Below are 72,089 nucleotides of genomic sequence, written 5' to 3'. Positions count from 1 at the left end.
TCTCGTTTTCAAGTGGAGCCCATAATTGTTGGGTTTTATATTATAGCTTATACCCTATGTATGCTGTTTCTAGCTACCAGCACACTGAAGGTCCCTTGAAAACGTGTCGTTGTATGTACGACTTGTTGTAATAAAATGACAGGAAATGTCATGTTGGTGGTTAAAGAATTTCCGTATTTAGTTATTTTCGTGTTATAATTTGCGGGTAATGAAACTACAGCGTTTCAAGGAAATGACACACTGAAGATTCATCAAAAACAAGTCTTTCTTGGTAGGACTTGCTACAATTAAATGTCAGTTAATACTCATATATGAGCGAGTAAAGCCTTCAAAACATCGTAAGAAAAAATACAAAGTCGTTTGTTGTTTAAGCTGGGCGTAGTTTGTAGAGGAGGCTAGTTACGACACAGCACCAATCGGTTTCGCATATTACTCTGATCTAATTCTCGTTTTTCACCTTCTTGTTTTGTAAAAGAAGTATTTTCTGTAGAATTCGATGTTATGTGAATATAAGTGTTCTGTCTCTCAGGAGCGAGTTTGGCCGATTCTGTGTAGTTTTACAAACTAATGCGCTTACTGAGTGACTATGAAACTTTCATTTTTGCCTTTTAAGATGTTCATTGATACTGGTTTGCATTTACACTGAAGAACCAATATCCTGTAACCCTCGCCCCCCCCCCCCCCCCCCCCGCAGAAGTGCCGCAACACGACATGGCATGGTCTCGACTACTATCTGAAGTAGTTTTGGAGGGAACTGACACCGTGAATCCTGCAGGTCTGTCCATAAATCCGTAAGATTACTAGGAGGTGAAGATCTCTTCTGAACAGCGCGTTGCAAGACATCCCAGGTATGCTCAATAATGTTCATGTCTGGGGAGTTCGGTGGCCAACCGAAGTGTGGTAAACTCAGAAGAGTGTTCCTGGAGCCGCTCTGTACCAATTCTGGTCGTGTGGGGTGCCGTATTGTCCTGCTGGAATTGCCCAAGTCCGACGGAATGCACAATGAACGTGAACGGATGCATGTGATCAGACAGGATGCTTCCGTAGGTGTGGCTAGACGTATCTAGACATATCAGGGATCCCATATCACTGCAACTGCACACGCCCAACACCATTACAGACCCTCCACCAGCTTGAACAGTCCCCTGCTGACATGCAGGGACCATGGATTCATGAGGTTGTCTCCATACAGGTACACTTCCATCCGCTCGATGCAATTTGAAATGAGACTCGTCCGACCAGGCAACATGTTTCCAGTCATCAACAGCCCAATGTTGGTGTTGCTGGATCTTTTTCGGCCTCAGCGATGTCGGAGATTTGATGTTTTTTTACCACATTCAAGATATTCACGGTACACTCATGAAATGGTCGTACGGGAAAATCCCCACTTCATTGCTACCTCCGAGATACTGTGTCCCATCGTTCGTGCACCGACTATAACGCCACGTTGAAACTCACTTAAATCTTGATAATCTGACATTGTAGCAGCAGTAACCGATCTAACAACTGCGCCAGACACCTGTTGTGCTATACAGACGTTGCTGACCGCAGTACCATATTCTTCCTCTTTACGTATCCCTGTATTTGAATACGCAAGTCTGTACCAGTTTCTTTGGCGTTTCAGTGTATGTAGACTAAGTTACAGATAGAACAACATGATTAGGACATGGACAAGGGAAGAAATTTGCGTTTTAATAGAGCCAATGCAGGGATTTTAAGCGTGTCCATTTTTATAAACAAATTGTGTGTTTGGAAGGCACATGCAGCTGACAACCGCTGCCGGAGAGCACTGCAGTCGCAAATCACGTTAACTAGCACGTGCCATGTGATGATGGAGCTGTGTATCGAGAGGTCGGGTTTCCCGTCTGCATCCACGTCAACATTAGGTGCCTCGTCCCGCGTGTGGACGGCCGTCCGCGAGATGTGGGTAAGCCCATGAATGTAGTGCTTTCTCACGTTTCGTGAGTAGCCAAACGAATTCGCTGGTGGTCACTACGACAGCCGTGTCGGTCATCAATTGCAATCAGAGTGATCACGTCCAAATTGGACAGCGCTGTTCTCCATTTTTCGCGTGGTGAGATCTCTCTTTTCAAACAGGTAAAGGAAACCGAGAAAGAAAATATGCCGAATGATATAGAGAATGAGGCAAAATGATTTTCCCTCTTTGTTAATAGTTTGATCCATGGTATGACGAGATTCTCAAAGACGTAGAACATGTGTTACAAACAAAAATATATAATAGATATTCAAAAAAGACGAGATACGCTAACGTTGCTTGCACAGACCCGAAATGAAATGGTCCCTTATTGATGTGAGGTGCCAAATTTGAAACATATTTCCATTTATAAGCTAATACAAACTTGTGACAAGCATGAAAATTTAGATACAGAGAACAATATAAGGTAGTTCTTAGGCTATTGTAGCCACGCCTCATCAAACAGAAAGTTGTTTACAAAGTACAAACCTCAATAGACATAATATTATTCACACCTTTTAAAAAGCATAGTGGTCGGTTAGGAGCGCTGCAGTTGATGCAGGACTCGTAACAAGCGGTTATAAGACCCACTACCGCCGACTTAAGCCACGGTACTGAAGTTGTGTGGGCGGGAGGGTGGGTGGGTGTGTGGGTGTTTGTGTATTATACGGTTGTATAGGATCAGCACAGTAAGATGGATTGACCTGGAGTCGTGACCGAATGGCAGAAAGGCGCTAACGTTTTTGGACGTACTACACATGACAACACTGTAACTGAAACTGCCTGATTTGTTGGAAAATTAATGAGGACTGTCTAATTTGTCTACAAGGTATGGTGCACTACTCATAACCATATAACACGACTAACATGGCGTAAAAACTGGCCGCATAAAATGCCTAACCCACAGCGACCAGAAAGAAGTGTCACGCCTTGTCATTGACAGTCGCTTTCAGACTGGACAGGAATTACTGCTGCCAGTGAATGCAGTTCCCGAGCAAAAAATATGATGGGAACAGCATGCAGTAGACTTTTGAAGTTGCATACCTTGCAAAAGCCAATTGCTGACAGTGGCACTTAATGATGGATATCTGCAGTGAGCCAAACAGCACAGAAACTGGACAACAGCTCAGTGCAGACGTGTAGTATGACCCCACGTAAGAGCGACTTAACCTCTTTTCTAATGATCCAAGGCGTCGAGTGCCAATGAGGCGTTTAACTCACAGAGCGTGGAGGGCGTAGTTCAGGTTGGAGGTTGTTCTGTGAAGTTTTGGGAGTATTTTTCATACCATTAATCTTTGTTCAATCGTTCAGGTTACCGTTGATGCGAAACGAGATCTTTATTCCAGCATTATCTGTGACCAAGTGTCGCCCTTTCTCTACTTCTTCCAAAATGTGTCGCCCTTTCGTCTACTTCTTCCAAAATGACAGCAACCGCGTTCACAGGGCTGCACACATGTGTTTATGATTTGACGAACGATAAGGCATTGTATAGCGCCTCGACTGGGCCACTACCACACCCGATATGAATCCCATAGAAAGTTTCTGACATCATTTCGACAATTGGGTGAAATGTATCATTCAAGATTCTCGCAGTTTTATAGATCTGTTGGATGTAATCAACAATTAGTGGCTTCAGGTGAGTGTGACATACGTGAAGAAACTTACGGACTCTCTTACTCGTCGAACTAAGTCCATTATCAAAGGTTGACGCGTTGTTACTCGGTATCAACGTGATATCTACTGAGGGACGGATAATTTTTGCTCCAGTGTTCTTTTTTACGCATATCTCATTAATGCATTAAAGAAGACACGGTTTGCTTAACGTTCTCGTTGTTTATATCATTCTTAAAATATGAGTCAACTGATTCTACTTACAAATTCTTCAGTGGAGTAGCCGCGCGGGATTAGCCGAGCGGTCTGAGGGCGCTGCAGTCATGGACTGTGCGGCTTGTCCCGAAGGAGGTTCGAATCCTCCCTCGGGCATGGGTGTGTGTGTTTATCCTTAGGATAATTTTGGTGAAGTAGTGTGTAAGCTTATGGACTGATGACCTTAGTAGTTAAGTCCCATAAGATTTCACACACTTTTTTTTTTTTTCAGTGTAGTAGCAGCTAAGCCCCGAACAAATCCTTTAGACTCCCCTTAAACTGTAGTTTTTGGGTAGCTAATCTTTTTGTGGCGGCTGTCATATTACTGAAAATTTTTGTTTCTCACCTAAGGTTACTTTAAAGCATTATACAAACTATTTTTATTTCTAGTGTTAATTCCATGAAGTAACCTGTTGGTTTGAAAAGGATATATATTAATTATTACGCATTTTATTAAAGAATAAATATCCTGGTAAGTAGAAAAGCATTCCTCGCGTTCCTCGAATATTGCTCTGCATAACTTTTTTGCATTCACACCACATATAATTCGTGCTGCACGCTCTTGTATTCAGAAAACTTTAGCTAGATTTGCTGAGCTACCCCAAAACGTGATCCATTAGACATTATGGCATGGAAGTAAGCGAAGTATCCCAACTTTTTCATTTTTGTGTTACATACCTATGTCTGTCAATACCAACTTTGCAAATAACGATGTGCTTAGCTGTTTAAGTAGTTCTGTGGCATGGTCTCCCAACCCAGTGTGGAAACAGTGCCGGTTTTTCTGAAAAGTATATAATGTAGGTACTTTCAATAAGAAAAAAAACATATTCTGTTACACAATGCAGTTTTTATACCTTCACGATGATGGGTTGCATTACGTATCTGTTTTCCAGTGGGCTGTTTTCAGAAATTTGCAGTCTGAAAAGGTGCTGCAATCTGTTTCTGTGTATGCCCACATAACCGACAATGAATTATACCACTACAACGCAGAAAGAAACAGAAATAACTACTTACGGAATGGCTAAGTCTGTTTTTTCTAATTACTGCGGTATCTTTCAGGGAGACAGAATGGTGTTCGTTATTTGCTCAAACTTGGTCATACGAGAAACAGTAGGGTTTTTCAGTCCCCAGCAAAAAGCACAATTAAATTTGTACCATTACTTACAGTTTTGTCGAGAAACAGTTTTTCCTTTGTTCGTTAATGGCTTTAGGAGCCCTCTGCGAAAAACTTGTGTCTTTTGTCTGCACTATAGTAACTTCTAATTGTTGCGTTCTATCTCATAACACGTTTATCGTAATGATTGTAACCTAAAGTAATAGAATAACTAATGGCCTCAATCGTACCGTGTTAAGTAAATCAATATATGTAAAAGAAATAGGTAAAAAACGTAAATTTGGTTTTTGGGAATCTGCCATCGAAGAAACATCACACGGTTTTCTTTTTGGCCATCGAAACATGTCTCTTCTTAACAAATCCCGTTCTGAAAGCTAAGACGTTCAAGACCTGCACGTAGAAATCCAAATGGACCAAAACTGCATTGGGGTGACTTAGAACATACTGTTACCCCAATACCTTTACAGTGATTGAAATTTCTTCATTAAATTAGCCATCTTCAGGTGCAGACATACCATTGCGTTAGACTTTTCCTAGACATATACCACCATCTGCATACAAGTATACGGGCTCTCGATCCGTCCGTAATTGAATGCTATGTTTTGGTAGACAGACTTTAAAGCTGATCCGTGAAACGATCTGCATGTCCTGACAGTGACACACACAAGTACAACTCAGGTATATTGATAACGTTAGGCAAGTGATAAGTCCACCTGATACATTGCCAACCGAATCTAAGGAATGCTTTTAAGGCCAGGTGAAAAGAATAGTCAGTATACCTTATCTAATCAAAAGTATCCGGACACTTATTAGCGGACATACGGAGTGTATCCACTCTTCACGTCCATGACGGCTTCAACTCTGCTGGGGACGCTTTCAATGAGCTGTGTGAATGTCTGTAGGAGAATGGCAGCCCATTCTTAGTCATGAGCTGAAACCAGAGAAGTTCATGCTGTTGGACGCTGAGGCTCGGAGCGGAGTTGACGTTCTGACTCATCCCGAAGGTATCCCACTGGGTTCAGGCAGACTATGGACAGGTCAGTAGAGTGCCTCCCAGATGTTACTTTATGGTGGGGTGCGTTGTCATTTTGATATCAATCAACCAACGTCCCCCAATTGCACCTCTACTGCACGCAGCACACAAAGCTGTGAAATGTGTTCATATTCTTCCGCATTTAGCAATTTCTTAAGCGTAATAAGAAGACCACATCCTAACCACAAAAAGATCTCTATACCGTAATGCTACCTCCTACGTGGTTCACTGTTGGCATTACAGATGGCCGCGCGGAGTGGCCGCGCGGGTTTAGGAGCCTTGTCACGGACTGCGCAGTCCCTACCGCCGGAGGTTCCAGTCCTCCCTCAGGCATGGAAGCATGTGTTGCTCTTAGCATAAGTTAGTTTAAGTAGTGTGTAAGTCTAGTGACCGATGACCTTGGCAGTTTGGTCCCTTAGGAATTCACACACACACTACAGATGATGGAAGGTAACGTTCCCCAAACATCCACCAAAGCCAAACTCTTCCACTGGATTCGTCATCTGCCCAATGGCGTTACTCTTTACGCCATCGCAATCGTCGCTTAGCGATGACTACGGAAATCTGTGGCTTATGCGGAGCTACTCCACCACTGTATCCCATTCTTTTTAATTCCCTACACATAGCTATACTGTTGGTAGCACTTTGGAACTCAGGAGTGATGCCTTCCGCTGACTTCGTGTGGTTTTGTACAGACACGGTCCTCCATGATCGACCGTCTTTGTCTGTCATTAAATGAGATCCGCCTGGTCTTAGTTTAGCTGTGGTTGTTCCTTCGCGTTTCTACTTCAAATTCGATAACCAGCAGTCGGCTTTGGCAGCTTTAGAAGGATTGAAGTGTCTCTGACGGATTTGTTACGTATTTCACATCGAATGTCTAGTCCACATTTGAAGCCGCTGAGCTCTCCGACCCATACTGCTGTTTTTGCTATTCTACTGACAACACGTAACTTTCCACCTCCTCCAGTACTAGTGTGTCTTCTTTTCGTGACATCTACTAATAAATTCCGCATATAAAGCACTTGTCTTCTAAAGTCAGATGTCCTGGTTTCGAGGCCCGGTCCGACACAACATTTTAATCTGCCAATATGTTCAAGGACAGAATTTCTATGACAATTTACGAGAGGATTTTGGGTGCAGTAGCTACGTAGAAGAAGATTAGCACAAAACAGGAAAAGATGGAAAACGGCACCTAAACAAATTACTACTTTAAAAAATACTGCTGCCGCTATATCTACGCCCTTAGTGCGAACAAAATATCTGGATACTCAAAAGGGAGTAAATGACATCTGGTAAGCTTATTTGAAAGAATAAAGCTACATTTTGACATACCATATTAAGATTGCACCGAGGACAAGCTTGTAAATAAACTGCTGGCCATTAAAAGTGCAACACCAAAAAGGATACCAAACAACAATATACAGTGAATACTGTAATAGAAAGAATGAATTATTATAATTTGTAGATGATTTCTGGCAATTAGAGTGGGAAACTTGGGAGACAAAGCTACAACCTCTGGCAGTAACGATGGCTCTGTCCCGGCTTGCCCTCGAGTCGAAGTGAGCTTGCATAACAGATACAGGTACCTCAATTCTATGCTGCTTCGACACATTTCAGAAAGTCGTCCATCTTAGTGGCTGGTGAGTGGTACGATTCAATGTTTTGAGTGGGCGGGAGATCGGGAGAACATGTTGCTCAGAGCAACAGACGAACACCGTCTGTATCGAGGTAGGTCAGGATGGCACAGATGACAATGACGCTGATGTTTGGTTTGTGGGGCGCTCAACTGCGCGGTTATCAGCGCCCGTACAAATTCCCAACCTTTGCTCACCCCAATCTCGCCACTTTCATGAATGAGGATGAAATGATAAGGACAATACTAACACCAAGTCACCTCGACGCAGGTGAAAATCCCTAACTCCGCCGGGAATCGAACCTGGGACCCCGTGCTCGGGAAGCGAAAACGCGACCGACAGACCACGAGCTGCGGAAGATGGCACCGAAACCTCGGAGATAACCCACACCTTATCACGTCATGTATGTAATGACTGCCGTCTAAATTATCGGCTATGCGAACCGGAGGTGATAGAGTTCCGTATGCAACGTCATCCCAAACTATCAAGTGAGGTGCTGGGCTCGTGAGATGTGGCGAAAGGAATCTACATCTACATCTACATGACTACTCTGCAATTCACATTTAAGTGCTTGGCAGAGGGTTCATCGGGCCACAATCATACTATCTCTCTACCATTCCACTTCCGAACAGCGCGCGGGAAAAACGAACACCTAAACCTTTCTGTTCGAGCTCTGATTTCTCTTATTTTATTTTGATGATCATTCCTACCTATGTAGGTTTGGCTCAACAAAATATTTTCGCATTCGGAAGAGAAAGTTGGTGACTTGTAGCCATGGTTTTGCTCGGAGCCTCCACCCACGGAAACATCCATTGTGATGCCGTATGCAAAGCCGACACTCGACTCATACGAGGGCTGTCCAGAAAGTCAGTTACGATCGGTCGCGAAATGGAAACGACTATGAAAATCCGATAAAGCTTTGCAAAGATGTGTTGGGCAGTGTCTCTAGTATGACTCTAGGTAGAATTATGTCGCTCTTTTCATTCCCGAGCTCTTAGTGAGCGCGTAAAGATGTTATAGAAAGTAGTGTCTCCCGCCAAGTACGAGGGCCTGGTGAGAATTTTCCCCTGAAGCTATGCAAGCAACATTACATAACTGTCGTGCGGTTTCTTCTTCAAGACAATTTTCAGCCTCATTCTGCAGGGCAATGAAGATGTTCCTGCGTCGTTTCAATTGGAAATGTTTGGTTACCCACAATACAGCCCGTAATTGTCTTCTACTGAGTTTCATCTCTGCTCAAACGAACCGCTGGCTATGAAGGCAACATTTTGGCACAGACAACAAGCTTTAGGCCAGCGTAGAGAATTGGCGGAAAGCACTGGCGGCTGCCTTCTATGGAGGTGATAGACCGCGTCATGGAGAACAACTTTCATTAGAGACTAAATGTTCATTTACGCTTCCCGACGGTGTAGTCTGATAATAGCCGGACCTCGGGCGACGAGATTTCACCAAACTAGCAAAGTCTACAAACCAGATGCGTTGGTTGGTACAGGAATTGGAGAGAAATACGGAAACACCAAAAACACAGCACATTACTATGCCTATTGCACTGTAGGAAACATGCTGGCATTTAAAATAGCTTCCTGTCTTCTCGGAATGGATAAATACAAGTCCCGTATGGTTTTCCAGTGAGTATTACATCATTCTTCCTGCAGAATAGTGGGAAATCAACGTAAAGATGATCCAGGTGGATAGCTACCACGTACTCTTCTCTCGAAAGTAGACCGCAAATTCTCAGTAAAATTGAGATCTGGTGACTGCGACGGCCAGGACAGATGCGATAATTCATCCTTATGCACAGAAACTCAGTACTGGACGATGTGAGCAGTATGAGTAGAAACCCTGTCGTCTTAGAACACGGCAACACCATTTGGGGTACAAACATTCCACCGTGGGATGCACCTGATCGATCAAAATGGACACTGAATCCTTTGCAGTAATGACATCTTGCAGAATAGACTTGTGGCCCATGGAGTTGCAACAAGACCCATCCGACCAAATGAGTTTCTTCCATTGTTCCACAGTCCAAGTTCTTATACCTTTCGCAGCACGTTTTCCCGTTATGAGGATTTGCATCACTGATGAGTGGTTTTGGAATTCCAGCTCCCCTTGCAGTGGATTTCTCTTCGTGTTGTTTTGGTACTGACAGGATTTGCGAGTGTGACATTCAGTTCTGCACTGACTTTTGCAGCTGTCATCCTCTCATATTTTGTCATAAACCTCTTCAATGATCGTCTGAAATGACCACTCAACACACATTTTCGTCCGCGTTATGATTTAGTGGATAATATTTATCCGCTTTCCCTGTATTCGATATAGATCTTGAATACGGTGCCTCTTGAAACACCAAACACTTCAGCTCCCTCTGTTACGAAAGCGATCACCGTACGAGCGTCAGCTATCTGCCTACGTTCGAATTCACTTATGTCCGACATGATGAACTCACAACTACACGAAACACTGTTCTGACCATGACTGACACCTGCAGTGCAATGAGGACCCTGCACAGCTACAAAACGTGGTCAAATACGACAGCGCAACCCGCAGACTTGGCTAGCATATGAATTTATCTTCAAGCATGTATTTTTCTCGATTTCTGTCCAACCCCTGTAATGTATCTCAGTGAAATGACAGAGTGATTTTCAACGAGAAAACCTTCAAATGTTCAAATGTGTGTGAAATCTTATGGGACTTAACTGTTAAGATCATCAGTCCCTAGGCTTACACACTATTTAACCTAAATTATCCTAAGGACAAACACACACACCTATGCCCGAGGGAGGACTCTAACCTCCGCCGGGACCAGCCGCACAGTCATAAAACCTTAAGAATTGGTGTTTTCAAGCAGAGGAAGATAGTTTGGATGCAAATCATGAACTTTAATGTTTCTGGGCGTACCCCCTTTCATACAGAGCACAAGAATGGATTATAGACAACACACAAGGCATGTGCACTTCACAGGGTACCTACTCTTCCATATTCTGATCACAGTTGTGGGATCTAGACCACGCGAGCAACAACGATAAAATGTAATATCGATGGGTCGCGGTGCGTAGGTTGTCGACTTGTGACGCTTGCTGGTAGACGTTTCTGCTTGTTCTTCTTACAAACAAGTAACATTTCAATGTGATTTACGAACGTGAAACCCGCTGCGTAACTGTACTTCATAATGAAGAATGAAAACGACACTTACTGATAAAACATTTGTCTTCGCCATAAATGTATATATTTTTATTCATCATCTCATTATGCGTTTCGGAATAAACTTATCATCAGATCGGTCAACAATGAAATGGAATACGAGGTGGCAGGGTATTTTGTATTCAACTTGACAGATCTGGCGATGGGATGATCCGGAAACACATAGTGAGTGATATAATTAACAAAGAACTATATTAGTGACCAAGACAAGTGTATAGCCATGCAGTGCTGAAGTTCGTCACATACGTATGGAGGGACTGCTACTGGGTTCGTGGATAAATTGATAGCGTTTTTCCATAAGTTAAATTAGCACAACAGGTAGACATAACAGAGAATTTTATCGTCAATAATATGTTCTTCATCACTATTTACAGCTTGTCTGCCAACGCTTGGGTAACTTTTCGATCACGCGACTGTAGAAATCATGTGGTTCCGAGGAGAAGAACTCGTCGAGACACCATCGGTGCGCATTTTCATACGGATAAGGTAGTTCTTTTGAAGGTTGTTCGATAGAGAGCGAAAAAAATTAAAAGCTGAAGGCGCTAGATCAGATGAATAAGGTGGGTGTATAGTGGTTTTTGTCAATCTAGCAGAATGCGGGCGGACATTATCGAAGAATAGCATCACTTCACGCAGTCTCCCTGGACGTTGTCTCGGATTGCGTCTACAAGACGTTACAGCTGTCGATAATAAATGCTAGCAGTGATGGTTACATCTCGGGAAAGCAATTCGTTGTACACAAGATGCGTGACATCATCTTTTGTGAATGCGTGCACGTCTTTGCACTTGCTGCTTCGTTTGGGCTCAAGCATTCGTTTCTTTTCATTATGTTAGGATAAAGACACCATTACTCGTTACTAGTCACGATACAAGATAGGAAAGATCTCTGTTGTTCACGAGCTAGCACCACATATGGAAGTCTGCTGATTTTTTTGTGATTTTGGCATAGAGCATGCGGTATCCATACACCGATTTTGAACACCGATTTTGAACGTTTCCCACTGCATGCAAATGTCACACGATGGTGTAATGATCACAGTTCGCCACATTTGACATTTCTCGAGTACACTGACGTGGATCGTTGTCAATTAACGGGTTTAAACGGTCTTCATCAAAACCCGAAGGTCTACCTGAACGTCGAGAGTCACTAACGTCAAAACGATGCTCCTGAAAATGAGAAAAACATTATCTTGCGTGCTCTGTCCAGTGGCGTTATCCCCATACACGACGCAGATGTTTCTGGCTACTTCCGCTGCTGTCACTCCTATATTGAACTCAAACAGGCGAATATGTCGAAAATGTTCCGATTTCTCCACTTGGCGGCCGGCCGTAGTCGCCGTGCGGTTCTAGGCGCTACAGTCTGGAGCCGAGCGACCGCTACGGTCGCAGATTCGAATCCTGCCTCGGGCATGTATGTGTGTGATGTCCTTAGGTTGTTGTTGTTGTCGTTGTCTTCAGTCCTGAGACTGGTTTGATGCAGCTCTCCATGCTACTCTATCCTGTGCAAGCTTCTTCATCTCCCAGTACCTACTGCAACCTACATCCTTCTGAATCTGCTTAGTGTATTCATCTCTTGGTCTCCCTCTACGATTTTTACCCTCCACGCTGCCCTCCAATGCTAAATTTGTGATCCCTTTATGCCTCAGAACATGTCCTACCAACCGGTTCCTTCTTCTTGGCAAGTTGTGCCACAAACTCCTCTTCTCCCCAATTCTGTTCAGTACCTTCTCATTAGTTATGTGATCTACCCATTTAATCTTCAGCATTCTCTTTTAGCACCACATTTCAAAAGCTTCTATTCTCTTCTTGTCCAAACTATTTATCGTCCATGTTTCACTTCCATACATGGCTACACTCCATACAAATACTTTCAGAAACGACTTCCTGACACTTAGGTTAGTTAGGTTTAACTACGAGTAGTTCTAAGTTCTAGGCGACTGATGACCTCAGACGTTAAGTCGCATAGCGCTCAGAGCCATTTTTTTTCTCCACTTGGCAGACCATTTTGTAGAGTCCACAGCTCCTCTCACTGTCTCCAAAAGACAAAAGACAGTATGAAAACTCAAATGGCTACAATGAACTACAGGTAAAAAGTGACAGTCGATAAGTAAAGCCATAGCAATTGGAATACCAACATGCAAAACAAAAACGCTGCGAAGTTACGCTTCCAACCTAATTAGCGGTGTGGATAGTACCAACTTTGAGCTGTTGCATTGAAATGCTGATTGTTAGTAGCATCCGAGCCAAACTGACGTTTGTTTGAAGCCATCTCCACGATGTTAAAGTTTAATAGAGGTAAGGTATTTCTGACGCCGCAATGAGACAAACGTCACTGGCTTGCGTGTACGGTACTTGTTATTAAACGTAAATGCGGATATAAGATTGTGATCTAATTCCTGGAACATCACATCCACAGGGAACAAAGAGCGCATCGGTAAAACCCCGGGCCAGCTGCAGCTGCGCCGGGGTGTCCTCTGGCCGCAGCTCGCGCAGCGCGGCGCCTGCGTCCCGGAATTCCGCGCTCGCCGATCTTCCCTCCCCCCCGCCCCCCCCCCCTCTCCCACCCGTCCCCTACAGCTGGTAACGCGGTGCCTCTTCTCCGCCCCCGCCGCAGACCCCGATATAAAAGCGCGAGCCGGCCCGTCGCATCGCACTGGATGCGAGCGAGCTCACCATGGCCGCTCACCGCCGCACTGCTCATCTGCTTGTAGCGTACCTGTTGGTTGCCACGGCAACCGCCACACCAGGTCAGTACAGCACTGCCTTACCTCCCTGCTGGACGCAACTACACGTTTCTTGCGACAGAACATCCTTCTCTCCGGTATTACGTCTTTTTTTTCTGTATAGGACCTATTACGTCGTACATCATATCACTTCAATGTGTGTGTACCATTGTAGACTGTCCGTTTTTAGGAGTGAAATTTGGCTCAAATGCACAGCGTCTTATGTTATTTTGGAAGTATTGTATGAAGGCGATTTTTTGCGATATCACACTCTGAACCTTTTTTTCCCATCAGGGTCAGGAAAAGCTTGTTGGGGCAGTGGTTATGTACTGTGATTTTTGTGGATAATGCTTTCTTGTGGTCTGATAGCGCCCGTCACGATTACGTCTCCTATGTCAACCTCTTTATTACCGGATAGAACATACAGGGTGCCGCAATAAATGTGTTACCATTTTGTTTGTGAATATAAACTTTATTGTCAATACAATCTGAAAGGAACATATACTACATTGAAGAGCTGTCCATGGAGATTTGTTCTAACTCAGCACATTCTCAATATGTCCACCATTTCGCTTCCTAACTTCCTTCAGACGAACACTGAAGTTAGTGATTACCCTACGGTACATGTCTTCCGTATTTTCACTGCAAGCTTGAAGAATAAGTCTTCTGAGCTCCATTAAATGACGTGGACGTTTCGGGAAAATTTTTTCATTCAGGTACCCCCAAAGAAATAAGTCACATGGATTGAGGTCTGGACTATTGGGGGGCCAATTTCGTCCGTCATTCAAGCGACCTGGAAACCTGAGTGAAATGATCCGCATGTCGAAATGCTCGTGTAAAAACTCCAACACAGTGTTTGCAGTATGTGGCCTTGCTCCATCTTGCATGAACCACTGCGTGTTGAAGGGAAGGCAGTCGCAAGGAGCTGTGGAATGAAGCTGTTGCGAAGCATGCTCAAATAACGCTCGCTGTTCACAGTTTCTTCAAAGAAAAAGGGTCCAATAAGTCCGTGACTGAAAATCGCTGCCCACGCTGTAATCCTGGGAAGCACTTGCGGGTTTTCAGTGGCCCAAAAGCGTACATTTTGTTTGTTAACCATACCGTCTAAATGAAAATGGGCCTCGTCTGATAACCAAATGTTGTTGAGAGTTTCTTCCGTATCCTCCGCCAACTGAGCAAACAGTAGTCTCTGCTGGTTGTGTTCTTCAGTGAGCTTCTGTGCACAGGTCATTTTGTATGGGTACATATGGAGGTCACTTTTAAGAATGCTTTGAACGGAGCGTCTGGATATTCCCAGTTGCACTGCTGCCTTTCTACACGATTTCCCGGGACTTCTCTGTACAGCAACTCGTACCGCTTCAGTATTCTCCGGCGAACAAACAGACTTAGGCTGAGGTAGCTTCGCTTCCAATACTGTTCCTTCCTGTACAAATTTATCGTACAACCTGTGGATGATCTTCTTGCAAGGGACCCATCGTATATTAAACTGTTGTCGAAAACGCCTCTGAGTCACAACAAGGCTTTTCGTTTCATGAAAAAGTAACACAATTGCCGATCGCTGCTGTGTCGTCAGTCTTCCATTGTCAGCCATTGCTGCTTACAAGTCTCCTAGTGGCAGTATCGTGAATTACACGTCATTTCGTAACTCATTTGTTTTTCCAAGCTCTGCTGGTACTGCTGTAGAGATCCCAGAAGGATATCTAATGTGCGTCGTGCATTGTGGAAGAAACAATTGGTAACACATTTCGTGCACAACCCTGTACATGCAACATTCTCGGTTGTGTGTGAGGGTTTATGTGTGTGTGTGTGTGTGTGTGTGTGTGTGTGTGTGTGTGTGTGTGTGTATGTTCCACTACGGTTTGTTCCCTCTACAACTCCATCTTGCACCGTGGAAGTTATTCCCAGATGTCTTACCCCGTATCCTGACATTCTGTCCCATCTCCTTATCAGTGCTTTCCACATATTCCATTTCTTGCCGATTTTGTGTAGAAACTCTTAATTTCTAGATTTATCAGTCCACTTAATTTTCAGCGTTCCTCAAAAACACTACACCTCAAATGCTTTACTCTCTTCTTTTCCGTTTTTCGTTACCGTCCATGGTTCACATCCTGCTCCAGACGTTCATACTCGTAAAATTCTTCCTAAAATTAAGACCGGTGTTTGATGTGGATTTCTTTTAGCAGGGAGAGCTCTCTTCACTTGTCCTAATCCGTGTCTCGTATCCTCCCTGCTTCGTCCATTATGCATCACTTTGCTTCAAGGATAGCACAATTCCGTCTACTATGTGGTCGCCAGTTTTAGAGACAAGTGCTTTACTCTCAGTCCATATTCTGTGCCCTCTAGACTGTTCATTCCGTTTAATGGGCCCTGTAATTCTTCCTCACTTTCACTCTTCATATCCATATCTTTAGCGAATGTTACCTGTGACATGTGTACACTATTGATTTTAATCCCGCTCTTCAAACTTACTTTATTTTCATCGTTGCTTCTTCTACGTTCAGTTGGAGAGAGAGACCTCACCCTCGCCTCACTCCTTTGTAATCAGAGTATTTGCTTTTCCATTCTTATTGTTCCCTATTGATTGTTTAATACACTGTATATTAACCGTCTTTCTCTGTAGCTTACACCTATTTTTGCAAGAATTTCAGACATCTTGCTACATTTAACGTTGCTGGACGCTTTTTACTGCTCGAGAGATCCTGTGAAGATGTCTTGATTTTTCTGATGTCTTGTGTCCATCAATCGCAGCATCAGAAGTGCATCTTTCATGAAGTCAAACAGATCGTCATCTACCCGATGATATGGAATGTCGAGCAAAAACTTAAATTAGGAATGTGGAGATTAATTCCTACGAGATCTGCTACTCACACATCTGAGAAACTAGTTCTGATGTGCATGGACGTATCGAGACACACATTCGCATTTGCAATTGTACTCTTCAGTGCACTGTGCTACAACGTGTACGGTATGATACATGGTATACTGTAATCGTCCTGCCCCTGTTGCCGCATTTCTATTACACTTCCACACAAAACGCGGAAGAAACACCAAACACCCTTACGTAAAAGACTGTGTTCCTTTAATTTTTCTGATACACTTGATCTCTTCTCCTGATGGATATATATCTGCAGAAAAACAGTATGGATTTTGTGGGTCCGTCTTGATAGAATAACTTTCTGTTATTATCCATAAACTTGTTTTCGTAGTACTTCCCCACCATCTACAGGTCTTTTTGTTGTAGTTCGTCTGAAGTTTGGATTTTACATAGTTGAAAAACGTTAATTTCCATTATTTTCCATTTAGGTTTTCGCTTAAGTTCACTGCAGTATCTTTTACCTTTTTTTCTCACATGTCGCTACTTTCATAACCTACTGTGCATTTCTCACACAGCAACAAGGGCATCTATTACTACTGATTTTAGTTTTGACCTTCCATAATATCTGTATTCCGAAACTGCGGAATCACGAACGATTCTTCTCATTGCAGTCGTAATTGCGGTTTCAAAATATCCATGGTGAACTCGAACTTTAGCGATTTTCTGCGTATTTTGACGTAAGGGAAGCGTTGTCTCGATTTGTTACACGAATTACCCCAGTTTAAATACCTTCACAGTAGAGAAAAAGCCTGCAATATGCTATCAGTAAAATGTTCAACACACAGAAGTGAGTAATCGGATGACCCTCAGGTGAAACACGGACACTTTTATCACAGTTTGTTCAGTCTCTTCCGTCAGTGCACAGTGAACTCATTCACGAGATGCTTATATGTCAACATCAGTAAACTTATCCATTCTGATGCATACTGCTGTGTAACACTGTTAACGTACTCCAAACACTGCCGGAAAAACGAAACCATGACAGAATCGAACAGTATTGGGTGCAAGCTTGAGGTCGAAGCGCAAAGTAGACCTAATTGTTGTCAACAGCAGGTATCGTGAATGAATGGAACAGGTTTGTTTCCAAACAAACCACACAGCGCACGCCGTCGACATTTGCAATGCTCTGCAGATATTCTCAGTTCAATACAGGTACGAAGATAAATGGGGTTAGAAATCAAAGAACATGAAATTACTTTGTAACGAGCCACCGGAGACCACGAGGCTCTTATACTAAAAGGATCAGGAAAGATTGAGGAACAATATTCGATACTTTGTCGGTGCAGTGCGAGTTCACCTTGCAGACGTTATGAATGACTAAAAATAATTTTCGTTAAAATGAGGCTCTCAAGTTGCAGGTGACATGCTGTACGAGAAACGCACAGTAGTTCATCAAAGTAACGACGTGTGAGAAACAGAAAAAGCAAGAGTTACTGCACTAAACATAATCAAAAACTGATCAAAATAGTATTTAAAAATGGACATGCTCCGCTTGCAAACAATCTGCATTTGACATGTTCTAGAATGAGAAAGATACATTTTGGGGAGAACAAACAAATTTTTACATCAAGGGAGACTCACAGTTTTACCATCGTGGTCATTACGCAAGACACATACTGGTAGTATGAGTATGTTTCTTGTTTTGAATTGGACCTTCGGTGCTCGGAAATTTGACAGTAAGATTTTACGCGACAAACGACATCTTGCTTGTAGCTTCTCCAACTAAAGTTCATGTCGTATTCCTCCGACTACCTCGTGACAACTGAAGAGCTGCGTGAAGAGATGTGCAACTCTTCTTCGAAGCCCACTTATTCCGTTAAGCAACATCAGTAAGCGTTGAACACCGATGAATGTGATGGTAGAACGAGCGGTGTGCAGCCTCCTTTGTTGATAAGTATTGGTTCCTTACTATTTCTCTGGTCATTTCTATCTAATACAAATTTTTCTGCTTCTACACAATAAATCAACATTGTCAGATATTGCTACATGCACTGATGAGCCAATACATTACAATCACTGCCTATCGCGAGGCTGAATCTCGATTGGTGGCGTTGCGAGCACGTGACACGGTAATGAAAGTTTATAACGGGACCAGAGACGAGTGGTACATTATTCTAGCCACGACAAGGGCTTAAATGGGGAAATCCGCTGACATAAACGGCTTTGACAAAGGACAGACTCTTATGCGTTGGCACCTGGGATCGAGCATCTCAGAAACAACACAGCCGGTGAACTTTTCCCGCGTTAGAGCGTCTATGGACGACGTCCACACCTTATCACAGAACGTGGAGTTCGGAGGCTGCCCGCTGCGCGGGGCAGCCGCGTGGTCTGATACGCTTTGTCACGGTCCGCGCAGCTCTCCTTGTCGAAGGTTCAAGTCCTCCCTCGGCCATGTGTGTGAGTGTTGTCCTTAGCGTAAGTTAGATTAAGTAGTGTGTAAGTTCAGTAACAGATGACCTCAGTAGTTTGGTCCAGTAGAACTTACCACAAATTTACAATTTGAGCGTAGCCCACTCTGTAAAGTAGGATGGAACTGTGGCAGATCCGACGACAAGGTACAATGCTGGTGCAGCTGCAAGTGTTTCGGAACACACCACTCAGCGCACCTTGTTGAATGAAGGGCTTCACAGCAGACGACCCCTACGTGATCCCACGTTAACACGACGACATTGTCAGTGACGATTGCACCTGGCACAGAATCAGCGACGCAGGACTGTGGGTCAGTGGGAACTTGTGGCCTGGTCGGAAGAATCACGTTTCGTATTACGCCAGGTAGATGGGCGTACGCGGATGCACCATCCGCGGCTCGAAACGAGCCCTGTGCAAAGGACGCAGGCCGATGGGAGCAGTGTTATACTATGGAGGAGCGTTCACCTGCGTTTCCGTGGAACCCGTAGTAGTAACCGAAGGCACCATGACGACTGTGGATTATGTGAACATTATTGTGGAGCACCTGCATCCCTTCCTGCTTGATGTATTTCGCAACGGCGTTTTCCAGCCGGATAGCTGTCCATGGCACAAGGCCAGAATCGTGCTACAGTGGTTTGAGGGGAATGCTAGTGAACTCATGTTGGTGTCTTGTCCACCTAAGTAGCTTGATCTGAACTCCATGGGACACATGTGGGACGCTTTCGGGAGCCAGTTTCACACCCACAAACCGTGGGACCGTAGTTTACGGGAATTGCGTGACTGTGCGCAGACGTCTGGTTCCATATACCTTTGGAAACATGTAGACTCTGTACCACGGAGAGTCGCTGCTGTACTGAGTTCCCAAAGGTGGACCAACACGTTATTAAGTACGTGACCATAACGTTCTGGCTCATCGATATCTTTTGCAGATGTGATTCTTTCCACTGACTGATCGCCGGTTATATGCTTAAGGAATGGCGTGGATTTTCGTCTACTTACTTTTACTGATTTTATTTATGTTGGGGATGGCTGCCAGTCACCAGTGCTAATGCAGCGATTCCCTCGGGAATTCATGTCAATGTTGTAACGGCGCCGCTTCCCCGAGCACAACTACGTAATCTGCGAACAGCATCATAGAGCTACAAAATGATTTTTTTGGTTTTTTGCATATTTTCATTTCTGCGAGTGAGCCTGATTAAGAACTGTGTACTAAATTATCTTTCTTCGGAGATCTTTAATCAAATCTCATGCCAGTTACGATTTTATTTGCTAGGTGATCTTGGAGAATTGTATCGAAGGTTTTCGACGAATAAAGAACCACGCCATCAACCTGTGCTCTGCTACTGACAACACTTTTGTGTCTCGCTCTGTTCACTCACATTCGGTTTCACACCGTCGGTACCTGACTTATCTGTATCAGTTCCTGGAAAGTAGTGGTTCCGTCTCCAACAAAAGTCACCATACATAATATATACCAGATTTAGCGCTGCTCCAGTTCCTTTCTAACGTTTGGTTGTCGCGTACCCACTATCCTTCCAGTACCGTAGCTATCGTGATTCTACTGGCAAAGTTTATAGTATCTTCGCATAGCCAGAGAGAGGGGGGAGGTACTTTATACCTCCCTTTTGAAAAAATTCTAATCTAGTCGGTTACTTTACATTTTACAATTTTGAAAAAAAATATTTATTGTTCATAATTAATTCTTCTAGCAGATGTCATAAATGTTTTAAATTTTTAATCAAATTCTTGGTAGTAGATGCTTTCCCCAGTATCATACTCAATATTTTCAGACTGAAGACCTTAGTTACACATCGCCGGCCGAAGTGGCCGATTGGTTCTAGGCGCTTCAGTCTGGAACCGCGTGACCGCTACGGTCGCAGGTTCGAATCCTGCCTCGGGCATGGATGAGTGTGATGTCCTTAGGTTCGTTAGGTTTAAGTAGTTCTAAGTTCTAGGGGACTGATGACCTCAGCTGTTAAGTCCCATAGTGCTCAGAGCCATTTGAACCATTTGAACTTACACATCAACACCTCTTTAAGTATATTGTGAGTAAAAGTGTACACCAATTAACGGAATCTGCATATTTTAAATTTTTTACGGTGGCGTAAAGAACCCCCCTCCCCCATGGTGACGTGCGTTATGGAAATTGAGTTGGTACCGGTAGGGTTAAAGATCATAGTGCATAGGCATCTGTCCCTGCTTCTGAACAGAATACCCCCTCTGCTAGGAGAGAAGTATGGATTATTTTCATCGGTTCTCTATTGAATCAAATCCTTAAAAGAAACAGGAGTTTCTACAGTTCTGTTCCATCCAACTAATGTTTCAAATCCCAAGAAGATATAAAATAAGCTAACAGTTACCATAATCAGCGGGAATAATTGCGATTATCAAGTGCTCCTGTTTCAAGCGTTAAGAAGGGATATGCATTGGGATATGGTAGTCTGTCGGTGAGTAGTTTACATGCTCACCGAAAAACAAGTCATATTTATGATATCTTCTATCATTTCTCAGTAGAACACTTTCATATTAACGTTGAAGAACATAAAAGCTTCGTTTTTCTGCTAATATATATATATATATATATATATATATATATATATATATATATATATTTAAACCTATTTCTCAACTTATTTGGCCGTGTGGAGCTTAACCCTTACCTGGTTGTAACAGCATCTGAGTCCATCCACACTCTTAAGCTTTATGTTATCCAATCAACCAGCCACTCAATGCCAGACCTCAATCCCAATTCTTCTCCACAAACGTGCACCACAATACAATTGTCATATATCTTACATTGCAACTCCTCACAACCTATACTGTTATATTCATGCTTCTTTGGTGCTTTAAAATTACATGTCTTAGTTAAATACTGCGTCTGGTACTGTTCATCTCGAAAGCTGTAATTTAATGTGTTTTGTGTATACCATAACGAGCAGTCGAGTTGACGTTTCTCACCTAATGTCATGACCAAACACTGAATGAGTGTTGACAGTACCTATGTTTCTAATGTTTGGTCTTCTATGCGCTAGTGTCCCTTGTGAACAGTAGCCAGTTGATTCCTGACGTTGGTCTAATAAGTTGAAAAACAGATTCGAAGTATACAAATATTAGCAGAAAAAACGCAGTTTATTTGTTTTTCAGCCTTAAATACAAAATACGTACTTGTAGAAGGAAGGAACAATGTTAGATTGTATTGTAGCTTCAATATTGACATTGTCGCCGACTGAACAGGCTCCTAATACGCGATGGCATTGAAATAATGATGCCAGGGTTTTCCTGAAATGATTTAGGAGCAGCTACGTCAGGATGATCGGACTTAAATCCTCCTACACAATGCTAGGCGAGTGGTATAACTACTGTGTAACCTCATTTGATATGTAGAGTATGGATGATGCATAAGTTCGTAGCGTTTTTGTTTGGTATGTTGGTATTCCGGTTGCTATGGGTTTATTTATCGACTGTCATTTTTTACCTGAAGTTCACTGTTGCTGTTTGAGTTTTCATACTGTCCTTTGTTATTTGGAGACAGTGAGAGGAGCTGCGGACGCTACAAACTGTACTGCCAAGTGGAGAAATCGGAATATTTCTGACATATTCTTCTGTTAGAGTGCTAGGGGGATGACAGCAGTGGAGGCAGCCAGAAATATTTGTGCCATGTACGGGGATAATGCCATTAGATAGAGCAAGGCAAGAAAATGGTTTTCTCGTCTTAATGAGAATCGTTTTTACAGTAATGATTCTTCATGTTCAGGAAGACCGTCGGGGTTTGATGAAGATCGTTTAAACACATTAATCCACAATGATCCATGTCGGTGTACTCGAGTACCGGCAAATTTGATGAACTGTGATCATTCTACCATCGTGCGACATTTTCATGCAATGGGGAAGGTTCAAAAATTGAGTGTATGGGTACCACATGCTCTAAGCAGAACTCACAAAAATCAGCTGGTGGCGATGTGTGCATCTCTGCTTGCTCCTCATCAATTGACTCGTGAACAACACCAGCCATTCCTACCCTGTATCAAAAAATGGCTCTGAGCACTATGGGACTTAACATCTATGGTCATCAGTCCCCTAGAACTTAGAACTACTTAAACCTAACTAACCTAAGGACATCACAAAACACCCAGTTATCACGAGGCAGAGAAAAATCCCTGACCCCGCCGTACCCTGTATCGTTACTGGTGGCGAGAAATGGTGTCTTTATGCTGACATAAGAAAAAGAAAGGAATGGTTGAGCCCAAAAAAGTAGCAAATCCCAGTACAAAGATCTGCGCGCATTCAGGAATGATAGTGTTATGCGTCTGGCGTAACAGCGGCGATGCGGTGTATTGCGAATTGCTTCCGCGAGGTGTAACCATCACTTGTGACATTTTTGTTAACAATTGATACGTCTTGTAGATGCAATGAAAAACAACGACTGCGTGAAATAATGCTACTCCACGATAACCCCCGCCCACTTTCTACTTTACTGACAAAAAAGACAATACAGTAGATGGGCTGGGAAGTCATTCCGCACCCACCTTATTCACCCGATCTTGCGCCCTCAGATTTTCACCTTTTCCGCTGGCTATCGAACAACCTTCAAGGAATTTCCTTTCCGGATGAAAATGCGCTCCGAACACGGCTCACGAGTTCTTCGGCTCAAAGCCACGTGTTTTCTTCAGTCACGGAATCGAAAAATTACCCCATCGTTGGAAGAGTGTTGTAAATAGTGAGGTAGAACGCGTTACCGACGACTAAAGGCTCTGTTATGTGTATCTGTTTATTAAACTTACGAAAAAACGATACGAACTGCTGTACTAACCCAGTATTTCACTACATTGACGAACATAAGCTAAAGTCAACTCATGATCAAGCAGCTATGTATTTTTAACAAGATCTGTATTGTATTTGCACTACTGACGTTTCTCTTATTACAATTTGTTAACCGCAACTCTCGAAACTGTTGTGCAGAAAATAAACCGACTGAAGACTTTCTGGCGATTTAGGTGAGTCTGATTAGTGAACTAACGTATTAGCAAACTCGAATCAAATCTTTTTGTGTATTAGACCTCGTTGTTTTGTAACACTGAAAACGGATATAAGAAAAACGACGTTTCCGCGGTACTGCCATCGGTTTTCAGGGAGACCAGCTTGTAGTCTTGATCAGGTTGCAATAATCAGATACAATGTTTGTACATTTAGTTGTTGTTAGCGGAGGAGAAGTGTGGACACCTCAGTTTATATTTCCAGAAACCTTGTTGCGTAAACTCGAGAGTAACCAACCGTTCATAGATGTATGGCCCACTGGCCCCATCTTCTTTGACACAGACTCGAATATTTCTTGCACAGACAACAAAGATGAAAATAAATGACTGTTAAAGACAAATGAACCAGTTTTTACTTTTCTCCATTAGTTACACGTGAGATCAAGTAATGTGGACTTCATTATTTTACTGTAAGATACTTACGAACGAAGTTGTAAAAGGAGGGGAGGACGTTCGAACACCTTTTAGGGATCCCAGATAAACAAAGAGATGGAAGAAACGAAGTAAATGACATTTCTGAGACGAACAATAAACATCTGAAGTGCTAGGAGGAATATTTGTTTACTTCTCGATCTAAAGATCCAGGAAATAGTCGCTAACGCCTCCTGGACGTAGCCAAAACTGCAATCACAGTCCCACTGGCGTAACATATCCGCAACGGTAAGACGCCCAAGCAGCACTTAACAGAAGTGTGCCAGGTAAATATAGCACCTGTTTACGAATGTCGTAGTGACAATTGACGGTCTGGAAGAAGCAGATGGGTTAAAATTGTACTCTACTAAGTGCACAGTCACTGTCGATAAATCTGTAGTTCCAACACAGCCATCAGTCGCTTGTCTGTTAACTTGTAAAGTAAGAGTACAACATTATCCGAAATTAACCTAACTGAATTCCACACAACAGAACGCATTAGAAGCTCTGTATTGCGTCACTCCTCTATCTTCCGCATGTTCAGGTGAAACGGCATTTCAATGGGAGAAGTCATGGTCAAGAGGGAAATGTATCTATCCAGAAGTTCTGCATAAAGTCTCGAAAGGTCACAGTAATCTGTAAGAAATTGTCAGCATGCTGCGTGGTCCTCATGCCGATGCGAGCACTTCGGCGGCTTGCGTGCCATCTCTTAACTTATTAATTCAGTAACGATCCTCTTTTGGCATCACGCACCTGAGTAGACCCGTCCCAGACCTTCCCCACGTCACAAAGATCTGGCAAGGTCAGCATGTATCGAAACGTGGACTTTCTCTCTACCAGTTAACCATTAGGCCGCACTTACGTTTCTTTCCTATTTTTACCATCTTAGTAGTGACGTATGTGTAAAACAGTATACAGGTTGTATGAATAACTTGCCCTTTAATATGAATAGTGTTGGAGCGACAGTAGTAGAAACCTGACCAGAAAATGACCTTTCAAAATGTTATGGCATTTTATTTTATTTATTTATTTATTTGACTTTCCTCCTCATTCATATTTCCTTATACAATGACGAAACAAATCGGAACACCAAAAAGTAATTAGTGCAGAATAATGAAATTTCGGGATACATTTGTCTAGGTAACAAATTTAAGAACATCACGCTATCACAGGTTAATGCAAGCGCGAAATAACCCATTACAAATGTGAAATGCTGATACATTAATACATCTACATCTACATCTGCGTACATACTCCGCAAATCCACAATACGGTGCGTGGCGGAGGGTACCTCGAACCACAACTAGCATCTTCTCTCCCTGTTCCACTTCCAAACAGGACAAGGGAAAAATTACTGCCTATATGCCTATATGTAAGTTGGCGGTAGTAAAATTGTACTGCAGTTAGCCTCAAATGCTGGTTCTCTAAATTTCCTCAGTAGCGATTCACGAAAAAAACGCCTCCTTTCCTCTAGAGACCCCCACACGAGTTCCTGAAGCATTTCCGTAACACTCGCGTGATGATCAAACCTACCAGTAACAATTCTAGCAGCCCGCCTCTGAATTGCTTCTATGTCCTCCCTCAATCCGACCTGATAGGGATCCCAAACGCTCGAGCAGTACTCAAGAATAGATCGTATTAGTGTTTTATAAGCGATTTCCTTTACAGATGAACCACATTTTCCCAAAATTCTACCAATGAACCGAAGACGACTATCCGCCTTCCCTACAACTGCCATTACATGCTTGTCCCACTTCATATCGCTGTACAACGTTACGCCCAAATATTTAATCGACGTGACTGTGTCAAGCGCTACACTACTAATGGAGTATTCCAACATTACGGGATTCTTTTTCTTATTCATCTGCATTAATTTACATTTATCTATATTTAGAGTTAGCTGCCATTCTTTACACCAATCAAAAATCCTGTCCAAGTCATCTTGTATCCTCCTCCTACAGTCACTCAACGACGACACCTTCCCGTACACTACACCCGTACACCGGTGTAACCGCCAGAATGTTGAATGCAAGCATGCAAACGTTGAATGCATTGTGCTGTACAGGCGCCAGGTGTCAGCATGTCAGTTTGTGGGAACCACTTGACCGGTTGTAGATGACACTAGGGTTGACGTCCGATGATGTTCCATATGTGCTCGACTGGAGACAGAACTGGTGATCGAGCAGGCCAAGGCAACGCTGCAGAGCGTGTTGGGTTACATCAGAGGAATGTGGGCGAGCGTTATCCTGTTGGAATGCTGTTCAAATCAAATGGCTCTGAGCACTATGGGACATAACATCTGAGGTCATCAGTCCCCTAGACTTAGAACTACTTAAACCTAACTAACCTAAGGACATCACACACATCCATGCCCGAGGCAAGATTCGAACCTGCGACCGTAGCAGCAGCGCGGTTCCGGACTGAAGCGCCTAGAACCAATCGGCCTCAACGGCCGGCGGGAATGCTGTTCCTGAAAGTCACCACAACAGGCTGAATCACCAGAGTGAGGTGCAAATTTGCAGTCAGGGTGCGCGGGACAATCACCAGAGTAATCCTGCTGTCATACGAAAGTGCACTCTAGACCATAAGTCCAGCTGCATGTCAACTGTGTCTAGCAACCAGGTAGGTTGGTTGCAGGCCCTCAGCTTCCTCCTTCTAACCAATATACGGCCATCATTCGCAACGAGGAAGAATCAGCTTTCATTAGATGACACGACCTCCACTTGCCTTCCAATGAACTCTCGCTTGACACCACTGAAGTCGCTAAAGGCGGTGGTGGTCTGGAGTCAATGGAATGTACGCTACAGGGCATCTGGCTCGGAGCTGTCCTTAGGTAACCGATTTGTAACAGTTCGTTGTCTCATTGTGGTGCTAAGTGCTCTTCAGATTGTTGCTTGAGATCCAGTGGTTCAAATGGTTCAAATGGCTCTGAGCACTATGGGACTTAACATCTGTGGTCATCAGTCCCCTAGAACTTAGAACTACTTAAACCTAACTAACCTAAGGACATCACACACATCCATGCCCGAGGCAGGATTCGAACCTGCGACCGTAGCGGTCACGCGGTTCCAGACTGAAGCGCCGAGAACCGCACGGCCACACTGGCCGGCGAGATCCAATGCGATGCACCAGAGCCATACACCAAACACGAAGGTCTTCTCTCTCGGTAGTAGCACTTGGCCGACCGGAGACCGGTCTTCTTGCTACCGTACATTTCCCTCACCATCACTGCCAGCAGTCGTTTACAGTGGATACAGCCCTGCCAAGTTTTTCTGCATTTTCGCAGAAGAAACATTCAGTTTCTCGTAGTCCTATTACACGACATCGTTCGAACTTGTGATGTGCTGATAGTGGCTTCTTTGTCGCTTTAAATGCATTCAAGACTAACATCAGCTCACCACGTCCAGCCTCAAAGATAAATAACGCTCACGACCGTTGCAGTGTATATTTTAGGCAAACCTGATTTGCTTTGTCATAATGATGCTACTAGCATCAGTCTCGCGTGACTAGCGTAAGATTTGAAAAGACGTGGTCTTTTAGATGTAGTAACACGCCAACCAACTTTCGTTCACGTCGCACAACTCCTTCTTGGTATTGTGATTTTTTACCGTCAGTGTATAAGTTAATTTCGTTCAGCTGGATCAGTGTAAAACATTGGCAGAAGAAAAATTCACGCTGATGGAGCAGCCACAACACATTCGTCTGCAGTGATTTCGAATTTCCACAGAAAAACTACATACTTTTTTTAATAACCGCTTAGGTGTTTTACACGTCGTTGACGATCATTCTGGTTAAGTTACTTACTGGGTATGATACATGATTTATACAGACCCGAAAAATGAGGGACCCTACCATGCTTCCTTGTGGCGCTCAAAATGACATATCATTTTCTTATGAAATGTCACTGTTATGAGATAAGACGTTGGATGGACCCCATTACAAATTATTCGAACTAATTACCCATATGTGATGAAATCCACAAGGTCTTACTTTCTTTTTATAATTTAATACTGATCCAGTGTCATGTCCCTTTCGGAAATGGATGGCGGAGTGTTTCTCTTGATCTACGTTTCCAATTTCACGGACCCCTGATTCACGCAAACTGCGCTATCTAACTGTGTGCGCACTTTCAAGGATATGGCTTTCTTTTGTAAACTGTTAAGACGATGAAAGTGTTATGGACTTCTCAGTCTGCTAGATATGTAGAGCTGTCATTTTCCAACTGCCACTGTTAGTGTGTGGTTGAAAAATTAATGTTCTTGACGCCAGCCTCTACGGTACGTGTTATGTAACTTGATGTTCCTCAACATTCAATTTGTACTCTATTTGGTCAGTATAAGTAGAGCTTCATCGGTGCACAAACTTTTCGTTTTCTTTTAGTCTTCCAATTTTTAATTCATTTTAAATTTTAAATTCATGATCAAGTACTTAAGTTTTTAGTTACGACTTTATGCTGTTGACAGAGAAGCGTTCGATAACAACTCAGCAGGGAAAACACAGCCGCCAGCTGGGCGACCTGCTGCACGTGACATTTCGCGGCCTCAGGTGACGCAAGTTGGTACTAAACAGCCGCAGTCTCAGCTAATGAAGCGCTACGTCCTTGAATCTCTACCGTGCATTTGGTTAAGTAATATGTTCTATAATGAGATAAAGTCGAAGATATTCGCTCACTAATAAATTGTTTCACCGGCCATGCCAATTTATTAGAAGCAAAGGCAGATCAATGCCCCTAGAGGCTAACTGAATATCATGAAACCAGTCTTCTTATACTGTTCGTAGTACAATATTTCGCATTCGCTTGTTTTGAGTATGGTTTTCAACTTGTTCATTCTTTTAATTTGCTTACTATGTAAGTGTTTTCTGTGTGTCGGTTTCCCTTAATATGCAGCCACGACCAAAGGCATCGCCGGCCGTTGTGGCTGAGCGGTTCTAGGCGCTTCAGCCTGGAACCGCGCTGCTGCTACGGTCGTAAGTTCGAATACTGCCTCGGGCATGGATGTGTGTGATGTCCTTAGGTTAGTTAGGTTTAAGTAGTTCTAAGTTCTAGGGGACTGATGACCTCAAATGTTAAGTCCCATAGTGCTTAGAGCTATTTGAACCAAAAGTATCTTTCTGTAACAAATGACTGCTTTCGCAACTGACGGCAGGATTTCATGCTGCTCGGATTCGCTCTGATAAATTCCTGATTCGCACGCACGTTTTTTCTGCCATAGGAACGAGAAATTTCCCCATGCTTTACAAAAGAGATGCAAAAAGCAGCAAAAAGGTCACAAATGAAAATATATGTTAAAAGATACAAAAACATTCCAGTAATCATCGTTTCGCAAACGAGCCGTTTCCGAGACATTTAGGAATGTGTGGTCACGAGCCACCACTGACTTCAGCAGGGAATGTTCTGGTTGGTACAAATATACAGGGTGCACATTAATAGAACCGACAAACTCTAGGGATGGAATAGAATGGAATGGAAATGAAGGAAAAAAGGCCCTATAAACATGTGTTCGAAAATGCATCGTTGCCGCGATACATGGCGCTGACGATTGAAAAATCCTCTGACCATGTGCTGTGTGTTCCTCGTGTGTTGCAGGCTGTGTGACGCAGCGTACTGTAAGCAGAATGGCCTGCTATTTATGTCGGGTACAAGTCGAGATTATGTTTGTGTAGGGCCAAGCAGATGGAAACAGTCGAGAGGCAGCACGGCTATGCCAAAACAAGTACACTCACAGACACCAACCACGCAACACAACATTTCAAGCCCTTTCTGGGCGTTTGTACGATCGTGCGTCCTTTCACACAGACGAATGTGCAGGGAAAAATCGGACTGTGCAAACACCATACTTGGAGGACCTGGTTCTACAGGGTATTGAGACGAAGCCTAGTGCAAGTCCCGCCAACACGGCGTAAGACAAAATATGCTTATGTGTATCCTGCGTGACAGCCTCCGCTATCCCCATCACCTGCAACGAGTGCAAGGATTATCAGCAACGGATTCCCCTCTACGGGAAGAATTTTGTGGATGGATTTTGCACCAGATCGTCAAAATTATGGGGTTTCTGTCATCAGTCCTCTTTACCGATCAAGCAATATTTACCAAAACTGGCATCACCAGTCTGGATAATCGTCGTCTGTGGGCTACAGACAATCCTCGGAAAATGTTCGATGCGTGCTCATCAGCAATGGTTCAGCATCAATGTGTGGGCAGTGATTCTTGGCGACCACACACTTGGACCGGTTATTATTCCACAACGCCTCGACAGAGGAACGTACAGCTTCCTGCGGAATATTCTGCGTGGGCTGCTTGAGAACGTGTATTTGGCACTACGACAGGTTGTATGGTTTCCACATGACGGAGCACCACCCCACTTCAGCATTACAGTTCGCCTACACCTCAACAGCATCTTCCCAGCACGTTGGATAGGAAGCGGAGGCCATGTAGCATGGCCTGTTAAATCGTCAGATTTAAACCCCTTGGATTTTTAGCTCTGGGTGCATCTGAAAAGCTTTGCATACGTTGTACTAGTTCCTGATGTATAGACCCTTCAACAGCGTGTTGGTTCAAATGGCTCTGAGCACTATGGGAATTAACGTCTGAGGTCATCAGTCCCCTAGGACTTAGAACTACTTAAACCTAACTAACCCAAGTCATCACACACATCCATGCCCGAGGCAGGATTCGAACCTGCGACCGTAGCAGCAGCGTAGTTCCGGTCTGAAGCACCCAGAACCGCTCGGCCACAGTGGCCGGCTGTGATCGTTCAGATTTAAATTGTTCGTAATTGTTATTCCTAGGCATCTAGCTGAACTGATAGTCTTTATATTTGTGTGATTTATCCTGTAACCAAAATTTAACGGATTCGTTTCAGTACTCATGCGGATGACCTCACACTTTTCATTACTTGGAGTCAACTGCCACTTTTCATACCGTACAGATCCCTTGTCTAAATCATTTTGCAATTGGTCTTGATCTTCCGATGACTTTACTAGACGGTAAATGACAGCATCATCTGCAACCAGTCTAAGATACCTGCTCAGATTGTCACTTACACAGATTAGAACCAGCAGAAGGCCTATAAAACTTGCTTGGGGAAAGACTGGCATCACTTCTGTTTTTGATGACTCTCCGCCAACTACTACGAACTGTGATATTTCTGACGGGAAATCACGAATCCAATCGCACAACTGCGACGATATTCCATAGGCACGCAACTTGTGAACTCATGAACTGCGCACTTTACGTTTGAGAGTACTCCATGCGGAAAAAAAACGAAGAATTTGTGTCAGTAACTTTGGAAGCCAAATAAAAGGGCGTTTTCGAACTTGGACCATATTGGCTTGTTAGTAGCCATCAGCAGTAAGATGTACAGATTCTTCACCATGACTGCCACATTCCGACACTATGGAGCATGGGTTAAATTTGACTCCAATTAGACGAACGTCGAATCGGATATAAAAAGTAAAATAAACGACGCACCACGAAGTAATTTACCGAATGCAACGGGAATCGGTAGATGTACTGTACCTGTACAGACAGACAAATTAGCGCAATTTCAGAAAAAATGGATGATTTATTCAAGTGTAAGAGCTTCACAGACTCAGCAATTCAATAAAGCGTCGGTCTATGTCTCGCCGTTGTGCAAGCAGTCATTCTGCGTGCCATTGATTGATAGAGTTGTTGGATGCTTCTTGAGAGATATCACGCCAAATTTTGTCTGGCAGGCGCGTTAGATCTTCAGAATCGTGAGATGATTGGAGGGCCCCGCCCATGATACTCCAAACGTTCTCAGTTGGGGAGAAATCTAGAGATCTAGCGAGCTTACTGGCAAAGGTAAGGTTTGGCAACCACAAAGAGAAGCAGTAGAAACTTTAGCCGTCTGCGGGCGGACATTATCTTGCTGATATGTAAGCCTAGGATAGATTGCCACGAAGAGCAACAAAACGGGGCATCGAATATCGTCGATGTATCGCTGTGCTGTAAGGTTGCAGCCGATGACAACCGAAGGGGCCATGCTATGAAACGAAATGGCACCCCAGACCATCCCTTCTGGTTATCGAGTCGTATGGCGGGCGACATTCTTGTTCTTATGCCACCACTATCTGTGGCGGCTGCAGACATGTCTTCAGCGTAGAATCTCATTGACTGCAGTATAATTGTTTTCAGTGATGAGCCCCGACGATCAGCGAAGACGCTATACGGCTCGACAACCAGGAGTGATGGTCTGGGTTGTCATTTGTTTTCGTAACAGGATCCCTTTGGTTGTCGTCTGCGGCACACTTACAACACAGGGTACGTCGATGATATTCTACACAGCGTTTTGTTGCCTTTGTCCTCCCCGATAGCTGAGTGGTCAGGGCGGCGGCCTGTCACGCCTAGGGGCCCGGGTTCGATTCCCGGCTGAGTCGGAGATTTTCTGCGTTCAGGGACTGGGTGTTGTGTTGTCCCCATTCTCATTCCATCATCATCAGTGGAAGGCAACGGGAAACCACCACTGGAATCACTTCGCTAGACGCTCATGCGGTGGACCTCTCTGACGAGGCTTCCCCTATGACAAGACCTGACAGAACACAAAATAAGTTGTTGACTTTCATGGCAAGGCATTCCTGGCATAAATTTCAGCAAGATAATGTCCGGCCGCACACGGCGAAAGTTTCTACTGTTTGTCTTCATGTTCGTCGAACCCTAACTTGGCCAGCATGGTGCCGATCTGTACCAAGTTGGGAACGTTTGGAGAATTTTGAGAAAGACACACCAACTTTCTCGAGATTAAGACGATCTAACGGGCTAATTGGACAGAGTTCTGCATGATATCCCTCAGGAGGACATGAAGACAACACCAAGTAGAATAACTGCTTGCATGAGCGACAGAGGTGAAACAACGCGTTACGTTAGATTAGTATTGATTAGGACAACACTTCGTACCGAGGTCAGTGGCGGATCGCAACCACACACCACCATTTATCTCGCAAACGGCTCGTTTGTGGACCTGTGTTTACCGGAACGTTTTTGATTCAGTAATCATATATTTTCACACGTGCCAGCTTTCGTAATTAATTATGCTACACTGTGTATAAGGACGAAGAAATAAAGAACGCGAAGGCTTTTTTCGAAACATGTATTACTATTCCATGTAACTTTCTACATCTAAATCTACATGGTTACCCTGTAATTCACACTTAAGTGCCTGGCAGAGGGTTCATCGAACCATTTCCATACTACTTCTCTACCATTCCACTCTAGAATGGAGCGTGGGAAAAAGGAACACGTAAATCTTTCCGTTCGAGCTCTGATTTCTCTTATTTTATTATGATGATCATTTCTCCCTACGTAAGTGGGCGTCAACAAAATATTTTCGCATTCGGAAGATAAAGTTGGTGATTGAAATTTCGCAAATAGATCTCGCCGAAAGAAAACCGCCTTTGTTTCAGTGACTGCCACCCCAACTCGCGTATCACATCAGTGACACTCTCACCCCTATTGCGCGATAACAGGAAACGCGCTACTCTTCTTTGTACTTTTTCGGTTTCCTCCGTCAGTCTTACCTGGTAAGGATCCCACACCGCGCAGCAATATTCCAGAAGAGGACGGACAAGTGTAATGTAGCTTGTCTCTTTTGTGGGTTTGTCACATCTTCTAAGTGTTCTGCCAACAAAGCGCAGTCTTTGTTTCGCCTTCCTCACAATATTATCTATGTGGTCTTTCCAATTGAAGTTGGTCGTAATTGTAATTCCTAGGTATTTAGTCGAATTGACAGCCCTTAAATTTGTGCAATTTATTGTATTGCCAAAATTCATCGGATTTCTTTTAGTACCCATGTGGATGACCTTGCACTTTTCTTTGTTCAGTGCCACTTGCCACTTTTCTCACCATACAGAAATTCTCTCTAGATCATTTTGTGATTGGAATGGATCGTCTGATGATTTTACTAGACGGTAAATTACAGCGTCATCTGCAGACAATCTAAGGGGGCTGCTGAGATTATCACCTAGATCATTTATATAAATCAGGAACAGCAAAGGGTCTATGACACTACCTTGCGGAACGCCAGATATCACTTCTGTTCTACTCGATGATTTACCGTCTATCACAACGAACTGTGACCTCTCTGAGAGGAAATCACGAATCCAGTCACACAACTGAGACGATTCTCCATATCGGTCGCATTGTCGGCGTGTGAGAATGAGGTCGCCCCTCCCCTCCGCCCTCCCAACCCCTCCCCCCCTCCCCTGCAACGCTCGTACTGCAGTCGCAACTGGGACTCAGGCCTAAATGCGGCGATACATAGAGATTAGGGCGAAGAAGACCATCATACTCGCTGAAAATCAGGAGGGCTTAAAGAAACTACTGGAGACCAAACTCGGACTAACTGTATGAAGACATCTACACATTTAAGGACACCAATTTATTAACATCCTTCATAATTATGTTGTATCTTGTTATCGTAAAAGATTTGGATCAACAGATGAGAAATGCATAATGATTCATCATTGTTAGTTATTGAAATGGAGGTAACACAAAGGGATTGTGAAACATTCTACCACTTTTGTCAGCTAGTTAACGCTTCTCGACATCACAGACACAGTTTTTTACTTTAGCTTTCCCATACAAAAGTAATACATCGCTGAGTTATCAAATAACTGAATCTTTTGGTCGCCCAATATATTTGCCGGTAGTCTAATAATCAAAAAATGGCTCTGAGCACTATGGAAATTAACATCTGAGATCATCAGTCCCCTAGTACTTCGAACAACTTAAACCTAATTAACTTAAGGATGTCACACACATCCATGCTCGAGGCAGGTTTCGAACCCGTGACCGTAGCGGTCGCGCGGTTCCAGACTGAAGCGCCTAGAACTGCTAGGCCACAACGGCCGGCTCTAATGATCATAATAATAATAATAATCTGTGAGAATATTACATTAATATATTAAGCATTTCAGCATTCACTGAAACTAGCATATCACTGATATACGCGCCGGCCGAAGTAGCCGAGCGGTTCTAGGCGCTACAGTCTGGAACCGTGCGACTGCTACGGTCGCAGGTTCGAATCCTGCCTCGGGCATGAATGTGTGTGATGTCCTTAGGTTAGTTAGGTTTAAGTAGTTCTAAGTTCTAGGGGACTGATGACCTCAGAAGTTAAGTCCCATAGTGCTCAGAGCCATTTGAACTCTCCCCTAAGAGATGACAGGCGCATTTTCTCTGGTTTATAGGCAGATATTTAAAATATAGTTTTTGCAGTATGTAAGTGGCGTCTACCGAAACAAATAGTGCTCATCACATTTTTCATGCGACCCCCTCTATCGCCGGAAAGCGTCAGTTTGTTTCCCGTTACAAATATAATGATTTTAAAGCGGAATTTTGTGTGCCCATTCGATAGAGTGGTGCGATACTTGTTTTATCACTATGTATTAACAAGGTTAAAAAGACGTGAAGATTAAACAGCAGTGCGGCAGCGACTCAGTAGCGCTGCAAGCAGCCATCACGGGCCACGGCAGTCTTATTGTCAGTATTTTAATACAGGTGAAACGAATATCGCAATAGACTCATTTGGGACTGCTGCATCTAATGGGCACGTCAAATTCCACATTGAAGACTATTTTATTAGTAACGGGAAACAAACAAACAGTTTCCGTCGACACTGGACGTCGCTTCAAACACGCGACGAGCAGTATTCTTTCAGGTTGACTCCAGCTTCAAGTTACAAAAACGAAATTGCAAATATTTGCCGAAACAACAGAGAAAATGTGCCTGAGGGCTCTTAGGAGAGACGCCCTGCATAATGTTTTCAAACTGCACCTACGTGCCTTTCTGTGGGCGTTTAGCGTAGCCCTATAAGTATGTAGTTTCCAGTATCTTCTAATGAGTTTCTTATTCTATCTGACAGGTAAAGTTATGAGAAGCTTTTATCACTGTAGATATCATTGGCTTAGCTGACTAAGAAACGCAGTGTTTGTACGAATTCCAGTGTATATCCCTCACTTGGAAAATTTACAGTGGATTTATAAGTGACGTTTCCTAATGCGTGCATGGTTCAAATGGTTCAAATGGCTCTGAGCACTATGGGACTTAACATCTATGGTCATCAGTCCCCTAGAACTTAGAACTACTTAAACCTAACTAACCTAAGGACATCACACAACACCCAACGTTCATCAGACGACCCGTGCCTAAGGTGTCACATCTGACTGGCATGATATAACCGACCAAGAACTGTATTCTCTCTGGAATATCCTCCTCTTAAGATCCGAATGAACGTGTTCACGCATTCCAGTATTTCATTTCTGAAGAAAAACGAGAAAATTAACACTGAGTCCGAATCTGTTAATCGTGATAGCTGGATTGGATACACATTCGAGGATTTCTATTCCATTAAACCAATTGAACGCTGTTATTTTTAATTACTTCTCATCGAAATGCACGCACCAGAAATGCACAGGTAATCGCACCACAACATTTGTGTGTCTCTACTTCTGGCAAACGCAACGAGTGATATACTCATATACGTTGCTTTGCTTTCCTTGATCCTTTGTTTGTGCGATTAATTGTTTTTAGGTACTCTGGTGAGAAACTATTGACTTTGGACCCCTTTAACTTGTCAAACCTTGCTCTCGCCCTTCAGTCAGGTCTTATCCAGTACGCTGATTTTCCACGCCTGAAATGCTCCGTAATTGGAGTCGTGATTCGCACTCCGTGTTACTTTATTGAGATAACCCAAAGAAATTTCTTCCCTCTATTTTCTAGATGAGAGGCTCTTCACTCAGTGTAGTTTATAACTTATTTAGTTTATTCAAGATATTTTTGAATAGGCTTCAGTTATCGAATTGCACCTCTTCTGTTACGGGGTGGACTTTTGCAACAGAACCCCCACCACACCCCTAGCGCACCATAGTTATTTTCTGCGCTCTCTATCTCTCAGGAGCAAACTATTGTGATGATAAAAAAATGTTCAAATGTGTGTGAAATCTTATGAGACTGAACTGCTAAGGTAATCAGTCCCTAAGCTTACACACTACTTAACCTACATTATCCTAACGACAAACACACGCACCCATGCTCGAGGGAGGACTCGAACCTCCGCCGGGACCAGCCGCACAGTCCCTGACTGCAGCGCCCTAGACCGCTCGGCTAATCCCGCGCGGCATTGTGATGATGACACACATTTTGCAGTGCAGTCTATGATAATGGACTTGTGAGGACTGGTTGAAGCGTCTCGTTTAGCATACAGAGGGGTCCAAAAAAATGTATCCACTGATTAAAAGTCCATAACTGGCAAACTAATTGACGGAGTTGTCTCATCTTTGGTAGTGTAATAGTTTGTAGTTCCGTCAATCGCCACACAAGCGTTGTATTGTGTTGTTTTGTTTTGTCAGATGACAGTCGCCAGATAGTTAGTGTTTTGTTCTTAGTTTCACCTCGTTATTCGAGTACACATGGCTGGCGCAAGGCCTACATTCCATGAAAGGAAGTCAGTTTTGAAGTGGTATTTTAAGTACGAAAACATTAATGAGGTTCAACAGCAATGGCGAAATGAATATCAAACAGAGCCACCGCCACGTTTTAACGATTGGTCGCATTCGAGACAAATTTGAAGCCGAAGGCTGTGTTAAAGATGTACGCAAACAACGATCTGGACGACCTGTAACAGTAGCAAGTCCAGCTAACTCCCGCCGTGTCTTACAACAATTCACTCGGTCACCACAGAAGTCTGTGAGACAGTGTGCCCGGGAAACTGGAGTGAATCGCTCAAGTGTTCGGCGAATTTTGAAGACAGCAAAATGGAAGTGCTACATCCCACGATTGCTACACGCGATGAACGAGGACGATCCAGATCGTAGAATGGAGTACTGCGAGTGGTTTACTAACATGGTGCGCAACGATGAAGAGTTTGCAGAGATGATTGTGTGGTCTGACAGGCACAGTTCAGACTCAGTGGTACAGTAAATCGCCACAATTGCATCTACTGGGCCGCCGATAATCCGAACGTGCATGTAGACAAAACCGTGAATTTGCCGGGAGTAAATGTGTGGTGTGGGTTGTCTTACCGGGGCTTGATTGGGCCATTCTTCTTTGACGGTACGGTTACCGGTAAGGTGTACTTTCAGAAGCTTCAGACATCCATTTTACCTGCCATCCGAGAATTGTATGGAGACGGAAGAGTTTACTTTCAACAAGATGGTGCCCCAGCCCACTACCAAAACCGTGTTAGGGCGTGTCTCGACGAAGATCTACCAGGAAGATGGATAGGCCGTAGAGGTGCTGTGGAGTATCCACTACGTTCCCCAGACCTAACGCCTCTGGACTTTTACCTGTGGGGAACACTAAAGGACGTCGTTTATCGACAAAAGCCACGCACATTGGATGAAATTCGAGAATCCATCGTACATTCATGTGCAAATATCCAACTGAACACGTTGCAGTCAGTAGTTCGTGCTGCAGTTCGGCGGCATCGTTTGTGTGTGGATGTTAATGGTGACGACTTCGAACACCTACAGTGATATCTTTAAGTTGAACTTTAAGCTACACTTTCACCAAAAATGAGACAACTCCTACAATTAGTTTGCAAGTTATGGACTTTTAAACAGTGGATACATTGTTATGGACCCCTCTGTATAACCATCATCCCTTCAGTTGATGTATCAATGTCAAAACTTTCTTTTACACTCCAAAGGCGGTTTAGGTTTTGTACACAAGAATTTAATGCGCAGTACGGTGGCCAGGAACTGTATGTCACCACGTATCTCTCATTTTTCTGGTCTCACCATTCCCAACTGAATAACTCACATTGAGATGGCTACGGCATGCAGTATGTATTTGCAGACCTATTAATTTATATTGCTTTGTTTACTTCGCGAAGAAGTCGTGAGGTATTCCTTACAAATCCCCATCAAAGGTTTCGCAGAAAACGCTGTTGCGGAATGGACGGTTGTGGTAAGCGGCGTAGTAATGAAAACAAATACAATTGGCTGCGCTGACTTTTTGAGTGCTTTTTTTCCTCTTCCGCTCGCGCCATCTCGCCATCGTCATTGCCTTGGGAGCAGACGATGGGGGCAACAGTCGCCGCATCCTGTCGCCGTATTGGCCAAACAGCCCCCAGGGTCGCTTAACACAGCTGGCACGTGCAGCGGGCCGGTGCGACGCGATGCACGGTCTTAGCACAAGTCATCGCGCGGAAGTCATCTCGACAGCCAACGGCGTTCGCTTTCGCCCGCAGCGAATCGGAAATAACAGACGCGAAGGCGCGCCAAGTTGTGTTCGCTGCAGCCGTAAGAAAAGGCAGTCAGAGATGCGCCGACTAGATTGGCACTACGACGTGACCTTGGCGAGCGCAAAACGAAATGTAGTTTCCGTTTTGTTTCTTTCGTTTTTTTTCTTTTACACAGTCGCGTGACGTCTAGCTGAAGGAAACATCACGTGTTACGTACAACCAAATCCTATCCTTAGTTTCAGAGAGCAGGGCCGTACCGAAGTGATTCTGCGCCCCTGGCACAACTGCCATGCTGGAGCTTTCACCCTCCCCCCCCCCCCCCCCACCCCTCTTAGTAAGAACTTCCAGACAATTTTTTTTTCTACACACACTTTGTAAAGATTTCAATGTTCTAAATGTGTTTAATGAAAATGAAACATTACTGAAAAATATTACTACAATGAACCATACTGATTAAAAATATTGCGCACTACAAGTCAAATGTATCACTCTAGTAAATGATTTACAAATTGTCTAAGCTTTCTAAGGAAACCGAAAGGGAAACAAAATTTATATATTTCTTTTTACAGTTACTTTTCTCTGGTTTTACTATAATGAATAAATAACTGGTTTCATTACTTCCTCAACAAGTAATAACATTTCATTTTAGATCTTCCTGGGAATTATGGTTCAAATGGCTCTGAGAACTATGGGACTTAACATCTGTGGTCATCAGTCCCCTAGAACTTAGAACTACTTAAACCTAACTAACCTAAGGACATCACACACATCCATGCCCCAGGCAGGATTCGAACCTGCGACTGGAGCGGTTACGCGGTTCCAGACTGAAGCGCCCAGAACCGCACGGCCACAGCGGCCGGCTGGGAATTATGTTTTCATTATAGAATTTAATTTGTGTTTTCTTGGTTTGAGCAAAGCAACTCATTGATTATGCCACTGAAATCAGCTTTAGTTGATGTGTTCAGATCTATCGCCAAAATAGGTAAATTTGACAGCCTCCTTGCACTTCTTTCAACTCAGCTAGATTAGATTTACTTTCATTCCAATTGATCCGTAGTGAGGAGGTCCTCCAGGATGTAGAACATGTCAGAAAAAACAACAACACATGATAAATATTTACAACTAAAACAAATAAGCTAATGTACCATTCCACAGGTCCCAAGTGGAATGATCGTCATTTTTTAACGAAGACTATATGAAAGAGTCATCTTACAAATACTAATGCACTGAATTTAAAATAAAAATGTTTTTTTATTTATTTATAAGGTAATAAACTTGTAATACAACTTCTATAATACTTATTTACAATGAACACATTACTGCACTGTAATGGTGCAGAAGTTAGATTGTACTTACACACACACACACACACACACACACACACACACATATTTACAACGAACACATTACTGCACTGAAATTGTGCAGAAGTTATATTGTACTTATATATATATATATATATATATATATATACAAATCAGTTGGTTTTACTGAGAAATTCATCAATGGAGTAGAAGGAGTTGGCCACCAATAAATCCTTTAGGCTCTCTCTTAAACTGAATTTCATTGGTTGTTAAGCTTTTTATGGCTGCTGGTAGTTATTGAAAATATGTGTTCCTGAATGCACACCTTTTTGTACAAGACTAAGTGTCTTTAAATCCTTGTGAAGATTATTCTTATTTCTAGTGTTGATTCCATTAATTGAGCTGTTGGTTTGAAAAAGTGATATATTTTTAATGACAAATTTCATTAAGGCACAGCGACTAATAGCTTCTGTAATGTAAGGGCTGTCATATGAAAACGAGACAGACTATACAGGATGTAACGGGCATGAGAGCAGATATTTCTGTTGGTGAATGAGAACGGTGTACTGAACAACATCAGATTTACGTCATCTGCAGACTAATAATTATATGTCTTAGGTTGGAATGTCGAAGTATATGTGACAAGTGTATGCCATTAATGTTTATTTTCCCCTGGATACTATGCCAGGTGTTGCAGTGTGGACACTTTAACGCAAAACGATTAGCGTATACTGACAGGCGTAGTTCACATAGTGGTGCAGTTACGACTGTGCAGTAAGCCTCAGGTCGTAAAGTTTGTGGCGTGTTTATGGGAATACTGTTCGGCACAGAGAAAAAAGAACCCACACGCTGATGGGAACGTATTAAGGCAACACATATAAAATTACCAGCACTTATACCCGTTACACCGCCGCGCGGGATTAGCCGAGCGGTCTTAAGGCGCTGCAGTCATGGACTGTGCGGCTGCTCCCGGCGGAGGTTCGAGTCCTCCCTTGGGCATGGGTGTGTGTGTTTGTCCTTAGGATAATTTACGTTAAGTAGTGTGTACGCATAGGGATTGATAACCTTGGCAGTTACGTCCCATAAGATTTCACACACATTTGAATATTTGAACCCGTTACACCTTGTACAACGGCCATGGCGCGACATTGATGACGCAAGTAAGGAAAGGAAATGCCGTGTGGCTAGAGCCTCCCGTCGGGTAGACCGTTCACCTGGTGCAAGTCTTTCGAGTTGACGCCACTTCGGCGACTTGCGTGTCGATGGGGATGAAATGATGATGAAAGACACACTACACCCAGTCATCACGAGGCAGAGAAAATCCCTGACCCCTCCGGGAATCGAACCCGGGACCCCGTGCGCGGGAAGCGAGAACGCTACCGCAAGACCACGAGCTGCGGTCATGACGCAAGTAGGTGTGCATAGAAGTGCCCTCTGTTGGGAATCAGGAAGGAACAGCGTGAACATTCGCCGCTGTGTCATTTGTCCCTTTAGACGTGCTCGACGTGGGGTCAGCGAATCGTGTGTGCTTCCGACTTCACTATGCAGCGCGGGGAAGAAGAAAATCGAGGTGTGGTGCGGTTTTTGACTGCGGAAGGAGTGTCAGGAAGTGAAATAGATGCCCGAATATTTGCAGTGTATGACGAACACATATGTCACGTGGACTTGTGTTTGCGTGAAATAAACGATTTCGAGAAGGTGGGGTATCACTGAAAGACAACATTCAACCAGGAGAGGCCCATCGTGTTGTTACCCCATCTGACATTGCTAGCCGGCCGATGTGTCCGAGCGGTTCTACGCCCTTCAGTCCGGAACCGCACTGCTGCTACGGTCGCAGGTTCGAATCCTGCCTCGGGCATGGATGTGAGTGATGTCCTTAGGATTAGTATAGTTAGGTTCAAGTAGTTCTAAGTCTAGGCGACTGATGACCTTAGATGTTAAGTCCCATAGTGCTTAGAGCCATTTGAACCATTTGAACTAAAACGTGCACACCTGGGTACTATCATAGTTCCGTAGGCAATCGCAAACTTTTTTGATGAAGGCATTGACCGCCTTGTCTCACAGCGGGATGAATTTATTACCAGTTATGCCGATTACTTTTGAAATAATAAACAGTTTACCTACTTTTCTTTTATGTGTCGCGTAATGAATTATTTTCACTTACATAGCTGATTGTACCAGTCTGAGTTTGGGATCAGGAAAAGCGATGTAGCAGCACAAACTCCATTGTTGAAAAAATGAGTGACTTGTGTAGGCGGCAGCTATGTGAAACAACCGTACTGTTGCCATATAACCAAGCTGTCGATAAGTGTCTGATCGGCAGTTTCTTTTTTTGTGCTACTTGAACGAAGTGAAGCTGTAGAAGTGACACACAACAGTCTGCGGGCCGAGGAAACAGCTTCCTTTCGCAGGCAGAGAATAGGACAAAGTGTAGGAGAACTCACATACCTCTTCCTATTAATTCTGAAAGTTATTTCCTTCCTTGGCTCTGTTTCCTGCCAGATTTTGAGCCCCTCTGTGCCTCCGCCTTATATCGCCTCTGCTTCGGCATTGCTCCGCCACTGAAAAATATGCTGATACGCTGTTGCTTTTACTTCCGTTCGTTTTATTGAGTGGGTGCTCCCGATGACTGGCACACAGGTACGAGCTGTAATCATAAATTTTTTACTATCCCCTCAAAAAATAAAATCCGGTAACTATATTTTTGTCCGCTGAATCGAGCCTGCAGTAGTGGTATGCGCTGCAATCCCCGCAGCACGAAACCGTACCATTCCGTTAGAGAAGACAAAGCAAAGTGAAGTAATCCATTGATAGTGTGGAGTGGGGTATCGTGTGGTTATTCGTTTTCTGCTTTTGGAAGGGAACTACACTGCAACAATACATGTTGAGCTGGTGGAAGAGTGCAGCAACAACGCACCATCATATGACAGAAGATGCTTCTAGTGTGATCAAAGAAGACTAAATGACGATATGCGAAGAAGCAGAATATTTTTCTGCGAAGAACCAGGAATCACAAGAGAAGTGAAGACTCTGATGTTCTATGATCGGCATATCACAACCGAAGTGATAGTGAAAAAAATTAAATTTTTTATTTATATCAGGGATTGAAAACCTTTGAAGTCAAGATTGCAAAATAAAATCCTCTTTACTTGGATTGATTACTAGTTTCAACTAATAATCTAGCCGTCTTGTTAGTCGAAACAAATTATCAACCAATATAAAGAAGCAACAAATATGTGCCGTGAACGTAAACCAGGAGAGAGATGACCTTGGTGAATAACTTGCGTAGTCTGCAATTTGCTGAACTGGTCGCAGATGTGGGAATTGTAATTCAGAGGAAACTAGAATCCAGTATTCCTTCATTTACTGCTCCATTTTACGCGTTTCGGCGTTAACCGTAATCAGAGCATGTGTAACAAAAACTATGGAGGCACTTAAGGGCTAGCACATAGCAAACAGCAGGTATAGAAAATAGTTACAGAAAAGACACATGGAGCAAAATGGAACCGTACTGTACGACTTATTTTGGTAGTTATAAATAGCTAATTGTGTTGCTCTTCTTCTTCTTCTTGAGGGTACCGGTTGTCAGCTTGAATGTAGTGTGGCACCACCTACTGACCACGCCATTGTACCTCTCTGTATTCACAATCTGAATTCCGTGTTTGCTCAAGTTCGTTGGAAGTCAACTCCCGCGCGGCATTGTGATGATAACACACATTTTGCAGTGCAGTATATGATAATGGACTTGTGAGGACTGGTTGAAGCGTCCAGTTTAGCATACAGAGGGGTAACTATGTAATCCTCTGGTTTTTATCCGAACCGGGGTAGGTGCTCTTTTGTAAAATTATAGATGTTTCTAGTATTAATGTATAGTATGGTTCCATTTTGATACATTGTCTTAGTTGTAGGTTGCAGTAGGTACTGGGGGGGGAGGGGGGGGTTGTTTTGGGAAAGGAGACGAGACAGCGAAGTCATCGGTCTCATCGGATTAGGGAAGGATGGGGAAGGAAGTCGGTCGTGCCCTTTCAAAGAAACCATCCCGGCATTTGCCTGGAGCGATTTAGGGAAATCACGGAAAACCTAAATCAGGATGGCCGGACGCGGGATTGAACCGTCGTCCTCCCGAATGCGAGTCCAGTGTCTAACCACTGCGCCACCTCGCGATACATTGTCTTATCAGTAACTGTTTGACGTACCTTCTGTTAGCTATATACTATCCCTAAATGTCTGCATACATTTGTATTACGTATGTTCCAATTTTTTTATATACATACGCGGATGATGGCTAAAGTCGAAAAGCCTAAAAACGGATTAATGAATGAAGCAATACTGAATTCTAGTTTTCTCTGCATTACAGTTCCTTCATCTGCACCAATCCACTGAATTACAGGCAACGCAAGTAAAGAAGATTTCTTGTGGATCTTCACGTCATCGGTTTTCAAACCCTGATACGTAAGAAATTTAAAACAGATAGCTGATCTCCTCAACAAACTTGAGAAAAAGTGAAATTCGGTCACAAATCAGTTTCAACATTTTGCACGTTACAAAAGCCCTTGCCCGCTGGGATCCGCGACTTCTCACGCACATTCAAAAAACCCGCGAAACGGAGGCAGCAGTTGAAATGTTGCAGCTGTGTGAGGCCAATTTTAGCCGTCTGATCAAAGTGGACGAGTGCTGGGCCATGGTCCCGAGACAAAGGAGCAAACGAAGCCGTGGGATTCTCCGCCATGGATAAAGACCAGGACCCAACCACCATACGGCAACGTGATACTGAGTATATTTTGGAACTGCCGTGGTGTCGTGCTAACAGACTGTGAGGCAAACCATCACAGGAACATACTGCCGAAAAGTCCTGGCGAGGTTACAGGAGGCTATCAAGACGTAGCGTCGCGGAAAGTTGCCCAAGGACGTGGTTTTTCTCCGCTATAACACCGCATACTATTCTGCAGAAGTCGCGCGGGATTAGCCGATCGGTCTGAGGCCCTGCAGTCATGGACTGTGCGGCTGGTCCCGGCGGAGGTTCGGGTCCTCCATTGGGCATGGGTGTGTGTGTTTGTCCTTAGGATAACTTAGGTTAAGTAGTGTGTAGGCTTAGGGACTGATTACCTTAGCAGTTCAGTATCATAAGATTTCACACATTCCTATTCTGCAGGACACAGTCAAACATGCTGCTCCTTTGAACGAATAAATTGTGCCTCATCCCGGTATTCTCCCGACATGGCATACAGTGACTCCTTTTTCTTCCCTCGGGTGAAAAAGCCAGTGCGTGGCAGGCGTTGCGGAATGACAACGAGTTGATATTGCAAGGTGAAACATCCAAAATGCAGACTACTCCATCCAGAGTTAGACAAAATGTTTTGCGATGAAGGACGAATATGTAGAGGACTAATACCATCACGAGCTTTTGTGGTAGCCACTTGATGTTTTCCAGGTGACAATTAAAACTTTGTGTCTGCCCCTCGCATATGATCTCCGCAGGATAATTTCAAGTAATCGACGCACCCCGTACATCTCTCAAACATTCTGTCTGCGGAGAATTGTGTCTGACTTTTTATACTCTTCTTTTTATTTTAGATACAATAATTCAGTAACATAACGTAATAACAACGGTAGTCGATTGCGATCATACGTTGGTCATCTTCAGGTTCTACAGTGGGAAGTGCAGAAAACTGTTACATTAAAATCTTAAAATCAGGAACAATTTTGCCCGTTCCACTTGGAACTAGCGTAAATCAGAATTCTTATTTGATGAAAAATAATGGCTATCAATTATTTTTTCCAGTTGTCCCCTCTTTTGTCTCAGTGTCGCTTTTCTCGTTGTAATAAGTCAGGGTAGCAGTTACTGGTATCTGACCTAGCTTGTCATGTCAATTGTTAACGACAGTTGCAGGTAAATGCAGACGACCAGTGCTTCTACGAAAGGTTGTTTTTTTTTTTTTTTTTTTTTTTTTGTGGGATCGTGTTCTGTGTTACAGGGTCCGTGACTGGGCAGAAACATGAAATTACGCCACCACTCGCTTAAATAGTCATGAAACTAGCTAAAATCATACACAGTTTGATCAACATGCTAAAAGGTTGGGAGATTCGAAAACTGATTTAATCCTCCACCCATTTTACAGAATGCAGAAACAGATAAAAAAAGCTAATGTCAACAGCTTCCATGAAGTTATAGGTTTCTTTCTTAAAGTCAATACAATAATGTATCCAAATAATTTCAGCGTATAGCTATTACGTGTCAGTTAGTCTGGAAGATGGCCTATAATTGGATCATTATCCTTGAGAGAAATTGTTTTAACTGAAAAAATACACTCTCGGCATTTCACAGATGTTTCTGGAAATGAAACCGACGAGCAGCATTGCACACCATAGAACTAACTACGAAATGTTGTTGTTGTGGTCTTCAGTCCAAACACTGGTTTGATGCAGCTCTCCAAGCTACTTTATCCTGTGCAAGCTTCTTCATCTCCCAATACCTACTGCAACCTACGTCCTTCTGAATCTGCTTACTTTATTCATCTCTTGATGTCCCTCTACGATTTTTACCCTTCACGCTGCCCTCCAATACTAAATTTGTGGTCCATTGATACCTCATAACGTGTCCTACCAACCGATCCCTTCTTCTAGTCAAGTTGTGCCACAAATTTCTCCTCTCCCCTAGTCTATTCAGTACCTCCTCGTTAGTTATGTGATCTACCCATCTAAGCTTCAGCATTCTTCTGTAGCACCACATTTCGAAAGTCTTCTTGTCCTCTCCCCTAAACTATTTATCGTCCATGTTTCACTTCCATACCTGGCTACACTCCATACAAACACTTTCAGAAACGACTTCCTGACACAAATCTACACTCGATGTTAACAAATTTCTCTTCTTTAGAACGCTTTTCTTGCCATTGCCAGTCTACATTTTATATCCTCTCTACTTCGACCGTCATCAGTTATTTTGCTCCCCAAATAGCAAAACTCCTTTATTACTTTAAGTGTCTCATTTCCTAATCTAATTCCCTCAGGATCGCTCGGTTTAATTCGAATACATTCCATTATCCTCGTTTTGCTTTTGTTGCTGTTCATCTTATATCATTCTTTCAAGACAATGTCCATTCGGTTCAACTGCCCTTCCAGGACGTTTGCTGTTTCTGACAGAATTACAATGTCATCGGCGAACCTCAAAGTTTTTATTTCTTCTCCATGGATTTTAATTCCTACTGCGAATTTTTCTTTTGTTTCCTTTACTGCTTGCTCGATATACAGATTGAATAACACCGGGGATAGGCTACAACCCTGTCTCACTCCCTTCCCAACCACTCCTTCCCTTTCATGCCCCTCGACTCTTATAACTGCATCTGGTTTCTGTACAAATTGTAAATAGCCTAACGCTCCCTGTATTTGACTCTTGCCACCTTCAGAATTTGAAAGAGAGTAGTCCAGTCAACATTGTCAAAAGCTTTCTCTAAGTCTACAAATGGTAGAAACGTAGGTTTGCCTTTCCTTAATCTATCTTCTAAGATAAGTCGTAGAGTCAGCATTGCCTCACGTGTTCCAACATTTCTACGGAATCCAAACTGATCTTCCCGAGGTCGCTTTCTACCAGTTTTTCCATTCGTCTGAAAAGAATTCGCGTTAATGCTTTGTAGCCGTGACTTATTAAACTGATAGTTCGGTAATTTTCACATCTGTCAACACCTGCTTTCTTTGGGATTGGAATTATTATATTCTTCTTGAAGTCTGAGGGAATTTCGCCTGTCTCATACATCTTGCTCACCAGATGGTAGAGTTTTGTCAGGGCTGGTTCTCCCAAGGCCATCAGTAGTTCTAATGGAATGTTGTCTACTCCCGGGGCCTTTTAATCATATGCGTTTCCTTTTCTTTCGTTATATATCTGTACTAAACTATTTGAAACAATGATACACAGTTTTTCGGTTCAAAGAACAACTTAAATGATTACTAAAATAACAAATGGAATTCTGTCAGTTGTATTAAAGTAAATGATGGATGCCAAAAAAGGAAGAAATAGAAAATCCAAACAAAACTGAAACCGTAAATGTCTCGTCATAATTACAAATACTGTTCTTTCACTGTGAATTAAACTTCGAAACACTCACAGGGACACATACAGCGATACACTCACAAAAAAATTGTGTAAAAGACATCGTAATCAGTAGTTTCGTTTTCTTTACAGATATCGGCTATGGACTACGGCCGAAGGGGAAGAGTTCCTCCGGCAGCTCCAGTAAGTACATTCATCATCTGTATTCCTCACATAACAAAAAAAAAAAAAAAAAAAAAAAAAAAACTCCACAATGCTCCTCTCTCGAACTATCACTGTCTGCTATTGAAATATTCCTTTGTATTCTTGCAATGAATCACGTAACTAAAATTTTAATGTATCTTAATCAAGTATTTTTGTTTTTTCCTAATTTGTTTGCGCTACCTTTCACCCCTGTAAAAATCCATTTTTCGTTTGTTACAATTTATTAGAGATTTTAATATTATTGTTCTTAAACGTATTTCAATTGCTTAAAACTAATTATTGTAGGTTTAGTAATTTATTTTGTGTACCTCAGGACCCGTCAGATCATACAGCGATGTTAATAACTCCGATGCTTATAATGAATTATCGTAAACATTATGTTCAATGAGTTCACGGAACAGTGGAATGGACTGTCTGAATTTTGACATCTCTTTGATACAATTTGTCCGGCCAAACATGTCTGGCGAGCATAACACGCTAATGACCCAGTAATATTCTACATGCATTTCTCGCAATGATAATTTCAAATTTCAGCGATCCTTCATAGGATACCCATACTCAAACTGCACAGAGTCCAGAGGTGTAATAGTATGGCGTTGTAGGTAAGAGCGCAGTAATGTAAATTAAATTACGGCATAGTGAGTGTGTGACGTAGTTCTTCTAACATCACACAAAGTGTATGCTCGCTTGGCTCACTTGGAAAGTATCAATTGACTATTTATCCCGAACGGATGTCCAGCTCTAGCTGTTTGTAACAGTACGCTACAGATCAAATATTCGTTTCTTCTTGTCATTCATGAGTCAAACATAAATAGAGATTTCTTCTTGAAAGAAGTCTAAAAATATTTTACCGCAAGATTTCTAAAAATTCAAGTGTTTTGTCTTAAAATATCAATTAACTGTTTGAGGAGGATTGTCTACTGGACGTAGAGAAGGATTATCTACTGAGTGGCACTAAAGGCACCCAAAACACGTACTTCATCGCACATAAAAGCTTTGCCAAACACTTTACCAATTGCATAACAAGACGTAATATGTCGATGTCTGAATATTTGAGTGACCACAGAACAGGAACTCCATCACCAATAGACTTGCTGAGAAGTTGTACACTTGCGTCGGTAATGAAGAAGACTTCCAGCGTTCTGAAACTACGTAGATGGCCGAGAAGTCATAGCAATATGTTGCCTTAGCCCTGGCAACTTGCCATGCAAAAATAGCAAGTATATAGGTGGCATTTCTTAATCTTAGTTTTTCCACTTTATGTTCAGTGGCAAGTATGCGAGTCAGTTCAACCGGGCATCTGAAATAACGATATCTAACATTCGTTTGCACGCCAAACAGCTCATCATCTTTCAGACCATACCGCTTACTCACAGAGGAACGAAACTGAGATTTCGTATCGGTAGTTCCACATGGGTTTTGGTTTCTTGGAGACAAGGAACGCCTCTCACGTGTAAGGCGGATTACATTGCGGATAAACGAAGTTACATCACTGACACGTATTAGTATCATCAAACGAAAAGCGCCTTAAACCCAATAGAAAAATACTATATAATTCCAATGTCTCTTATTTGCGTAGTTTTTTCTCACGCTGAAGATGAAATGATAGTCTTTCATTATGCTGTGTTTCCCATACACGTATCCGTGCAACACAGAGGGCGTGAGTAATTAGTACGGCTGCAGTAACATTCATCAATCGTGTTCACACCTTCACGCATATTTGGTAGTAGTCCTCGATCAGATGATGTACATGAAATTGGGCGTGTATCAGATCCAAGTTGATGTCACGCAACATCTGACAAACGCTCCTTCGCCTTGGAATACAGCGCTTAGGATAGCATAAGCTGTGCTCTCTTCTCCCACTACTGGTGTCAAAATGCAGTCACGAAAGCTGTAAGGAATTGTTAGCATGGCTACATTTTGCATTTGTTCATACATATGGAGCCTTGTCGGCATTGCTATTGAACACAACTAGTATTATAACATACTGTAGCTTTATCTTTAGAATACATGGTCCTCTTGAATTTTTCATGCTGAATGCTGTGTGCGTTTTTCCCTATAGCTTTGTAGTAGGATTTTTTGGTCGGGAGGGGGTAGAGAGTAGGGATGGTTGCTGGGAGAGTGAAAGAAGCCCCTCCCAGTATAACGACTAAAGCGTGAAAGGAAGATAAGCAGGGTAAGGAGAAGACAAGAGAGTACATGAGGCTCGTACTTGGTGCTTTACACTGAGAGTCTATGAAAGCGGAAGTGGGACACCCAGATAACTAAGGTATAATTGTTTCGCTTAATTGAAACATGTAGACATTTGCAATAATAACACACGTTCCTTCCGCAGACCGCAGTTGCTACTGCAATAATATGATATTGTTTGATCGCAAGGGCTGGCACCAACCGAGAAAAAGTCCTCCCAGCTCAACGTCCTTAGGCTCCTAACGATTGAAAATGAAGTACTGACTGCTGAAAAATCCTGAGTGCACTGTAAACTCATTTCCATGGCAACACTCTGCTGCGAACTCTACAACAGTGTTACTGCCCGAAATAAAGGTTGTTGAAATGTAATCGGTACCTTAAAATGTCTGTTGCTTGAACAAAACGAGAAATTAATGTTCAGTTTCATACAGTGAAACTTCGAAGGGAGTTATCAGCAGACTATTCTGAAATTTCTTGCCAGACTAAATAATATGCCCAACCAGGGCTCGAACAACGAACTTTGTTCTTCATGGACAATGCTCTCACCGTCTGAGCTATCCCCTCACGATTCCAGCCCAGCCGAACATCACACAGAGTCCCAGTCCAGTACACAGTTTTAATCTGCCAGGAAGTTTCAAAGAAGAGCACCCTTCGGTGCAGAGTGAAAGATTCATTCTGGAAGCAACGCCCTAGTCTCAGAACCAGCCTTTTCCCCGCTGCATCATTTCTTCCGGGAATGTTAATCCAGCAGAGTGTGCAAAGGATTCTCTGTGAATCATTTGAGCCAACCGAGGAGAACTCCACACTTCAAAAGTTCCACAGTGACGGATTCGAATCCTAGTAAAGAACACAACATTAATATGATACCTAAACTAAACACAATCGAAATGTCGTTAAGAGCAACAGCGTTACGTCAGGGACCTTGTCTCAGTATTGGATTCGTATTCAGAAAAAGTAGCATTATCATATACCACAACTTTGGGCATTCCCCCTGTGCACATTATATAATATCTGGGTCCGTATTTCTTACACTAAAGGGTGCTTATGTAGACACTTAAAAGTGGTTTTATATGTCAACTTCTGAAAGGAATGTACTGGGGATGACCCACAATGTCAACAGCTCTAACATTTCATTAATTATTCTTGGAAATCAATCAGATTGTCTACATCCAACTGGTTATGTTTCTGTATTCCTATTACCCAAAACGCTTTTAATATGCAAGTTGCTAGAAAAAAAGTGTCACATGTTACTGCAGGAGGTAGTATTGGTCAAAACTAGAAGAAAAGGTACTTTAACGATATGTCTGAAAACCAATACCTGTTGAGATATGGGCTGAAGATCCGTTGTTAACAGCCTGCATTTTATTTGCAGGAGATGGCATACTAAATTACACAATACGCATGTTTAGGTAGGCACAAATCTTCAAACATATAAGGAGGCGAGACAGCAGACTCGCTTCAGTATCAATGCATCATATGAATTGTCAGAGACCTACAACAAACAACCAGACAGATTACACTGAAAAAGTCGTCGGATAGCGATATGCACACATACAGGTAGCGGTTGTATCGCATATACGAGGTATAAAAGGGCAGTGTAAAAGGGCAGTGCATTGTCGTAGCTGTCATTTGTACTCAGGGGATTCATGTGAAAAGGTTTCTGAAGTGGTTATGGCCGCACGATGGAAATAAACAGACGTTAGGGAAATCCTAGATAAACAGTGTCAACATTATGCCAAGAATACGAAATTCCAGGCACTACCTCTCACCACACACAACGCAGTGACCGGCAGCCTTCACTTAACGACCGACAACAGCAGTGTTTGCGTAGAGTTGTTAGTGTAACAGACAAGCAAAACTGCGTGAAGTAACACCAGCAATCAGTGTGAGACGTACGACGAAACGATCCGTTAGGACAGTGCTACCAAGTTTGGTGTTAATGTGCTATCGCAGCAGACGACCCACGAGAGTGCCTTTGCTAACAACACGACATCGCCTGCAGTGCCCTCCTGGGGTCGTGACCATATTGGTTGGACCCTAGACAACGGGAAAACCGTGGTCTGGTCAGATGAGTCCCGGTTTCAGTTGATAAGAGCTGATGGTAGGGTTAGAGTGAGGCGGAGATCCCATGGAGTCATGGGCCCAAGTTGTCAACAAGGCACTGGGGCAGCTGGTTGTAGGATCATTATGGTGTGGGCTGTCTTTACGTGAAATGAAGTGGATCTTCTGGTCCTACTGAACCAATCATTGACTGGAAATGATTATGGTTGGGTACTTGGAGAGCATTTGCAGCCATTCATGGACTTCATGTTACCAAACAACAATGACATTTCACAAGGCCACAACTGTTCGCGATTGGTTTGAAGAACATTCTGGACAATTCGAGCGAATGACTTCGCAACTCAAATCGCCCAACATGAATCTCATCGAACATTTATGAGACATAAGCGAGAGGTCAGTTCGTGCACAACATCCTGCAGTGGCAAAGCTTTCGCAGGTATGGACGAGTATAGAGGCAGCATGGGTCAGTACTTCTGAAGAGGACTTCCGACAACTTCTTGAGTCCATACCACGTGGAGTTACTGCACTACGCTGGCCAAAAGGACGTCCGACACAATCCCATTACTTCTGACACCTCAGTGTAACAGGTGTTGTGTGTCACCGATTTTTGCGCGAAGAGTTACCAGCACTGTTGGTGAACTTCACCCTTTCAGAAAGGCGACGACGTTGGTTCATGCACTATGGCGCGCTCTTTTCTATGGATCGTGCGCCACTACTTCGTTATAACGTTTTTTGGGCTATGTGTTGATCGAGGAGGTCCACCTGCATGTGATCCCCATTCACTGGACCTGAATCTGTGAATTTCTCGCAATGGGAACATTTAACAGCATTGGTGTGCCCAACCCAACGACAATGTGCGGTACATGTGAAGATTTCCAATGAACAAGACGTATCTGAAAAAGCGTATAATTCACTGTGAAGGAAGACTGGAGGATGTGTCAGGATGTGTGATAACCACATGCAGCATTTCCTGTAGTGTCTACTTAGACATATGGAAATGAGAGGATAGATTGACATTATAGGAACTTTTTGTCTAGTTTTAACTAATATTATCTCTTGTAGGAATATGACACTTTTTGTTAACATCCTGTATTTTTTTCGAATGAGGACTGCAATACTATGAAGCACAACTATTCGAAAAAATAACAGGATAAAATGCTAATTGTAGAATCAAGACTACCAGCACAGTGTACATTCTTCCCATTTGTATGTTACTGATGCTAATAGTGCAAACGAATCTGATATGTACCAACAGATTCAGCTCTTGTGTCATAAATGCATTTCCCAAATACATGTGTGATAAGTTTTGCTTCAGATTTTAACAAATGTTCTATCACAGTAGTCCCTATGTCAAAAGCTTAATAAGAGCATACATACAGTTTTTCTATTCAAGGGAATATGTTTAAGATGTGTGCTACAATTAAATACACAAAAAAATATTCAAAGCTTGTTTATCGTAATAACTCCGAAGTAATACAGCGCTCCAAAAGAAAACTTAAACATTTGTTCACAGTATCCGTTCACAGAGAAAGTATTCACATTTAGTAACCCATAAAGATCTAGAAAAGTTAAAAAGGAAGTCAAACATATAAAAAAATGTTCCAGTATCGTTCAACACACCTCAATATTTTTCAGCACATCCATTGCCGCAACACTTTTCCAGCTGGAGTTTATTTGAAGAATAATGGAGCTTTGTTTGACTTTTACAGGTAGCTCAAGTGCACAGTCATCCTCGAGTAGTGGTTCAATATCAGGAGGGCTAGGAGGCTTTGGTGGCGGCCCTGACGGAGGATTTATCTTTGACGGCAAGGGTCCTGGAGGCTTTGGTGGTAGTGGCGGAGGTACAGGGTCCCAAAGCAGTAGTTCCTCACAGGCTGGTGCAGGAGCTGGAGGTTTTGGAGGTGGTTCTGGAGGTTTGGGAGGATTTGGGGGTGGTTCTGGAGGACATGGAGGTGCAGGAGGCTTGGGTGGATTTGGAGGAGGTTTGGGAGGTTCAGGTGGCTTTGGTGGTGGTGGTGCAGGTGGCCTGGGGGGTTCTGGAGGATTTGGAGCTGGTGGAAAAGGCACAGGTGGTCTGGGTGGATCAGGAGGTTTTGGTAGCGGTTCAGCAGGCCTAGGAGGAGCAGGAGGAGGAGGAGGAGGAGGAGGAGGAGGAGGAGGAGCAGGAGGTTTTGGTGGTAAGGGACCAGGTGGCTTTGGTGGAGCTGGTGGACTAGGAGGTGGTTCTGGAGGGTTTGGAGGAGGTAGTGGAGGTATTGGTGGAGGAGCAGGAGGTTTTGGTGGTAAGGGACCAGGTGGCTTTGGTGGAGGTGGTGGATTAGGGGGCAGTTCTGGAGGGCTTGGAGGAGGTAGTGGAGGTATTGGTGGAGGAGCAGGAGGTTTTGGTGGTAAGGGACCAGGCGGTTTTGGTGGAGCTGGTGGACTAGGAGGTGGTTCTGGAGGGATTGGAGGTGGCATAGGAGGAGGAGCTGGAAGTAGTAGCAGTTCTAGCAGTAAGAGTGATGCTGCCAGTGGAGGCATTGGTGGTGGAGCTGGAGGTCTTGGAAGTGGAATTGGAGGTCCTGGAGGAATTGGTGGTGGTGGTGGGGGCCTAGGAGGATCTGGTGGTTTTGGTGGATCTGGAGGATTTGGAGGAGGTAAAGGAGGACTTGGAGGTGGTTCTGGTGGTTTTGGTGGAGCTGGTGGTTTTGGGGGTGCAGGATCTGGAGGTTTTGGAGGCAGTGGAGGAGCAGGAGGTTTTGGAAGTGGTGGAGGTGCAGGAGGTTTTGGTGGTGGTAAAGGAGGTGTTGGAGGATTTGGAGGTGGTAGTGCTGGCTCAGGAACTGGAGCAGGTGGGTTTGGAGGTTCTGGTGGCACTGGAGGATTTGGTGGTGGAAGTGGTGGCTTTGGGGGTGGTAAGGGAGGTGCCGGTAGCTATGGAGGTGGTGGATCCAGTGGCTTTGGTGGTGTTGGAGGGTCTGGAGGCCTTGGAGGTGTGTCTGGCGGTTTTGGAGGTGGAAAAGGAGGATCAGGTGGTTTTGGAGGGGCAGGAGCGAGTGCAGGTGCAGGGAGTGAAGCAGGCGGATTTGGGGGTGCTGGAGGGCTTGGTGGAGGATCAGGAGGCTTTGGAGGTACAGGAGGGCTTGGTGGGGCGTCAGGAGGATTTGGAGGTGCAGGAGGGCTTGGTGGAGGGACAGGGTTTGGAGGTGGTAAAGGAGGGGCTGGTGGATTTGGGGGAGCTGGTTCAGGGAGTGGAGCAGGTGGTTTTGGGGGCTCTGGAGGTACAGGAGGGTTCAGTGGAGGAACTGGAGGCTTTGGAGGTGGTAAAGGGGGTGCTGGTGGATTTGGAGGAGCAGGAGGGCTTGGTGGTGCAGGCAGCGGTGTGGGAGGAGTTGGGGGAATAGGAGGTGGAGGTGGAGGATTTGGCTCTGGTGGAAAAGGAGGATTTGGAGGAAGTTCAAGTAGCTCAGGCAGTAGTGCAGGAGGATTTGGAGGAGCTGGAGGTCTTGGCAGTGGAACTGGAGGTTTAGAAGGTGGTAAAGGTAGCAGTGGAGGATTTGGAGGTGCAGGAGGTTTTGGAGGTGGGTCAGGTGGTGCAAGTGGTGGTGCAGGATCTTTTGGTGGTGCCGGAGGTTTGGGCGGTAGTTCTGGAGGCTTTGGAGCTGGAAAAGGGGCTGCTGGTGGATTTGGAGGAGCAGGAAGTTATGGAGGTGGAGCAGGAGGTGTAGGTGGAGGAGCAGGAGGATTTGGAGGTTCAGGGGGTTTGGGTGGTGGAGCTGGAGGGTTTGGAGGCTCAGGGGGTTTGGGAAGTGGAGCTGGAGGTGGAAAAGGGGGTGCGGGTGGGTTTGGAGGAGCAGGAAGTTATGGAGGTGGAGCAGGAGGTGTAGGTGGAGGAGTAGGAGGGTTTGGAGGTTCAGGAAGTTTGGGTGGTGGAGCGGGAGGGTTTGGTGGTGGAAAAGGTGGTGCTGGTGGATTTGGAGGTATAGGAAGCGGAGTTCCTGCCATTGGAGGTTTTGGAGGAGGTGCTGGTAGTGGATCCAGTAGCAAAAGTGATGCCAGCAGTGGCAGCATAGGAGGTGGAGCAGGTGGTGGAGCTGGTGGACTTGGAGGAGCTGCAGGTCCTGGAGGTTTTGGTGGTGCTGGAGCTGGAGGCTTTGGTCCTGGAGGCCCAGGATCTAATGGAGGCCTTGCAGGTACTGGAGGCATTGGAGGTGGTGGTATTGGACGCCCTGGGGGATTCGGCAGCAAAGGACCAGGAGGATTTGGAGGTACTGGTGGTTTAGGAGGAGGTCCTGGTGGAGCAGGAGGTTTTGGAGGTGGTGCTGGAGGTTTTGGAGGTGGTGCTGGAGGTGCCGGTGGAGCTGGAGGCTTTGGAGGATTCGGTGGTGAAGGAGTCAGTGGAGGTGGATTTGGAGGTAAACTTTCTGGTGGCGGACCTGGTGGCTTTGGTGGACCACCTGGAGGTTTTGGAGGTTTCTTTGGAGGTGGCTCAGGCTCCAGCAGCAAGAGTAGCTCAAGCAGCAGCAGTGGCAGTTTCGGCACTGGAGGCTCTGGTTCTGACTCTTCCAGTAACACCAGTAAGAACCAAAGTATTATCTTACACTATAATTAATTTTTCATATATTATTTATATTCTGTAATGAGAGTAGATGAGAGATATGATTCACTTTATGTAATTATTTAAGGATATATACAGGGTGGATCATGACTAGGTCAAATATCTCACAAAATAAGTGTCAAACGAAAAAACTACAAAGAACGAAACTTGTCTAGCTTGATGGGGGAAACCAGATGGCGCTTGGTTGGCCCGCTAGATGGCGCTTCCATAGGTCAAACGGAAATCAACTGCGTTTTTTTTTTAATATGAACCCCCATTTTTTATTACGTATCGTGTAGTACATAAAGATATATGAATGTTTTAGTTGGACCACTTTTTTCGCTAAGTGATAGATGGCGCTGTAATAGACACAAACATATGGCTTACAATTTTATCCAAACAGTTGGTAACAGGTAGGTTTTTTAAATTAATATACAGAACGTAGGTACGTTTGAACATTTTATTTCGGTTGTTCCAATGTGACACATGTACCTTTGTGAACTTACTTTTTTGAGAAGCCATACTGTTACAGCGTGATTACCTGTAAATACCACATTAATGCAATAAATGCTCAAAATGATGTCCGTCAACTTCAATGCATTTGGCAATACGTGTAACGACATTCTTCTCAACAGCGAGTAGTTCGCCTTCCGTAATGTTCGCACATGCATTGACAATGCGCTGACGCATGTTGTCAGGCATTGTCAGTGGATCACGATTTCAAATATCCTTCAACTTTCCCCACAGAAAGAAATCCGGGGACATCAGATCCGATGAACGTGCGGGCAATGGTATGGTGCTTCGACGACCAATCCACCTGTCATGAAATATCATGAAATATGCTATTCAGTACCGCTTCAACCGCATGCGAGCTATGTGCCGGAGATCCATCATGTTGGAAGAGCATCGCCATTCTGTCATGCAGTGAAACATCTTGTAGTAACATGGGTGGAACATTACGTAGGAAATCAGCATACATTACATCATTTAGATTGCCATCGATAAAATGGGGGCTAATTATCCTTCCTCCCATAATTCCCCACCAGACATTAACACGCCAAGGTCGCTGATGTTCCACTTGTGGCAGCCATCGTGGATTTTCCGTTGCCCAATAATGCATATTATGCCGGTTTACGTTACCGCTGTTGGTGAGTGACGCTTCATCGCTAAATAGAACGCGTACAAAAAATCTGTCATCGTCCCGTAATTTCTCTTGTGCCCAGTGGCAGAACTGTACACGACGTTCAAAGTTGTCGCCATGCAATTTCTGGTGAATAGGAATATGGTACGGGTGCAATCGATGTTGACGTAGCATTCTCAACACCGACATTTTTGAGATTCCCGATTCTCGCACAAATTTTCTGCTACTGATGTGCGGATTAGCTGCGACAGCAGCTAAAACACCTACTTGGACATCATCATTTGTTGCAGGTCGTGGTTGACGTTTCACATGTGGCTGAACACTTCCTGCTTCCTTAAATAACGTAACAATCCGGCGAACGGTCCGGACACTTGGATGATGTCGTCCAGGGTACCGAGCAGCATACATAGTACACGCCCGTTGGGCATTTTGATCACAATAGCCATACATGAACACGATATCAACCTTTTCTGCAATTGGTAAACGGTCCATTTTAACACGGGTACCGTTTCACGAAACAAATACCGCCCGCACTGACGGAATGTTACGTGATACCACGTACTTATACGTTTGTGACTATTACAGCGCCATCTATCACAAAGCGAAAAAAGTGGTCCAACTAAAACATTCATATTTCTTTACGTACTACACGAATATGCAATAAAAATGGGGTTTCCTATTTTTAAAAAACGCAGTTGGTATCCGTATGCCTTATGGCAACTTCATCTAGCGGGCCAACCATAGCGCCATCTGGTTTCCCCCTTCAACATGTTTCGTTCTTTGTAGTCTTTTCATTCGATGCTTATTTCGTGAGATATTTGGCCCTGTCACTATCAATGGACCACCCTGTATATCTTGTACCTCATCATCATCGTATACTGTATTTCTCTCGAGTCTCTCAGAATCTAAAAATATCAACAAACATCTCTTATGTCTCTCTCACAACATGCTATCAAAGGTGTTGTAATTAATGTCCCCCTCTGAAGGATTCTGCTGGAGTAATGAATCCTTCATCAAGGCTTTTTATAGTATTACTGGAGTATATGTATCATTCTCCTCAAAGCTTTAAGAAACAAGTTATTTGGTTACTTTTCTACAGTCAAATGCATCCCACAAAGAAAACAACTGCCGTTCTTTTAGCGCAACTAATCTGCTTCATCTACATTTCCATCTATACTCATTCAGGTGTTGCCTGTGTGAATTTCTGCTGCCACCAATTTCACACATCACGCAACGTTAATTTCCCACCTATTTGACATATATATATTCAAACTTAATTTTTAAATATGTGGAATGCTAACTACAATTTTAATAATGAGACATGTTATTGAAATTAACATGCTCGAAAAAAATGATTTACTCTTAAGCATTTTTGTATCCTAAATCGCTTAAAAGCATACGAAATGAGTAGAAGGCAAATAGTTCTGCATATATACGAAACACTATGACTAGTTTTGGAATTTAGTGAAAGGATGCTCAGCATGATGCTCACTAGAGCGTTACTGACTACTTTGGTTTAAAAGGTGACAGTACATTGAGTAACTCTTTTTTGCATGAACTTCAGAACAGTTCTTGCGCTTTGTTTCTACCTGAACTGGAAATCCGCATCTTCACCTGTTCAAGAATCAAATTACTCATTTAAGTGAATGTTTAATCTGTTCCAGTTGATGCTCTTTTTTCAACTACAGGGTGTTTCAGAAGTGCTGGTCAATATTCATGGATATGACAGGAATGATCATTCGAAACAAAAGAGTAAAGTGAATATGGGCTCTGAAACGCATGAGCTGTGAGGAATTCTTGATCTTCGACACTGTGAAACAAATCTCTTCTACTGCAAGTTCTTTCCTTTTCATATTTTGAGAAGCGGTAGTATGGACCAAAAAAAGAAAAAAAGTCCAGTAAAAAAATGGCTCTGAGCACTATGGGACTTTACTTCTCTGGTCATCAGTCCCCTAGAACTTAGAACTACTTAAACCTAACTAACCTAAGGACATCACACACGTCCATGCCCCAGGCAGAATTCGAACCTGCGACCGTAGCGGTCGCGCAGTTCCAGACTAGCACCTAGAACCGCTCGGCCACTTCTGCCGGCAGTCCAGTAAATATGTGCTTAAAAATGCATAACTTAAAAGTTATGAGTGCTTCTTCATTAGAAGAGTTGTGTTTCGAAGTAGCGAAGATGAACAAGTGCCCGCTACTCTTGAGGTACGCGTTTTACAGCACATGTTTTTATTGTTTTGGTCCATACTACCACTTCCGAAAATATGGAAAGCAAAGAGCTTGCAGCAAAAGAGATTTGTTTCATAGTATCGAAGATCAAGAATTCCTCGTAGCTCTTAAAGTATGCGTTTTAGAGCCCATATTTGCTTGACTTTCTTGTTTCGAATGGTCGTTCCTATCATATCCCTGAATATTGATCATCACATCTGAAACACCCTGTATACAGACTTTACCTTACAACAGGAAAAATGTAATACGCTGGTGGCGAAAAAATGTGTTAAGATGTTGTTCTCAGAGATGAACCTGAATAAAATCGCTATATGGAGACATGCATGCTAGACACATCGAGCCCTCAATGTCATGCTAAACGCTCTCCTTCCAGAAAACCTATAGACGCTTTTTCTCGTCACAGTATCTGCTAATTTCCGATCATGGTTCCGCTGTATGAATGACACCTCAGATAGAGAACAGACTTGTAAATTATTTTCGCTAGAGGACTCAGTCATGTCATCTTGTTACAGCAATCACAAATACTCATTTGTGAACAGAGGCACATAATGATTTTCATTGTACTGCACTAGAATCGTAATTTTATTCATATTCCCATAGCGAAGCTGATATTTGTATGCTTTTTCTCGTGGGAACCAGTAGTAACGGGAGAGATTCCACGTTGGACATAATGCTCAGTAGCTCGGTCCATACAGCTAGTTCAGTGTTACCAATTAGTTTCACCACCTGTAATAAAGGTCGGAGGCTTTTTCCGTGAAGGACTTGTCACAGCAATGAGGCTGTTTATTGAATACCTCTTTCCTTGGATAAAAAGGATGGTATAGTTACTCTGCCTTAATTATGTCATCCTCATGAAAGCTCTCTTCGCTGATGTATGTACCATTCAAAGGTCACATTCCATAATAGGAGTGTCACAGTAAGTCGTATTTTTTTAATCCACGAAATCCTTCAGGGTGTTACCTTCGTCTTGCTTTTCTAAGTTCCTGCATTTACAGAATAACCTGTAGTTTCTCGGTATTTATATCAGTTGCATTTGGACTTTAAAAATGTTATATGTGTAAAGGCAAATTATTTTACCAGTTTATAGAAAATATTACGGCAGGCATTCATGAGCTGCAGGAATGAGATTTATGTTCACCATTCTCGATGCTTAGGCGTTACATGGACACATTCAGTGTGTTTGCAATTTTTCGCGTTCATCTAGTATCACATTCACGATCTTCTACGAAATACAGGCTACTGGCACTTGTCAAACCATGGTGATATTTGAAAGAAGCTATTCAGCTAGAAAACTGAGAACACCATCATTTGTTTTTCGTCCGCTTCCATCGGAAAACAGAATTACTTCTCTCTTACCCAGATATCAAATCTCTTAAAGATATATAGACTTTTGATTTTCCATTACGAAGCTGTTGATTCCGTACTCACGTATGATTTTAAGCATTATGATATTGGGAAAAAGCAATAAGATTTACTTCCAAATCATATTCCTTATTACGTTTTGGTCTGTAACATTTTTAATAATCGTTCGAATTGTAAGGACTCTGTAGCTCAGTTCGAAGTATGGCATACGCAGAATTACGAGTAGAAGACCAAGGTCGCACAGGCGTGTATGATGCTGATCCGGCGCATAGTCCAGATACTGCACATGCGATTTCCATCTGAAAAAAAACATCTGAGGAGAAATACATTTTGCATGATGAGGAAGTTCACACAGTGATTCTCCAATAACTGCGAGACCAAGGTGAAGATTTCTGTATCAGAGGCACTGATCGACTGGTAGGACTTCCGACCATTGTTTACATGGACTTGATGACTCGACTGAATAATAGTGTGATGCTCCATTGTCGCTTTGAAGTATAGTGCAGTATTCAATAAAATCTATTTGACCTGCCAAAATACTGAGAGATTTACATTTTGAAATCCCCTCGTAGTTGCTATAGCTCTGACCGATTAATCAGTCGATAACTTATTGAAATAACTATCAGTAATTCTGTCTTTTTCAAAGGTGATGCTCTGCGTTTTCTAAAAATACAGAAAACTAGCCGTATTACCTATACACAAGTAACAACGGCATTCACTTAGTTGGCTGCATCGGAATGCCGGGTCATTCACAGTAAATACCACCTGTATATTGCACATACAGATCTCCTTGTATAATTTTGATGACAATAATGACAATTACGACTGTAATCATTGTCGTGTATTAAGAAACCTCGGTAGAACCATCAGGAGACTAGCTACTACAATATGTGTGGCCAAACCTTTTTAATTTAGCGACACTTTACTATAATATAATATTAATAATGGAAATATCTGGAAGGACAAGTCTAAACATAGATAGCCACAAAAAAATCAGCTATCATGTATACTAAGCAGTGTTTACCACATCAGTAAAACGAAAATATATATAAAGATTTTTTTTTTTTTTTTACCACTGGTGCTTTACTTCCATGACCGGACTTCTAAGGCCTTGTCACATGTTATTTATTTTATATGCGTATATACTACTACCTAAGCGCCAGCTGCTTCGCTGGCCTGAAAAGTTTGTTTTCGTTAATCGAATTTTTATATTGTTCACAAATTGCAACACCTTCTAAACTTTTCACGTTAAATAAGGCCGTAGAAGGATGGTATTTTCCGAATATACTTCCGATGAAAAAGCTGTCCTGGTAACTGGAGTCCAAGGTGTTTGTTAATCGTATCTTTTGTGGTTTTTTTATGATATTTTCGTAGCAACTTTCATCCCCTAACACATATTTCTTTATATTTAACTAAGAAGTGAAACTCCATTTTCATAGATTTAGCTTTAAATTTTTTTGATATAACGAAACATTTTCTTTAAAATTTTCGTCCCGTGTTTTACCAACTTAGGCGCTGAATTCTCAGGAACAGCGAAACTCTTGCTTCTTGAGTAATGTGTAGTTTTGGAATGATTTTTGAACTGCAGTTTCATGTTTCACTGCAATTTATAGTTCACTTCATTATTAAATTTAAAGTACTAACTGTAATGCTTATTTATAAAAGATGAGATAACACTAATGTATTCTGTTCTTCAGTTTCAGGAAACTTTGGAACTCCAGGATTCGGTAAGTTTTCACGGTCAGTCAGTATTCTTTGAAAATATTACTAAGTAATGTACACTAAAAGAATAGCTATTGCCTGATTTTCGACATACAAAAATGACACATATGAGATAACTGACCAACAATCCCGGAGAGGTTTAAGCTATTTTGTCTCAGTGAACTGCGTTTCTCTTAAATTTTTATTTTATGTTACAGTTTTGTGCAGTCAAAAATTTATCATCTCCTATTAACCTATTGAACCAACAAGAAATAATAAACAGGAATGAAGATACTAAGTTCTTAAGCGTCCATGTAGATGAAAACTTAAACTGGAAAAAACCATGTAGTGGACCATCTAAAATTCGAATGCTCGGCAAATTTTGCCAGAACAATGACTGTCAACTAGGGATGAGGAAGTCAGTAAGCTAATACATTTTCCTTCACATATTTTGATACGCTGATATCTTATGCGATAATATTCTGGGATAATTCTTCACACAGACAAAAAGTATTTACTGCATAAAGGAAAGTAATTAGAATTATGCGTGGGGTTGAGAAACATACATCTTGTAGGCTTCTCTTTAAGCAGATGTGAATATTAACCACTGCCTCACTGCACATTTATTTACTTACGAATTTTTTTTATCATCACTCCAACCGAGTTCGAGGGAAGCGCTCTTTGTGTAATTGCGGACTGCAGGTTTCGACTCCTGGTCAGATTCAAGTTCTCACAGAACATCAGCACAGCTACCGGTGAAGCTTATGCAACTGTTTTGGTCATACCGTAAAACTATTCTACAGACACATATTTGAACTCATGAACCGAGAAAAGTAGCATCAAGTAAAACTACAAAGTACGTGACGTCATGTCCTATACACGCGGCATGGTCAGAATAAAAACAAAAGCTCTCCAGATCGGATCGGCTTCTGACTAAGCTATAGACGATTTGAAAAATTAGAGGTACGACATGTGTATAGAGTTACTGTTAATTTGTATCAGTCCCTAAAGTCTTGTGAATCAAACCGTCTAGATCGCTTAATATTACGTCTTTATGTATGACGTTCTTTCGACTGCTGCCACCATCTGACCAACACTTCAACTTATGAAACTATGTTCAGTGTCATTATCAATGAAACCTAAAACGCACAACCTCTTTTACAACGTGACTGTATAATGTGCGTTTATTGCCGTATTCAGACTTCCATTATGTTCAAGGTGCCTAACTGTAATTGGTATATATCCTGACAACGCTTTTTAGTGGATTAATCACAAATGAAGATGGCAACTTGGTGCCGAACCAGTAATGACATATTTTAAGTGATCGTGACGTAATCAATTATTATTCAAACATTTATGAAGCTCACATATTTCCAATTGGTAGAACGTCAACTCTTTAAAAAAAACTCTTCGATTCCGTTTTGCATTTACTCGTTTTCTTAAAAATAAATGTTCACTACATACATATTTTCTTTTTTTCCGGAATGCTTTAAAAGAGCGCGAAGATCGTGCTTCACTCTAATGTCTATCCTCTTGGCTATTTCACCCGTCCTTCTTCTTAAAACACTATGATCCCGCTTTACCCTGTTAATAGAAAATCTCGAAACATTAGTCAAATACGAAACTTAAAGATACGTATACCAAGAAGTGAAATGTAGCTCTTGCTGAAATGACATATCTATCACTCACTTATATACACAAGCAGAAACAGTTTCGAGCTTTCAAAAGCACAATTCCTACGCTAGCAGCAAAATGCACGAGAATAGAATAGGATGTAGATGATACTAGAAGACTGAGTGGGGTGGGATTGGCATGCAGGAACAACAGAGGAATACGTTGCAAGTAAAGTTACATACGAAAATCATGACGCTATTGACACATTTCAGTCATCCTTCCAAAATTATCCGTTACATGTGTCTTATTTTCGTATACTCACGGTTGCGTTGTTAATTAATTGATCTATACAACTGTTCTTCAATCTCATTGCTTCGTAATAATTATAGGTTTCATAACATTTACGTGAGTGCAAGTTCAGGTATGTACAACGGAAACTATGAATGAAAGTGTAAGCTTCGGCATACTTATTTACTAGCGGGTCGCCGTGTATTTTACTGTCAACCTCTGCAGCAGGTCTGTCAGAGAAGCAGCCAAAAGGTAACCTTGAATAGATACTGTCCATCCGCAACAAAAAATCAAAGACTTCCACGCCGAATCAGAACTAACTTAACAATTGCGGCCTCCGTTCGAGTGTGATAGTCAATAGTTTCCTGCAGCTTTGTTGTGACCCTGAAACTAACGTCGTCTCCACTTCTGTCAACAGGTGGCAGCGGCAGCGGCAGCGGCAGCTTCTCCAGCTCTAGCAGCAGCAGTTCCAGTAAGTGGCGCACAGATGGCGACGCTGTCTGCTTTCATACACCCGTGGTTGTAATACGTGATATATCTGATTCGTGCAGTGCAATCGCCGTATAAATTTATTTAGATCTTCTCTCCAGTCTTAATCGATTAGATGCAGTACTGCTCGAGACAAAAATTCGACGACTCATTTAATCCTCATATCGTACGAATTGCTTTTAATAGCTGTTAATATCACTATTTTATGTTTAACGGACAGTTTATTAACTTCGTGTTAAGGGTCCACAACCTGTATAATTTTAAAATGAAATCGTGTTTGTTTTAAATGCAGTATATCTTGAATGGACCAGGCACATCATAGCAGGGATTTAAGTACATAAAAGTGCGTACTTTTAGTACGGTACACTGGAGTGCATGCCTGAAACAAATGGTCATTTGTGAGATAGTATGCAGAAACCCCACGATATGGTGGTTTCGAATCATCGGCTTCGGTGCAGCCGGAATGTTGGGCCTGGATAATTGGTGGCCGTATTTTGGGACCAGTCTTCCTTCCAGATCGCCTAACAGACCCGAACTATAGGCGTTTCTTGCAGGTGACTCTGCTTCCTTGCTATTGATGCTTCGAAGTGTTATGTGGCTGCTACATGACGGTGCTCCAGCCCATTCTGCCATTGACGTCCGGACGCATCTCAATCGTGTCTTCCATGGCCGAAAGATCGGACGAGGGGGTCCGGTTGCACAGCCTACTTTTTCATCGGATCTCAACCCTTTATGGTTATGGATTATGGGACCATCTCAGAAGTATCGTGTATGGAGAGCCCGTTCCAGATGTGGAGACACTGAATCAGCGTATTCATGCTGTCTTTGACACTGTTTGAATGCAGCCTGGTCGATGTGAACGTGTGAGACAGAACTTGCTACGCCGCTTACACGCATGGATTGAGGCACATGAAAACCATTTTCAGCACATACTGTAACTGTGGCTGCATGGTACAGCGCGTATTAGACCGCAGTCTCTGTTAAGAAACATGCATTTCCAGACATAGTTTCGTTAGACCTTTTTTGTCCCTTATCCTCTCATAAATCAATCCCTACAGTTTGCTCACGGTGGAGAAAATCGCTCTGTATTTAATCAATAGCAGATTTTTTTAAGAGATATCGTAATCGACATTGACTGTAGGAATTATTTTTCTTCATTGCTGTAATTTCACCCTTAAGGCCATACCAAGTGTCACAGAGCAAAAGACTGTGCTTCGGCACACGTCAAACTTTAAAAATCCTGCGATATCCCATATGTACACATATCATCGTTGAATATGAGTCTCTTAGAAATGTTGACATCTTTGGCACAAATCCCAGTAAACCACTGTTCTTGTACATTGTTTACATGTGAACTGCCTCATTTCGTTCAGTAACGATTATGATGTCTTTAAAAAACTTCTATACGACTGTGAACCCCAACGATTAGAAGTTAATCAGCACAATTAATTGTTGTTCATCTTAAGTATCTTAATGGCAATAAGAAAACACATCGCCCTGAATCAACATTGTACGTGCTTGAATCTGGATAGCTGGCTTCCTCTGGAGCTCCGCTGCCAACGAAGCTCTCTGGGGGTGCCCCAACAACAGTCTCACAACTGCAGCTTGTCACTATTTTGTCTACATGTCTTCCTACTCCAAAGCTTCTGCAACGATTCTGTAGTACCACCCTTTGACAATAGATGTAGCAGTGATGATAGACTTAAACTTGGGTGTAATGCTTTTAATCATTAACGAAGAACATGCTGCTATGAATGTTTATGCCGGACCGGGGGTCGATACACAGTCCGATCTACAGTTTAAACATGTCTCAAACGACCGAAGTGTACTTCGCTAAAAAGTTAAAATATGTCGTCTCTTACTCAGCTGATTTAGCACACGCTATAACTGTTCGTGTCAACACAATACTTGCTTCCCCACCTGATGTCCAGTTGGCAGCATGTTCACTATAGACAGAACACGAATTCACTTTCAGAATCAGAGTGGATGTTACCAGTATAGACCAGTTGGAGGGACAACACCGGGTCTCGAGCATTCGAAGGAAAAGGAAGTTTAACGTCTCATCGGCAAGGTGGTCATTAGAGATAGAGAAAAAACTACAGCAGGAAGAGCAGATGGGGAGGGGGAGGGGGAAGGGGGGACGGAAGGTCATTGAAAAATTCTCTCTCTCTCTCTCTCCCTCTCTCTCTCTCTCTCTCTCTCTCTCTCTCTCCGTCCATCACCTCCTCCGCCTTTCTATGCTCATCTTTTCCCTTCCCTCTCTCTCCACCTCTACCAGCCGCCTTCCTCTATCCAACTCCTCCCTCCCGCTTTCTACGTCCGTTTCCTCCCATCTCTCTGTCCATCTCTTCTTCCCTCCCTCTTTATGACATTCAACCTTGTTCATTGTTATTGCCAATTCAGATTTTGTAGTAGTATTCTGATCATAAGCCAATAAGACGTGTATACCACTTTCCTTTTTTGCTAAGAAAGTTATAGCATCGCATATTTTATATAAGTATTTATATAGTGTAAGTACTGAAAGTATATAGCCTATGTCTGTCCGGATATTCATTAGAGTATTGTGTAAAATCTAAAGTAAATTGGTCAGTAATTTTTTGAGATTTTTGGTAATAACGTATACATTAAATATTTTTTATATATATTAAAAATAGGTATTTAAAAACACGCGTGTGCAACGTCTTGTCAAAATTTCAAAGGAATCGGTGAAGAACTTTCGGGGATGTAAGATATTGAACAAACGAGCATTTACAATTTTATATAGATTTACATGCATATTAATACATTATATGTAGCGCTTTAGTAGGTATACAAAAACACGTACGTATCTGAATTAATGTTGTCTCATAATTTGAAAGTAATCGGTAAAGAACTTTTACAGATTTAAATATTAAGCAAAGAAACATTTACATTTTTATGTATATTGGTTAGGACGGTATACAGGGTGAAAAGTATTTAAACCGACAAACTCTGGGAGGTTGTAGGGAACATCAAAACAAATATTTTCCCCTAATGTCATTTTTTTCGTATGAGGAGTAGTTAAACCGGTAGAGGAAGATTTCTCTGGCGGCAAATTAATTAAACCAACAAACACTTTTCCATTTTTTTATGACCAAGAGACAACACATTAACACAACCCAATTTCAGTTACAGTAGATTTTCAAAAATGCCTCCATTGACAAGTAAACAAAGGTTACACCGTCGGATCATGTTCTGTCTGAAGCGGGAAAAAACCCCAGGAGGATCCTGAATTGTTCCTGCTGCTGCTACTATCCGGGCAACCAGATCCTCTTCTGATGCAACAGGAGTTGCGTAAAGAAGGTTGCGCATCTCTCCCCACACAAAAAAGTCCAGGGGGGACATATCTGGGGATCGAGCAGGCCATGGTACAGGACCACCTCTGCCAATCCACGTTTCTGGGAATCGTCGGTCCAGGAATCGACCCACACGACGATTGAAAAGTGCCGGGGCCCCGTCATGTTGGAACCACATGCGTTGTCTTGTATGGAGCGGGTAGTTGATAAACCCGCTGTGCAGCTCGTCCGTTGTGGTGCGCTACGTAGTACGAACCAACCATATCAATGTACTCTCTCCAGGTGTATCGCTCCATTAGTAAACAGAGACAGCAGTTGCCTACAACTGAAGAGCGTCAAAAAAATGGTTCAAATGGCTCTGAGCACTATGGGACTTAACATCTGTGGTCATCAGTCCCCTAGAACTTAGAACTACTTAAACCTAACTTACCTAAGGATTCACACACATCCATACCCGAGGCAGGATTCGAACCTGCAACCGTAGCAGTCTCGTGGTTACAGACTGAAGCGCCTAGAACCACACGGCCACACCGGCTGGCGAAGAGTGTAATACAGCCTCTAACAACTGAAGATCGTAATACGGCCTCCACCGGTTTAAATAATCCTCATAAGAAAAAATGACATTAGGGAAAAATATTTGTTTAGATGTCCCCTATAACCAGAGTTTGTCGGTTTAAATACTTTTCACCCTGCATAATAAAATTCATACGGTGACCACATAAATTTCAGGTGATACGAAATGTCTGAAAAATACGGCTCATGCTCACAGTTTTGAGCGATATACGATTGCCATTTCTAATTCTAACTTCTATATTACGACACGGACAGCCGATTTCGGTCCATTCCACGTTCAGTGAGCTGCAGTCATTTTTTGGCGAGCCTGTGTACACTTGAGAACATTTGTGAAATTATACACTGTCTCTTTTATATGCAGTTCTCTTCCTGACAAGGATGTTCTGCGTTTTGCAGGCTTCAGCGGCAGCGGCGGTCACTCCAAAGGGCCCAAGGCGTACGGCCGCTGAGCAACCGCCGTGACTGGGCCCGCCTTTCAGCTGGGCCTGGTTTTTCGACCCGTTTCATCAGTCACATCACCAGGAATTGTGGTTTTCCGTCCATGTGTCAAAAAGACATATTCATCGATTTTATGTGATACCATGTGATATTAAAGACAACAGTACTGATGTGTCATTATCTCTTCATATTACGCGAAATAAATTTTTCATACTATTTGAGTGTATTTCATTTCTTCTTTCGATTTTTGGTACAAATGATATCGATTTACTAATACTTAAAATATTTCCAAAACATAAATTTTACATTTCATATACGAGGGATGGAACTTAAATAATGACAACTATTTATTCACAACCAATACAAAAGAGTTGCATGTTTCCACCTGTTACTGTCCTTCAAAGTAGTCACCAGCGTTGTGTAGAACCCGTTGCCAATGATGTGGAGGGCGTAGTATACCCTTAGCAGAGCCTGTTCTGTTGAAGGTGCTAAGAGAGCGGTTTACTGCCTGCCTAATCTCTGGAACAGTTCTGAAGCGAATGCTACGAAGTGGTTCTTCATCTTCTGAATCAAATCAAAGTCACAAGGACTTAATCCCGGTGAGTATGGTGGGTGGTACAGTACTTCCCAGTCCCGTCGGCCGAAGAGAGCAGCCACAGCTTGCGCTGTATGCGCCCGCGCATTGTCGTGCAGAATGAGGGGTGGGTTGCGCAGAAAGTCTCGCCGCTTCTTTCGCAAAGCTGGTCGCAGGTGATGCTTCAAAAACGAACAGTAATACTGTGCATTGACAGTCTGCCGTGGAGGAACGTAATGCGTTAGGATAACACAATCACACTCGTACACGAGAATCACCATACCTTTCACCATATTGTGGCTGTGACGCACTTTCGACTTTCGCGCCGACCCATAATGACGCCATTCGTTGGCTAGGAGTTTCAGTTTTGGCTCGTACGATGTGGCCCATGTCTCATCCAGTGCTACGATACGGCATAAGAAAGCCTCTCCTTCGCTCTCATAGCGCTCCATGTGCGTCTGAGCAGCGTCGTAACGCATCCATTACTGTATTTCCGTCAAGTCATGCGGAACC

At 43.0% G+C, this 72,089-nt stretch overlaps 1 protein-coding gene across 2 annotated transcripts; it reads left to right on the top strand.

Moving 5' to 3' along the window:
* Positions 1-13,460: 13,460 nt before the first annotated feature.
* Positions 13,461-71,218, top strand: LOC124783843 (uncharacterized PE-PGRS family protein PE_PGRS54-like). 2 transcript variants are annotated; one of them, XM_047254052.1, is made up of 7 exons: positions 13,461-13,570; positions 48,955-49,005; positions 54,987-56,597; positions 56,811-57,833; positions 64,283-64,312; positions 66,607-66,660; positions 70,961-71,218. In XM_047254052.1, exons 1-7 carry the CDS (start codon positions 13,498-13,500, stop codon positions 71,011-71,013), a joined length of 2,895 nt encoding a protein of 964 aa, XP_047110008.1. In that variant the 5' UTR covers positions 13,461-13,497; the 3' UTR covers positions 71,014-71,218. The 2 variants fall into 2 exon arrangements, with proteins under 2 accessions (XP_047110008.1, XP_047110010.1); XM_047254054.1 differs by having other exon boundaries at positions 64,283-64,314; positions 66,615-66,660.
* Positions 71,219-72,089: the final 871 nt, after the last annotated feature.

This window comes from Schistocerca piceifrons, chromosome 1 (genome assembly GCF_021461385.2).
Source record: "Schistocerca piceifrons isolate TAMUIC-IGC-003096 chromosome 1, iqSchPice1.1, whole genome shotgun sequence".
Taxonomy (NCBI): Eukaryota; Metazoa; Arthropoda; class Insecta; order Orthoptera; family Acrididae; genus Schistocerca; species Schistocerca piceifrons.
The sequence above is the reverse complement of the archived record's forward strand: the minus strand, read 5'-3'. Positions and strand labels throughout refer to the sequence as shown.

Bases quoted from the DNA above. Each gene is read 5' to 3' on its own strand.
- LOC124783843 (XM_047254052.1), top strand. From the start codon at position 13,498: ATGGCCGCTCACCGCCGCACTGCTCATCTGCTTGTAGCGTACCTGTTG. The intron at 13,571-48,954 runs GTCAGTACAGCA...TTTTCTTTACAG, and splicing joins CACGGCAACCGCCACACCAG to ATATCGGCTATGGACTACGG. The intron at 49,006-54,986 runs GTAAGTACATTC...TGACTTTTACAG, and splicing joins GAGTTCCTCCGGCAGCTCCA to GTAGCTCAAGTGCACAGTCA.